General features: G+C 30.1%; 11 protein-coding genes and 2 non-coding genes across 18 annotated transcripts in view; 8 read left to right on the top strand and 5 right to left on the bottom strand.

Moving 5' to 3' along the window:
• LOC108480311 (probable sulfate transporter 4.2) overlaps positions 1-315 on the top strand; it is a 7,565-nt gene extending 7,250 nt beyond the window's left edge. The window contains exon 17 of the mRNA XM_017783260.2: positions 1-315. This exon is cut by the window's left edge and continues 240 nt beyond it. Within this exon, the coding sequence (XP_017638749.1) occupies positions 1-72 (72 nt within the window). The 3' untranslated portion in view covers positions 73-315.
• A 505-nt stretch (positions 316-820) lies between these two features.
• Positions 821-979, top strand: LOC128283052 (U12 minor spliceosomal RNA). The gene has a single exon (XR_008273393.1). It is a non-coding gene; the product is annotated as a U12 minor spliceosomal RNA (small nuclear RNA).
• A 1,034-nt stretch (positions 980-2,013) lies between these two features.
• LOC108482765 (ubiquitin domain-containing protein 7SL RNA1-like) lies at positions 2,014-2,915 on the top strand. 2 transcript variants are annotated; one of them, XM_017785877.2, is made up of 2 exons: positions 2,014-2,386; positions 2,561-2,915. In XM_017785877.2, exons 1-2 carry the CDS (start codon positions 2,014-2,016, stop codon positions 2,821-2,823), a joined length of 636 nt encoding a protein of 211 aa, XP_017641366.1. In that variant the 3' UTR covers positions 2,824-2,915. The 2 variants fall into 2 exon arrangements, with proteins under 2 accessions (XP_017641366.1, XP_017641365.1); XM_017785876.2 differs by having other exon boundaries at positions 2,014-2,915.
• A 2,196-nt stretch (positions 2,916-5,111) lies between these two features.
• On the bottom strand, positions 5,112-7,785 carry LOC108480636 (glutathione S-transferase DHAR2-like). Its single transcript, XM_017783687.2, has 6 exons — positions 7,433-7,785; positions 7,178-7,268; positions 6,850-6,993; positions 6,493-6,610; positions 6,249-6,389; positions 5,112-5,490 (listed from the first exon to the last, which is right to left on the bottom strand). The coding sequence occupies exons 1-6, from the start codon at positions 7,488-7,490 to the stop codon at positions 5,404-5,406; spliced, it is 639 nt and encodes a 212-aa protein (XP_017639176.1). The 5' UTR covers positions 7,491-7,785; the 3' UTR covers positions 5,112-5,403.
• A 9,251-nt stretch (positions 7,786-17,036) lies between these two features.
• Positions 17,037-21,372, top strand: LOC108480858 (uncharacterized). 4 transcript variants are annotated; one of them, XM_017783981.2, is made up of 4 exons: positions 17,037-17,590; positions 18,173-19,837; positions 20,098-20,266; positions 20,359-21,372. In XM_017783981.2, the coding sequence occupies exons 2-4, from the start codon at positions 18,242-18,244 to the stop codon at positions 20,997-20,999; spliced, it is 2,406 nt and encodes an 801-aa protein (XP_017639470.1). In that variant the 5' UTR covers positions 17,037-17,590; positions 18,173-18,241; the 3' UTR covers positions 21,000-21,372. The 4 variants fall into 4 exon arrangements, with proteins under 4 accessions (XP_017639470.1, XP_052876693.1, XP_017639471.1 ...); XM_053020733.1 differs by having other exon boundaries at positions 18,170-19,837; XM_017783982.2 differs by lacking the exon at positions 17,037-17,590 and adding an exon at positions 17,616-18,064.
• Positions 21,373-22,166: 794 nt separating this feature from the next.
• Positions 22,167-23,408, top strand: LOC108482569 (dirigent protein 25-like). Its single transcript, XM_017785700.2, has one exon. It carries the CDS (start codon positions 22,244-22,246, stop codon positions 23,225-23,227), a length of 984 nt encoding a protein of 327 aa, XP_017641189.1. The 5' UTR covers positions 22,167-22,243; the 3' UTR covers positions 23,228-23,408.
• A 1,221-nt stretch (positions 23,409-24,629) lies between these two features.
• TRNAP-AGG (transfer RNA proline (anticodon AGG)) lies at positions 24,630-24,701 on the top strand. Its single transcript has one exon. It is a non-coding gene; the product is annotated as a tRNA-Pro (tRNA).
• An 831-nt stretch (positions 24,702-25,532) lies between these two features.
• LOC108482518 (dirigent protein 9-like) lies at positions 25,533-26,940 on the bottom strand. The gene has a single exon (XM_017785651.2). The coding sequence runs from the start codon at positions 26,902-26,904 to the stop codon at positions 25,753-25,755; it is 1,152 nt and encodes a 383-aa protein (XP_017641140.1). The 5' UTR covers positions 26,905-26,940; the 3' UTR covers positions 25,533-25,752.
• Positions 26,941-28,607: 1,667 nt separating this feature from the next.
• Positions 28,608-29,321, bottom strand: LOC108481726 (dirigent protein 25-like). The gene has a single exon (XM_017784816.1). It carries the CDS (start codon positions 29,319-29,321, stop codon positions 28,608-28,610), a length of 714 nt encoding a protein of 237 aa, XP_017640305.1.
• A 5,457-nt stretch (positions 29,322-34,778) lies between these two features.
• On the top strand, positions 34,779-39,485 carry LOC108483144 (spliceosome-associated protein 130 A). 2 transcript variants are annotated; one of them, XM_017786373.2, is made up of 4 exons: positions 34,779-38,046; positions 38,340-38,831; positions 38,927-39,084; positions 39,214-39,485. In XM_017786373.2, the coding sequence occupies exons 1-3, from the start codon at positions 35,032-35,034 to the stop codon at positions 39,062-39,064; spliced, it is 3,645 nt and encodes a 1,214-aa protein (XP_017641862.1). In that variant the 5' UTR covers positions 34,779-35,031; the 3' UTR covers positions 39,065-39,084; positions 39,214-39,485. The 2 variants fall into 2 exon arrangements, with proteins under 2 accessions (XP_017641862.1, XP_017641861.1); XM_017786372.2 differs by having other exon boundaries at positions 38,927-39,090.
• A 1,211-nt stretch (positions 39,486-40,696) lies between these two features.
• LOC108480484 (prefoldin subunit 2) lies at positions 40,697-42,052 on the top strand. The gene is made up of 2 exons (XM_017783502.2): positions 40,697-40,848; positions 41,485-42,052. Exon 2 carries the CDS (start codon positions 41,492-41,494, stop codon positions 41,930-41,932), a length of 441 nt encoding a protein of 146 aa, XP_017638991.1. The 5' UTR covers positions 40,697-40,848; positions 41,485-41,491; the 3' UTR covers positions 41,933-42,052.
• Positions 41,986-45,893, bottom strand: LOC108481727 (caffeoylshikimate esterase-like). Its single transcript, XM_017784817.2, has 8 exons — positions 45,843-45,893; positions 45,700-45,732; positions 45,495-45,621; positions 45,258-45,404; positions 44,585-44,715; positions 43,772-43,912; positions 42,837-42,935; positions 41,986-42,594 (listed from the first exon to the last, which is right to left on the bottom strand). The coding sequence occupies exons 1-8, from the start codon at positions 45,849-45,851 to the stop codon at positions 42,307-42,309; spliced, it is 975 nt and encodes a 324-aa protein (XP_017640306.1). The 5' UTR covers positions 45,852-45,893; the 3' UTR covers positions 41,986-42,306.
• Positions 45,894-49,343: 3,450 nt separating this feature from the next.
• Positions 49,344-53,081, bottom strand: LOC108480861 (caffeoylshikimate esterase-like). Its single transcript, XM_017783986.2, has 8 exons — positions 52,965-53,081; positions 52,844-52,876; positions 52,621-52,747; positions 52,385-52,531; positions 52,165-52,295; positions 50,355-50,492; positions 50,010-50,108; positions 49,344-49,772 (listed from the first exon to the last, which is right to left on the bottom strand). Exons 1-8 carry the CDS (start codon positions 52,965-52,967, stop codon positions 49,491-49,493), a joined length of 960 nt encoding a protein of 319 aa, XP_017639475.1. The 5' UTR covers positions 52,968-53,081; the 3' UTR covers positions 49,344-49,490.
• Positions 53,082-70,390: the final 17,309 nt, after the last annotated feature.

Raw genomic sequence — 70,390 nt, 5'->3', positions numbered from 1 at the left:
AATAGTCAAATGCGTTCAGATTCAACACAGGATGACCCTCAATTGGAGCCATTGTTGTCTCGAAGGTCTTGAAACTTGCTTGCATCTGAAGCAAACGTTTTGGATAATGCCATTTTTTTAACAAGGTGTTTCCGATATCCAATATGTTGTTCGATTGTTTACAATTTAGTTAAAAGATTAGGACCGAGAACTCCGATTCTTGTATGTATTGTTTGGAACATTATTGTACTACTACTAGTAGTCTAACTTATTTAGTAGCTGTATAAAGCTGCTTCTTGTACAAATTTTGATTCAATCTACTCATTTCATTTCTTATCTTTGTCCAGTATTCAAGTAAAATGCTTTTTAACTTGCCAAAAATCAATAACCGGGTAACTTACGAGACTTGTTCTGCTCGGTAAGAACGGGAAAATCGTTAATCTATGGCTAAAGCTTAAATCTAGTTTCGTAAAACTCTTATCAGTCTGTTTAATTATCATGAAGCTAAAGCTTAGCCTAGTCGGATTATCATCACTTTTATGAGGTTGTATACAGTAAGTTGGGAGTTTGAATTCCAGCATTCGTAACTCTTCACATATTCGTGAAAACCTCTTTTCTAATAAAAGAAAAAGTTGGCTTGATTATTATGAATTAATTTTTTTCATATCAAAGAGCTAAATCAGTTTGTTGCACTAAAAGGGATGCCCAAAAAGAATACAGTTCACACAAGGTAGAAGAAAAGTAAATTTTTTGTTGGTACGTTTGCATCCCACATCGCTGGGGAATAGCAAGGAAGAATGTTTGGGCCCTATAAAGTAAAGCTGGCATACAACAGAAAGACTCGCCTTAAACTAATGAGTAAGGAAAACAAAGCGAGCGGTGGGAGCTGCTCGCCGCGCCCAAACCTATAAGGTGCGCAAGAATTTGTGGAGGGGTAATAGGCTGGCCGAGTGTTGACGCTGCACTTACTTTGTGCAGAACTCACTTGTGCGGGCCTCCCAAATTTTGGTCCCCAACCCCTAAGTCTTATTTGAAACTTTTATTTTATTTTATTAGGCGAAGACTTTAGGTAAAAGTAATGTGTATTTTTAAAATATATATTTAAATGAGTCTACAAAGACTAGTAAGAAAAATTATATTTTTAAAATATGTTTAAATGAAATATATGGTAGGTTTATTTATAATCTATAAAAAATTAAGTTTACTATAATTATTAGCTAAAATTAATTTTATTTTTAAAAATTGTATTTGTTTGTAAAATAAATTATTATTTAAATAAAATTTTAAGATTTTTATTGTTAAATAATTAATATCAGAGAGCTATAAATAGTATTAAGTAGTTAGATATATTCAAGTAATATCTAACAAAAATAAAATGGAGATTTTTAATATTAATAAGCAAGAATTATATAAGAAAATGAAGAATTAAGCTATGGTTTTTCAGTATTTGATAATATTTGAACAATAATGGTATCAATCAAAGTTCAAAGATTATATTAATTAATTAATTAATTAATTAATATAATTGAGGATGAGGTAATATAATATTATGATATAATTTTTAAAATTTTCTTAAGTTTATACTGTGTAAAATAAGTATTTTTAAAATTGTCTTTTATTTATTTATTTGTTGTTCATTTGGTGCATATATAAAAGTCTAAATTTACAATTATTTTTATCTTAAAGTTCGATTCTACTATTTTGATTCTACAACTATATAATATATAAGAGGAAAAAGATTTTAATAAATGTATTTATTTTATAAACATTTCCCTATTTAAAAAATAAAATAAAACTATCCCTTCAATAGTTTATAAACTATCCTTTTAATCAACCCTCAAAATCTTCAAAAAAAGAAAGAAATCCAGAGCAGAAGAAGAAAATAAAAACAAAAAATCTGCAGCAAAATCGGCCTCACAGTTGCAATATATAGGATATTAGCTGTTAACAAACACCACATTACTCGCATTACAATCAACTTTCTCTCTAAATCCACTCTCACCACCAAACCATTCTTTTCTTCAATCTTTTCAAATGGATGTCATCTTTGAAACCCAAAAAGGCAAACCATTTTCCATTGAAGTTGGTTTCTTTGATACTGTTCTTGAAATCAAAGAAAAGATTCATAAATACCATGGTATCCCTATCCCTCACCAAACTCTAATATTTAATGGCAATGTCCTTCAAGATGATCGTGACGTTGAGTACTGTGAAATCCTTCAAAATTCCCGTATCCAACTCTTGGTTTCTTCTGATTCCGATACTAGTAACAGTACTAAACAACCCCAGCCCAATGCCGCCGCCGCCGACCATCAACTTCCTTCGCCAGCCAAGAATGCACAGCTCAACAGCAATACCCCTTCGTCGAATACCGTTGTTCCTTCAGAAACGGACGTAAACGACAACCCTTTACGATTAAAAGAGAAGATGCATGGCCAAATGGACCCGGTTCCCGTTGACAGCCTATCGTCACGGGAATGTGAACTGGAGGAGAATAGTGATGTTGATGTTAATATAAAGCCATCCCCGACCGGGTCCGGTACTGGGTCGGCGGGTACAGCGGCGGGGACTCCAACGGCCGCGAAGAAACTGAAGCTGTTGGTTTTGCCAAAGTGTGGGACGAAGAAGATACCGGTGGAAGTGAATGCGACGGATAATGTGAGTGAACTGAGAAAAGAACTGCAAAAGTTGCACCAAAGACTCCAGTTTCATTTACCACAAGAAGGGTATTTCTTTATTTATAAACAAAACGTTATGGATGATGATCGGTCGTTTAGGTGGCATCAAGTTGGACAAGGTGACACCATTGAAATCTTTAATGGTAGTGTTACTGGTGGATCATGAAATATTTTTTTTCTTTTCTTTTTTCTTTTTCCAGTGTTGATTTTAAACTAGTTTAGTGATAATTAGGATGATTTTGAAAAGATGATAATACTTGGGTTTTCTTTACAAAATTTTATATTTTTGTTATCAATAGTTTTACCCTTTTATTTTGGGGTTTTTTTTTGTTTAATTTGTAAAAGGAAACCATATGATTTTTGTTATGAAGCAATCTATATATAAAATTAAAGATAGAAAAAAAACTATCCTTTTAATCTGGTTTCAAAAAAAAAACGAAAACTATCCTTTTAACCGTTTATTTTAGAGTTCAAAATTATAAAAAATAATTTTATTTGATATAAAATTAATAAATAATTATTATTTGATATAATATAACCTAAACATGATTATTAATAAAAATAAATTATGAAAAAATTAAAAGCTTGTAAATAAAAATATATATATATATATATCTTTAAATAATGTTCGGACTCAAATAAGAAAATATAGCTTTGCAATCATAGTTGTCCTATGGACACTTAGAATCTTAATGGCATGATACGTTTCAGAATTGAATTAATAGTAGAATTGATTACCTTTGACCTTTGATTTAACATATATAAAAATACGAATTTGAAAATATTTTTAATTGTTCAATATATATTAAATTAGTCTTAAATTTTATTTTTTAAATATAAGTTTTACTCATTGTAACTACACACTTGAGTTAAAGTTGAATTGAAATATATTACTAATTAGTAATAATCAAGGTATTCACAGTTCAATTAAAATCGAATAAATTTAATTCGGTTAATCAATCAGTGGTCAAATTTAATTCGGTTAGATGTCGATTTTAATTTCGGTTATCAATTAATTCGATTTGAAATAAAGTAATTAACCGAATTAATTAATTAATTGAAATATTTATTATTTTCAAGACTTATGTAGTGTTTCTAATGTCTTATTTGTTGTTTTCACCTCCATTTTAAGTTTTTGAACTATTAAATAAAAGAAAATGAACATTAACAACGTATTTTTATATGTTTTATACTTATTTTAATCAAAAGATAAAAATATATAAATTTTGGTTCGGTTAATGTATTTGAAAAAACTTTGATCCAGTTAACACTAAAGATTACATTTTGGGTAATTCAATTAATAGAAATTTGGTTCAAATATTAACCGAATTGATCGTTTGAATACCTCTAATAATAATAGATAAAATAGAATCAATGTTTCTTTTTTTGCATAATAATTTTATTTGTTTGGATTACACAACTGAATATATTAATTATTAATGATAATTAATAATATGAAATTCTAAGGGAATATTTGTTTACATTTTTATTTTCTAATTTACACCTTGACACGTCTTATGATTTAATTAAATTTATTTATTATTAGTAATTTCTATAGTCCCTCATAAAAAATTTAATAAGTTAGATTTATCTCAAAAAGATCATGATTGAAGATAACGAGGGAATGATGATTGAAACAAAAGATTAAAATAGAAATTTTAAATATATTTGAAATATTTTAATATTTATTTTAAATTAGATTTTATATTAATTTTTAGGATAAGATTCATAAAATTTAATTTGATTATATTCTAATTAATAACATTGTTATTTGATTTTTAATTAGAATAAACATTTAAAATATAAAATGTTAAAAAATAGTTTTTAATATTAAAACTAAAAAATTAAATTAAAATTTTAACATTAAAATTAAAATTAACAATTAATTCAATAATTTTAATAAATTAAAACCACAATTGTGTTTTTTTTATCTATTATTAGTGTACACATACAAATTAAATCAAACTCTAATATCAATTACTTATATTTTCTTTGAAATATTTTTTTAATATTATATATTTTAATGATTTTAGAAATGATTACTCTAAACTAATTATAACAAAAAAAATTATTAAATAATAAAATATAAACATGTATATTCATGTGCACCACACGGATTATCGAAAACTAGTATATTTAAATGAATATTAATAATGTTTCATGTTTTATATTATGTATGGTTTGAATTTTATCTCAACAAATTTTATTATAAAAATATTTAATATCTTTAAATAATTTTATAAAATTTTAAAACGTTAAATAGAAAAAAATATTTTATCCCAACAATTTTTATTATAGATATATTTTATATCTTATAATAATTTTATAAATTTTTCAAAAAATTTTACATAGTTGAAACTACATCTTAAAATTATAAAATCGGAATATTATCCATTTTCAATAGTTTAATGCTACATTAACAATTTTATCTTGGATTTTAAGATTTCATTTGGATTTAATTTTTTTAGATGAAAATTAATCTATTAGAAAAAGGAAACATATAACATGACATGACATCCTCTCTTTTTGTCATACATACCAAAGAAAATCTCCCGTTGATAGTAGTATATTTCTTACCACTTATTTATTGATTAACTAAAGGAAGGACAATGAAAGCTATAGGCTTAAACATTTATGAAATGACTCGAACACCCAGTCTTCATCTAGTTTTCATAGCCTCTACACACTTTCATAGTTTATATGCTCTGGAAAGAGTTTGAAAAACCTAAAGCTTTTGAAGTAAAATTCATGCATTCACCTTAGGTGCCCATCCCGCGATCACATGTTCCTTGGCAGCCTTAGTTTTCACGAAAGATTCCCGACCGAAAATCGACTGCAAATGCAAGAAGATACAAGAAATATGTCAGTCATGACATTCATAGATATATATCATCAGTTAAAATGCATGTTGATGCTTTGACTCTTTTTAATTACCCGTGTCCAGCACATACCCAAACATGGCTAAAATAAGACCAACCCCTAAAACGAGGGGCCTTCATTGGTTTAGTTATACCTCTAACTACAATATGCAGTACGAAGCTGAGCTGCTCATGTTTGACACCGATGTCCAACACATATATAGATACATGTACGAGAATATAATTATCCAAGGGCTCCAAATTCACAGAAGAGCTTGAAAATTCCAACATATTCATAACAAATACACTCAAATACGAGTAGACATTAAGGTTCTCCCCTTATACTCATTCATCGGGATGATCGAAAAATACAGTCAATCTGGTACAATCATGCCCCATTATAGCGCAGGCTACATTTCCCGTATTTGAGTGCCACTTTCGGATATGGCATATTTAATTTTTCTAACTTTTTTTCAAGTGTTTTAAGGGTTATATCCTCTTATATATTTCTGAGAATGTACCGGACGCGGGTATTAGGCACAAGTTCTTTAAGAAAAAATGAAGAGTCAGAGCTACATGGAGCATAGGTACTTATAATATATCATTACTACTAATTAAGCTTGTTATAATACAAAACATGCTTCAAATAACTATAATAATAAACAAGGTTCACCTGTTAAATTGCTAAATCACTATATATATATATATGTATGATAGCAGTACAGCAGCATACCTTCATGTAATTGTGGACATAAGTCAAGCTTTCAGGAACAGTCCACTTCTTAAAATGGCCAAGTGTGATCTCGAGATGGTACAGCTTTGGTCCCAAACCTAAATCAACAGCCGTAATCTTTTCCCCAGCAATGAATGGCCCCTGATTCATAGTCCCATAAATTAGGATAAACTCGCATGACAATCGATACGAAGTAAGATCACAAGCCTACAGACAGAGGCACATCAAATTTATTATCACTTACATGTCCCTTAAGATGTTCATCCAATGCTTTCAGTTCATTAACCAAAGCCTGCTCTGATCCATCGTTTGCATCCTTGCTCTTCAAAAATGTGATAAAAGTACCAAATATTTTCGATCCACTGCATCAAACAAGTGATTAAAGATTAATAATCAGTCAAGAGATTTCGAGAACAAAATGGTTTCAGAACTTTTCTGAGAAAAACAAATGAATCCTATACGAGCAAAAAGATCACAAAGAGATGTACAAGTAGAAACATGTAATAATGTTTAATATTTGTCATACAAATCAAAGCTTATAGAACTGTTAAAAGAGTACACAAAGTATGACAAATGAAATGAAAGAAAAATAGAAGCATACACATGGGCAAATTCAGGGGGTGTTTTCAAAGAAGGCTCCGGGAACTTGTCTTCAATAATCCCAACAATCACATCAGAATCAGCCACCCATTTGTCATCAAACTTCACCACTGGTACCTTTCCTTCTGGACTTATCTCCAAGAACCTATCAAATGAACAAAAAAAAAAAAAACATAAATTTCAATACCGATTTTTGCCTAAAATTCTAACCTCCCAAACTTCACAAATTTACAGCTACCCATTTGCTTAAACACAATAAACAACACATCACCACCAACAAACAAATATTAAGAGTTTACAATTTTTTTTTTAATTTTATGAAGTATTACCATTGGGGTTTGTCACTGAGATTAACAAGGTTCAACTTGTAAGGAACCTTCTTTTCCTCCAAAGTAAGAACAACCCTTTGGCAGAATGGACCTGGAAAACAATTTTACAAAAAGAAAGGGGGAAGGGGGGGGGCAAAATAACATTGAATTCAAACTCAAAAACCCAGAAACAAAATCACCCCAAAAAAAACATAACATGATTCTTTTTACAAAGATAAGGATATATATATACACAGAGAGAGAGAGAGAGCATACAGTCTCCAAGAATATCAGGGGCACCAGCAGCAGCTTTCACACAGATCTCTAAAGCCATTTTTTCCTTGAGAGAGAAATTTGAGAATCAAGAAATGATCTTTTTTGTTTTAAAGAGCAGATATGGCAATGGCAAAATAAATGGCTAATTGTCATAAATTCCAAAATTACAAGGTTTTGGGCAATATGGACATAATAAATAAAATATCAATTGTCAGCACTTGATAATCCATGTTAATTTCTTTGGATCATGACCCAGCAACGGTAGTTTCTAGAATCCTAAAGGCTTTTCCCTAAACGTGGGTTAGATGAATTTACAGAACAAAAGATTAATCATTTCACTCACTCAAATGAATATTTTGATAATCAAAAAGAGCTTTCTTGTTTTTAGTTTAAAAAGTTCTTACCTTTTCCATCACCTCAAATTTTACAGTTCTGTTAGTAAAAGGTTAAAAGTATTGGGAAATCCTAATAAGGATTACATTATATCAATATATTTATTTTAAAATTGATTAATTAGTTTTAATATTGTTAAAAAAATTAATTAAGTTCAAATTATAATATATTTAATATTGTCTATTTAAAAATATCTTGAAAATTATTCTTTTCAACTGTAATTCAATTTAAAAACAAAAATTTTATTTATAGAACAATTAAAATATTAATTCTGTTAAACAGTAATTTATATTTTTTAAACAGTAAAATATTGTTTGGAAAGCCACTTATTGCTTGTAATTACACAAGGGTAAAATATCTGTATAACCATTGTAATTGGTAGGCTCCACTGAATTGGGTGTAATTAAAGCATTCGATTATACTTTTTAATTATTAGGAAGTTGAGAATTGAATTAATTATACCCGAATCTAATATTTAAAAGCTTATTTTTATACCAATTATAAATTTTATATTAGAAGCATAAACATGTATGAATATTTAAGATGAATATGGAAAAAATTATTACATTATAAATCTTAAAAATTATATTATAAAAATAATTTGTGTATTTTAAAAGTTATAACAAAAAATATTTTTAAATCTTAAAAATAATTCTAAAGTTATGGTCACAAAATTTATTATAAAAATAATTTTCATGTTATAAAAGTGTTATAATTTATTTATTTATAAATAATTATAGATAATAAGTATAGACATAACTCATGTTATATATTATAAAAATAATATACTTATTCATAAAAAACGTTATAGTTTTTTATTTATCATAACTTATTTATAAATATTTAAAATTTATGGTAAAAATTATATTATTTATAAGAAGCGTTATGAAAGTTTTGAACAATTTATAAAAAATTTATTTTTAAAGGTTGTATATTATAAATTTTATATTATATTTTACTTAATTTACGTATTACAAAAGGGATATGATCTAGTATAAGGTTTTCTTTTTTAAATTAAAGTTTTGATAATTAAAGTTATAGAAAATTTGGATCATGTTGTGAGAAAAATATACCATTTACGATAATTGTATCAGACACAAGCATCACAGACAGCTCACAAACTCTTTAATTTAAGATCAAGATTTCGAAATGTAGTTGAGAATATATTTGTTGTTCTAAAAATATATTTCTTATATTAACATTACCTTAGTATAGCATAAAAAAAAAGTTGGATCGTACTAGCATATTACATACTTCATAACTTCAATCATAAATGGAATTGAGACGATCCACACTTCGAAAAGTAAATGAAAGAAGGAGATATTGATAATATTAATTATGCAAATTCAAATTCAAATGACGATAAACTCAGTTAAGGACCAACAAATAATTATAAGGAACATATGTTAAATATTAAAAGGAATAACCCAATAAATACGTAGTAGAAAAATAAGATAAAATTGCATATGATATTTATTTTTCTTTTTATTTTATTAGTAATTGTATTATCAATTACTTTTTAGATTAACATAATACATATAATGATTTTATTTTGATTTTATTACTTTTTAAAAATCATTTTATGATACTAATATTTTTAAAATTATAAAATATGTGTCTCAGTATAATTATAATTTGTACTACTAAACATGACATACGAAATTACGATATAATTACACTTTATCATCAAAACACGCCTAGAAAATTACTATTATTTGTAATTATAATAAAATGTAGCTACTAATATAATAATTACTCTTTCATCCAATTACTAAAATAGTAATAATAAAGAACCTTTTGATGAAATTCCTATAATATAGTGACCTTCCAAATATATTCACCATTTGTAAAACTATTTTATTGAGTTTCTTTTAATATTTTTGCTTGTAAAATTTACACTCAATGATAAATATTTCTTTCATTTTATTAAATACAATGTAAAGAAATTGGCTAAAAGTATCATTTAAAATTCTTTCCCATATAAAATATTTCTTTAATTTTTATATATATTTAATCAATTAAACAAAAATATATTAAAATTTTATAAATAATTTAAAGAAATGGTCATTAAAGTATTACCCGCATTATATTTTGGTCATTAAACTTTTATTTTATTTTTATTTTGGTCACTAAACTATACAGAATCAAATATTTTTGTCACCAAATATTAATAGTCATTTGAAATTTAGAAGTGTTGACATGAATTTTTTATTGGTTTAATAACAAATTTAACCCTCTAATGTTTACATATTCTATTAATTTGATCCTAAATATTAAAAATTTCTACAAATTTAGCCCTCATTTTTACAAAATTTATCATTTTAATTCAAATTTTTAAAAATCAATAAATTTAACTCTCGATATTTACAAAATAAAATTTTTTATTTAAAAGATTTTGGATTTCTTTTAAAACCGAATGCCCAAACCTAAATAAACTGAAAAAAAAAAAGAAGAAGAAGAATTATCAGCACCATGAGCTAATCTCTCAGCTCTGAAACGAGACTTTAACTTTGGATTAACCCCAAAACAAAACGAAGCTTAAAAGTAAGTATAGCAAATGCTATTGATTCCTCTACCCATTAGCTAAACACACAAATTTGAACAATTTTATAAACAACTAGTAGCCATATTAAAAAATCATTAATACCCTATTTTTAAGCACAAAATAGGAAACTTTTTTGGAACCATTTTTCAAGCAGAAGAAACTAAAAAAGGAACCACAAATAAACCACGTATAGAGTATAATAATAAAATTTGGTGTGAATCGAGATTAGCAAAACAAGGTTCATAGTTTCTCAAAAACACAATACCATATTTCTATAATTTCTTGTGAATATCAAACAATGAGACAAATACTAAAATTAATAGTTTTTAATGGTAAATAATAATTTAAACCCAATGCAGATAAAAGGATGGGAAAATAATATTTAGTTTACATTAAAAATTTTGAAGAGATAAACTGATAAGATTGATTATTTTGATTCTACTCAACTTTCTCGTTAATTCTTGTATTGTTGTAGCTAAGTGTGTTTTTAGATGGTTGTGATTGTGATGTAACTAGCAACTCCATGATTTTTTTAACCGGTAATAATTTCTCACCATTATTAGATTTGGCCATCTATTTAATTTACAAAATCTTTAAAAATTAAAATTTGTCATTTCAGTAAATGTTAAGAATTAAATTTATTGAATTTTTTAAGAATTTGAACTAAAATGATAAATTTTATAAACATTGAGGGCTAAATTTATTGAACAGTTTTATATTTAAGATCAAATTGATAGAATGTGTAAATATTAAAAGGCTAAATTAATAGAACGTGATGAAAATATTTGATTTCGTATAGTTTTATGGTATATATATATATATATTAAGATGAAATTTGTTGATTGATTATGAACTATTTTCTTATCGATTTACTTGGGAAAATATTTGAAATAAAATTTTAAAAATATTTCTCATAAGTCTTTCTTGGTTATTCATATGATCAAGAAAATGTAACAAGATTTATGATATTAAAACACATAAAATATTCATATCTCCTGATGTAATTGCTTATGAAATCTATAAAGGAAAATTTTCCACTACCATCACATCATAATTTAAAGTTCCTCTATTGATAATTCATGCTGACGACGTGTTTACTCTACAATCACAAGTTTCATCACCTTGCAATTGCATCCAAATGTTTTACCAAATGCATTTTTTTAAAAATCAATTATTTGCACCTTTCCATTCTTAAATCTCTTAATTCTTCTTCTACCGTTCAAAATAAATTATATATCTTTAAATTTGAGAATCCCAATTATCCATAAATATTGTCTTAACATCACCTCAAGATTTAATAATGTATGATAAATGGAGTTTTAATTGTATAGATACCAAATGGTACGTAGTTACGTACCCTTTATTAAAGTTTACAGATTAATAAGTAAATTCTAGACTAAGATTTTACTGCTACAATTTATTCTTAATGATTTTCAAATCTCATAATATTTTATCTTCTAGATTTTTAAAACAGATTCAAAATAAAACAACATTATCTTTGATCGTACTATTGTGGGGTAAAAGTTTTTTTCTAGCTTTTGATGACATTCGTCTCTTCCTCCACTTTATCTCGTTCCACCAAACCACAAACTTTTCGCAACTCAAAACAAATACTAAACAATAGGCTATGTACACTCCTAAGGCTTACATTAGCTTCTCTTGATCTTTATTTTCTTGTTTCTTGACAATGTACCCCCCCCCCCCCAAAAAAAAAAAAAGTAAACCCCAACACTTAAAACTCAACCAATTCATTAGAAGGATCATGAACTCTGTTTTTTCAAAAATAATAGAGGATCTTTTTCAACATCATTCTAAGCATTGATTATGGGTCGAGTTAGGTTAGTGAAAAAAATAGGTTAATTTCTAAGCTAGAGTCCGACTCCAAAAATAGATTTAAAATTTTGCCTAAACCTGACCTAGATAAAAAAGAATAAATCGGAACTCGACCCGATTAACTAGTATTAATTTTTTATATAAAAATAAATTTAAAATATATTAATACATCAAATAGACTAAAAATATTAAAATAAATATTTCCCAACAAATTAAAAATGCATATAAAAAATATTTATACTTGAATAAAAGTAACATGTTGCAACTTAACAAACAAATACCTCTAGAATAATAGCAAAATTAACAATAAAACAAGAGTAATACAATACGTAAATAATAATAACAAGATAGTAGCAATATAATAGTAAAATAGTAGCAAAAACAACAACATAACAATTAAAAAACAACAGTAAACAACAACAAACAATAGCAATTTTCTTTTTGTCAAATTCGGGCCAAGCCTAGGCAAAAAAGTCTTGCTCAAGGTCCGACCTATTTTTCTAAACAAATATTTTTTTGTCAGGATCTATTTTTCGAGCCTATATTTTTATCTAAACTCTCTCACTTTTTAAACTGTCATTTGAATCTAGACAGACGATTCGACTCATGATTATGTGTAGTATTGATATAGTTTATTCATTTTTCTTTTAAATTATGTTTCTTATTCCAAATTTTCTTTTGCCCGTACTTGTTTTTTGTCAAGAGCCCACATCTTATAGACAGGCAGTGTTAGCGGACCACTAAAAGTGGGCTATTAGAAAAGAAAATGGAAGTTCTTGAGTAGAATCATACATGGACTTTACCCCTATATAAAAGGAAAAGCCATTAGACATAAATGGGTTTACAAGATAAAAATACAAAATACCAAGGACCAAATCAACATTATTGACCATTTCTTATTGCTAAAAGCTACATTCATATTGAAGGTTTGGATTACAATGATTTTTTTCTTTGGTTGCTAAACTTACTGCAATTCCTACTTCTTAAATCATTAAAAAAATGTTGTTAAATGTGATATTTTTCATTGGGATGATAACAGATTTAACCCTTCAATTTGTATATTTTATCAATTTGATTATAATTCTAAAAAATTTAACAAATTTAATCCATAAACATGAGAGAGCCGAATTTGTTATTATATTAATAAAAAAGATCATGCCATCATTTTGTTAATGATTTAACGAAGGAGTAACCAAAATAGAAACAAGATAATAGTTAGGTGATTACTAATTTAGTTTACCCATTATTTTGTTCGTGGTAATTTGCATGAAGAAGTTTATATCAACCCCTATATGTCCATTTATTTCCAACTTCATAGATTAAATCAAAGTTCATGCATAGTTAACGAAAATTTCTATTGCTATTTTACATTTTAGATTTACACAATCCAAAGTAGACACTTTGTTGTTTGTCAATCGATGAGGCTTTTCTTTTGTCGTAATATTTTGTATTTAGACGCTATTGTTTCCATTAATGATGCTTTTGAATTAAGGTTTCGCTTGGTAGAGTATAAAGGAAATTGGAAGGATGAAAATTTGAATGGATAAAGAATTAGAAGGATGAAAATATAATTTTTCTTTCCATAAGTGTATTTGGTAGAAGAGATGGAAAAATAAAAAGAAAATTACTTATCTTTTCCATTCATTGCTTGGTGGAGGTGAAAAATAGAATGAAATAAAATAAAATATTTGAAAAATGTATAATTTTAAACTAATATGCATATCTCTCTCAGTTTCTCTCTTCCCTTCATTCCAATTTGGAATGATTGATTTTCATATATTAGGATGAAAAATCGATTAAACCGGTTGAATAAAAAATCAATTAGGGTATCAGTCTAAATAATGAATTCGAATTAGTTAGATTAGGAATTGGTACAAACCGATTAAAAAATAAATTGAACCATTTTCTTTAAACTTTTAATGATTTTTTAATCGAATTGGTCGAATCAATAAACTGATGATTCGACCGATATGACCAATCATATTCTTAAAAAGATTGATTCTAATACAATGTTTATTTGAAGGAAGGGAAATTTACCTTCTATTAATTATTTATTCTTCTATTAAAATTTTAATTGATATTTTATTCATGTCTTTTAATAAAATAATTAATTTTAGAAATATTTTAATTATCATCAAATTAAAGTATAATTATATTATTTTTTAACATAACTATATACTGATATAAGTGCGTTGAAGCGCAATATCCTCTTATTTATAGGTTGGAGAGAGGTTATGAATAGTTCTAGACATTATATCAAAAAGTACATAATAACAATATTGAATTCATGATAATTTTGAATTAAAGACTCTTTAAGCCATTAATTTTTTTAAAAATGTCATTAAATTTTTCACGGGGAGGACTCACTTACACTGTGTAAAAACTAAAATAGTTTTACATAGTTTCGTAACTATTTATAAGATTAATATTTTAACGATCAAATTGTTATATTTTACTGTCTATACATGTAGATCATACATGTTAAATTCAATGTAAATTTAAAACTTCAAACTATTTATTTTATGTAAAAAAAAAAGTCAACCATTGAATGTATATATTAATATATAGAATATTTTATATCAATATAATAGAGATATCGGATCGGTTCAAAATTTACATGCTTAATAAGTACAATTATATTAATAAATTCAACAATTAAATTATTAAAATACTAATAATATAAATAATTACGAAAATATGTAAAATTACTTTAATTTCTAACATTTTACATTCCCTAATTAATTAATTAATTAATTGATTTGCAAAATCAAGAACGTGGGGAGCTAGGGAAATGAGCTCAAAATTCAGTATTCATGTGATTAAATTTAATAGGTTTTTAATTTCCAATTACTTCTCTCGTATTTAGAGAAGTTCAGCTTAGACTAAGATTACGATCCAATCATATCTTTAGGGTAAACTATTAAAATAGTCATTTTTATTTACCTTAAGTTACATTTTAGTCACTTATGTTATCGCGTTATAATATTTTAGTCATTGATCCATTAATTACCATTAACGGTATAACGATAAGCTAACGTGACACGTTTAAATCATCATTTTGAAAAAGAAATTTAGGTTAATTTATACAATCGATCTCCATATTTTTTTCATTTTGAGCAATTTAATTTTTTTTCTTTTATATTCTTTGAACTTTCTTTTTCATTCTCTTACGCTTTTTTCTCTATTTTTCCTTCTTCCCCATTTCTTTTAATGTAGTTTTTTTTTTATTTTTATGTTTGTCATTTGTTAAAACTAGTCCCTATACTTTTATTTTTTTGAACAATTTAATTTTTTTGACTAGGGCAAGCTTGTGGACTAGTTTTAGCAAATGAAAAACATAGAAAAACTACGTTAAAATAGATGAAGAAGGGAGGAAAACAGAGAGAGAAGTAGAAGAGAATGTAAAAAAAAAAAACTTAAAAGAACATAAAAGAAAAGAAATTGCTCAAAACGAAAGTATATAGGGATCAATTGTAGAATTTAACCTAAAATTTTCATTTGAAATGATGATTTAACGTGCCATATCAGCTTTACCGTTACACCATTAACGACAATTAATGGCTCAGTGACTAAAATGTTACAACGTAATAACTTAAATGACTAAAACATAATATTTCAAACATAAGTGACTATTAATTTTATTTTACTTTATCCAAAAAGATATTTGAAAATAAGATATGATATGATATTTTATTCAACTAGTTTTCTTTTTCACCTGGTGAATACACATATTTATTTTTATAAATTAAAAATATAAAACATATTTAATGTAAATAATATTTAAAATAAATATATTTTATGAAGGAAAAGAAGTTAATATCATAATTTAAGTTAATAATAAAATATCAAGTAAAAATTTAAAAAATTATATTATACAAAGTAAATAGATTAATTTATATAATTTAAAAATAACAATATGTTATAATTAATAATAAAATTTATACGTAAATAATGTTGTTTCTTTTTATGATTTGAAAGAGCATGTGAATAATAAAATAAAATTATAATTAATAATTTTAAATTAAATTATAAATATTTTTAAATGTTAATTCAGTAATACGATTAGAAAATAAAAAATATTTTCGTCAAATTCAAATGTTTTTGCTTAACTTATACTTATATAAAATTTATATTGATGTTATATAAAAATACAAAAACACTTTTATAAAAAAAAGTAAATTATATTATTAGTGGTTAGATTATGGGTAAATTTTTTTTAATTATTAAACTAAAAAAGTTACAATTTAGTCATTAAACTATTTAAAAGTTTCATTTATGTCGTTGGGATATTAAAATCAATACTATATGATTTTCTTTATTTGTACTGTTGCACCAATCAAAAGCTCTCGTTCCCTTTCTCTTCTATAGTTTAACTTTTTTTTCATGAAATAATTTTGGACATCATGAGTTTATGAATCAAAATTCAAACAACTTTTTTCTTTGATCTTTGACATTGATCGTTAAATCGGCTTAGATCTAATATATGTTATTCTACTCATTGATGAGTATTGATCCACCGTACCTATCGTCGCCCTGACAGTTTAATGGCTTAAATAAAAACTTTTGAATAGTTTAGTGACTTAAATTAAAACTTTAGAATAATTCAATGATCAAATTGTAACTTTTTTTAATTGACCAAAACAAAATTTACCCTTATTTTAATGATTAATGGTGTAATTTGTCCTAAAATATAACTTAATTTGGGTATAAGAAAATATTTATAGATAAATTAAAAGCTAATGACGTATCTAAAAACTTATCCAGTTACAAACCTAAAATTAAGAACTTACTTGAATATAATAAAAATATTAGGGTCTTTTTATTATTAAAAAAAAGACCGTTTCTTTTGGTGGCGGGAAACACGCAAGAAACGACAGTTCACGTTCGCGCGTAGCATCGAAACGACAGAAACAACGCGAAAAACATGTCCCTACAAAATTCCCACCTTTTTTTTTTCCCTTCTTTTTCTTCCTCAAATCATCAAAATTATTATCTTCATTGTTTTTTTTATTCCAAATCTAAAGTTTCAATTTTTTCCCCAATCTTCGATTCAATCCAAAAACCCATTTCCCAGATTTTTGTTTTGTGTTTTTTTTAAAATAAACCGCCCATTTGATTTTTTAAAAGAATTTGCATGCACAATTTGATTTTTTTAATATATAAATAAGGTGTTTGACCTACCTACTTGTTCTACATGTCGGCTTGTCTTTTTGTTTCGTGAATTATAAGCAAGACAAAATTATTTGATCCCTTATGTTATCTTATTCTTTTAATCATACCCAATAATCAATCCTTTGGAAAAACACACACTATGAAATGAAGTGATTTTGATGGTATTTTTGTTCAGCATCTAAAACCCTAATCTCTATTCCAACATTCCAAATAAGGTCAGATCTTTCTTCCAATTTTCTTTCCCCTTTTTTTTTTCTGGGTTTTCTTTTCTCTTCCTTGGGTTCTTCTTTTTACTATTTTGTTAAATCTTTTTATGTTTGCTTTTGTTAAAGTTTGATTCTTTTGTTAAAGAAAAAAAAAGGGTTTTCTTTTATTTGTTTCAATGTATTTTTAAAAAATGATTTTGTATTTTTTTTTTTTTTGATGATGGGGTTGAACTTTAGACTTTGTTTTCATGCTAGGGTTCTAATTATTACTTTTGACAAGAAAGTGAATTTTAATGATTTTGTTTCTTACATATTTATTACTCTTAGCTTTACTTTTTTTTGTTTGCATTTATGAGTCTTCTATGAACCTTTTTTTTTACCTCCCTATATTCTTGGCTTTATCATATATGCTCATATGACTGCTTTAATCTTCTTGTTTTTAAAGTTTAATTTTTTTAATTGACAAAAAAAATGATGTTTATGGTAAGTAAATCATATGTTCTTCTTTGTGGAGATATGAAATTTGTTAATTGTTGCTTTAATTTAGTTGGTTTTTAGTTCTAAATTTGTTAATTGTTCCATTTGTAGCAGATTGTATCTGCATTTTGCCAATTTGAGGATGCGATTGAATTAAGGGAGTGATTGTTTCTAGTAGACAAAATGTCGAAAAACACGGCTACACCAAGTGTGATTGCAAGATTAATGGGTCTTGATGAACTGCAATCTCAGCAAGCTGTCAATAAGCAGAGGAAGCAACAAAGAGTGCTCTCAGAGAATTATCTGCGTAAAGTTGCTTCGATAGGTGCTTGGGAGAAACGGTTGTTCAATGAACGGCGTTCGTTTCGGTTTAGCATTGAAGAGCAAAAGGAGTTCAAGGTTGCATTTGAAGTAATAGAGTCATTAGACTTAAGATCGTCTCGGGAACGAATGCATATCAAAGGACCAAATCGTTTCGAGAAACCGGATTATATGATTACCGATCAAGAAGGTGTCCCTTCTCAAGAAAATCCTAAGCTGTTTCAAGAACTCGAGAATGGCTTCGTGAATGATTCCCGAAGGGAATATGGACATGATGGTACTTCTATGGTTCCTAGATTTCATCTGGAATCGAGCAACGAAAGATGGCCTTCCTCTAGAAAAATTGTCATTTTGAAACCAAAGTCCGGAGAGGCTGAGACTGATAAGAACAACAAAGGGTTCCTTGGTTGCGGAAAAGGAAATTTGCGTACTCAAGTTAAGGAGAGGAAGAACTTTCCCGGTGATGTGAAATCCACAGGGTGTAGGTCTATCCATTCCTCTGAAACCGAAGTTTCTTTCGAGCCACCAAGGTTAGGATTCAGTGATGCTCAAGGTCTTACAAACGAGCCAGAGTTCATGATGGTTTCTTCCCGAAGTAACTCTGATGTGAACAACTGGTACAAGCCCTTATTTCACGACTTAGATGGATCATATGTGGCTCAGGAAGCAAAGAAGCAAATCTCGGAAAGATGGAGGATGAATAAAGAGTTTCGGGAAAATGGACCCTCTTTTGGGGGTAGAGGCAGAAGCAGAAGTCTCGGTGAAATGCTCGCATTGTCTGACCATGCTAAATGTGCAACCTTTCGTGGTCCTTTAGGTATTAGCAGTAGAGATGGCTGGAAAAACGGGGGCAATGGAGACTTAATAAAGTCGAGATCTCAAGTGTATTCTACATCTGTTAGAAGTCCTATAATCAGGACTACTCCAAAAGCTTTCCATGTTGATTCGTATATGACAATGAGGCTGGTGTTTCCTTGGTCAAGAAGAAAGTGGGTTAAGCAAGGTTCCAACGGGAAAGATTGTCCGAAACAAAGAAACTCAGGATCCAAATGCAAGCAGTATCCATCTAGTCCAGACCGAGAATCACAAAAGAATCACTTGCCCGAAGACAAACCTGTTATCAATAATACATACGAGGAGAATGACCTCGAGAAGCAGGATCCCGAGTCATTAAAGCGTGGTATCGTTCACTCTAGTTCTGAAAATGAAATCATCCCAATCGATCAATGGAACAACATCAAAGGTAGGAAAATGTCTACTGAGGATTATCCCGAGTCATCATCGTACTTGCCTGCATCTCAAACCATTGTCCCTGATGTGGTGGTTGTAGAAGAAACTACAGATGCAGGCAAGTCTACCCAAAATCATAATGAGCACCGGTTTGAACCAATGGACTGTACTATCTCCGATAGGGATAACGATTCTTCTTTTGGAATCCCCGACACTTGGAATCAACAGGTTCGATGTTCCTTTCCTTTTTAAGCATCCAATTATTATGGTCGGATTAATAAATACTAGTACTATGCTTTGCACAAAAGGTGGATTTACAATACAGTCAGTGCACGATACATGCGTACTATATTTTGTGCTCGATACATTGAGCTTTTAATAACTATCTTTGGATGTTTTCGTTATTCTAATTTTCCGGCTTTAATTTCGAACTACTCATTGTCTTTGAAACATGGATATCCTTGAACTTTTGCACTATAATCTTGCAGGAAGATATATCGATGAAGATATCCGAACAGTATGGCACCGACCCTGACTTTCTCGTGAACTTGGAAGCAGCTAATCAGCCCAGTCCAGTTTCGGTTTTGGAAGCACCATTCATGGAAGGGAATTTATTGAGCTCTAAATGCTTTCTGAGTGTCACTGCTAGCTTAAATGGTTAGTAAAACTGAAGATTCCTTGACCACTTGATTCTTTGCGTCATTTGTATAAATCCAATTAAATTTTTTCATGTTCTTGTTTTGTAACAGATGTCAAGCGGCAACTCGAATTTCTAAGATCGGAGTCAATTGAAGACTACTCAGAAGGACCGGGAATGGTTGTTTCAAGTGACGACGAACCTGATCCAACAGAAGACTCTTTAAAGGAATGTGATGTAAATGAATACTCGACAAAGTCATTCAGAATAGCAGAGAGCAGGGATTTCTCCTATTTAGTCGATGTCTTGACTGAGGCAGGTTTTCATACTAGAAACCCAGATATACTCAACGGATGGCACTCTGCCGAAACCCCAATAAGCCTCTCGGTTTTCGAGACATTAGAGAAGAAGTATGGTGAACAAATATCTTGGAAAAGGTCAGCAAGGAGGCTACTGTTCGACTGCATAAATTTGGGTTTAATCGAAATCCTCCAGCCATGCTTAGGAGACCCTATGTGGACAAAACCTGTTTCAAGAAGACTTACTAGCTACGCACAGAACTTGAAAGAAATTGAGGAAGAGCTGTACATGTTATTGGTTAGCCAAGAAAATGAAGCGAAAACGAACTCATCTGAGAAAGTATTCGGAAAAGACGATGGATGGTTATCTTTAGGATATTATATTGCAGCAATTGGTAGAGAAATAGAGAATTCATTGATTGATGAGCTAGCAGCAGAGATTGTTAGCCTATAGAGTTCTTTTTTTTTTTTTTTTTTCTCATGGTTTTGGCAGATATATTTACATGCATCATCAAAACCAAAAGTGAATCCTTTTTTTTTTCTTTCATTTTTTTTCGGATTTTTTTGCATTCTAATGTTGCATTAGCATGAGAAAGTGAGTGAGTGAGAGATATATGTAGGGAAAATTTTTGATCAATGTCAGCCATGTTAATGTATTGAAAAAGATACATACATGCATAACATGGTTCATTCTTTGCATTGGTGTGAAAACTCTTAAATATGTATGGATGCATTTGTTGGGATGATGGCATATACCATGATGCCTTATTATTGTAGGTTTTGTTTCAAAAAGAAATGAAATGAAAAAAGAAAGCCGATTCTATGTATTTTGTTTTCCTTTCTTTTTCCTTGTGGTGATTAGTTTATGAAGTTAAACAATTTGCTGTAAATTTTTGGGATTGCCATTGATGAACTCTGCAAGAACTATCTTTCTGTCATTTGATCCAATATTATATATTCTTTGAAGAACTTGGTGGTTTAGTTTGATTCTTATTTGGTTGCAGTTGAAAACCTTTCTGGTGAGCAAAACCATATATAAGCCACTCTTCCAAATAGGGTTAATGTCACAGTTGGCCCCCGATATGGTACTTGTATAAATTAAATGACAACAATTATATTGTTTTTTTTTGTTTAAATTTTATTTATTGCTAAAAATAAAAATAAAAAGAGAATATCAATTAATTAATTAACCTGTAAAATCATATTCAAAATCCAAAACTAATCATAATTAAAAGGGCACGTGTCATTCATTTATTCGTTGTTGCTAAGTCCACGTGTAAGATATTGAAGCTTTGGGGTAAATTGATACATGACAGAATAGTACAAGCACCGAATTAGATATTTTCTTTGTATAGGTACACATTGCACATTAGATGAAAGTTTAGGGACCAATTGTGACATTAACCCTTCCAAATATTCTTTCTAATCCACTTTCTCTATTCAAAGGTGGGGTTACACGTTCAAGTGGAATTGCTATGAACTGATAATATAAAAATATTTTATTACATACTACTCCACTTTCTAATGTTTTTGTTGAGATCATATAATATAAACATTAGACCATAGAAAAGACTTTAACAACTCCATTTTTTGTGCTCCCTATGAAACTCAGCCTATATATGTACATACATACATACACTCACATCATCCAATTCAGTAAGAAAAATAGTAAAGCAAATCTTCTTCAACATTTTAGCTATGGAAACCTACAAACTCATTTCTATCCTTCTTTCCTTCGCAATTATTGCATTCTCCACTTCTGCAAGAATGCTTGATGAGCAACCCTCGAATCCGGTCGTGCCACCTGTCGCTACGGCCACCCCAATAGTCCCACAGCCTAATCCTACTGGAGCCACTGTTGGCAACCCTGGTGTGGCTGCAGGTGCAGCCACTGGTCCCGTTCCCACAGGAACTACTGTTGGGAACCCTGGTGTAGGTGCTGCAGCCACTGGTCCCATTCCCACAGGACCCAATGTTGCCAACCCTGGTGCTGGTGCAGCCACTGCTGACCACCCATTGATCTTCTTTATGCATGATATCCTAGGTGGGTCAAACCCCACTGCTATTGCAGTCACTGGTGTGGTCAACAACCCTGCAGTCAATGGTCAACTTGCATTCCCCAAACCAAATGGTGCTAACCTCCCTGTCAACAATGGGGTAGACGAAAATAGTGGCAACAATGGTTTCTTAAACAACAACAACATCCCATTGCTGTCCGGTCTCGGTGGCAACACACAAGCAATGTTGCAAAACGGTAACAACAACGGCGGTGGATTCCCAGCCTTAGTCGGTGGCCAAGTTCCGGCAGGCTCCACTCTCCAAAAGCTCATGTTCGGAACCATGACCGTCATCGATGACGAGTTGACAATAGGACATGAGCTAACTTCTGGATTCATTGGTAAGGCACAAGGATTCTACGTGGCTAGTTCAATCGATGGAACTAGCCATACAATGGCGTTTACAGCAATGTTCGAGAGTGGACACTATGCTGACACGCTTAGCTTCTTCGGGGTTCATCGAACCGGGGCATCGGAGTCACATTTGGCCATCATGGGGGGGACAGGAAAATATGTGAATGCAAAAGGGTTTGCAATTGTGAGGATTGTACCAGCGAGTAATCAAACAAGGGAGACTGATGGGTTTCAGACGGTGCTAGAGTTCAATGTTTATTTAACCTATTAGATGAAGGGTGCATACATAGTTTGGTGTGTGATTTTTAAGTGAAGGTGACTTTAATTTGGTGTGATTTACATATATGTTGTACTCCTATATATGAATATTATCTAAAGCTGTAATCTTATGAACATGAAAAACAATGAAATTTATAATCCAAAAATGAAGTTATTTATGCTCAATGTATATGCCAAATAAAAAAATGGGAGTTATAATTTTAAAATATTATCCTAGTTTTATTATTTTTAATAATCTTATTATAGGTAAAATATTTATAAATAATAAAAAGATTAAAATTGTTAAATTTCATTGATAATCATCATAACATTTTTAAAAATAAAAATAAAAAATAAAAAATAGTAAATCAAAAGAATAAAACTTTCTCAAAATTTTAATCAATAGTTTTCAACAAACGTAGAATGTTAGCAATCATCTAAAGAAATTATGTTGTAGCTAATGAGGTCTTGGTTCAATTGGTAAGGTGGAAGTCTTGGGTCTAGAGTATTCAGATTCGGGATTTACTATGTGTAGGTTTTCAAGTCCCCTCATGTGCGGTTGTCATGAGTAAGTTTTAGTCCAGTTAGTTCCAGTCAGTTTGTTGGTTTTAGTCTAGATTGTATTAGTTTGTAGTTTGTTTGTGATGTAATGGTTTAATTTTGCTCTGTGGTTTAATCAATTTGTTGACTTTAGTTTGGATTATATCAGTTCTTAACTTGTTTTTGATGTAATGATTTGATTCTGCATTGTAATTACTTAAGCTATTTGTTTGTAACAATTTAATACTTATAGTTACTCGGACTTGTTTTTGTACTTGTCACACTTCAAAGCAAAAAAGAAAGCATAATGACTTATTTAACCCTCCAACTTCATAAAAAAGTTATTTCAGTCCTCCATTTATTTTTCGTCTCTTTTAGCCCTTAAACTTGTATTTTTTTGTCAAATCACTTTAAAATAGATGGAAAAATTAACTTTTTTAACTTTACTGATGTGGCATACACACGAATTGCCATATGGATGACACATCAATATTTAGTTAATTTTAAAAATTAAAAAATATAAAAGTAATTTTAAAAATTAAAAGTCATTAAAATAATTTAAAAGTATAAATAGAAGCAAAAAGTCATTAAATAATTAAAATTATAAATAATTAAAATTAAAAGTCATTAAAATAATTAATTATTTTTTTATCCATTTTAGAGTAAATTGATAAATATACAAATTTAAGAACTAAAAGAGACATGAAAAATAAATAAAAGACTAAAATAGTTATATTTTTGGGTAAAGTTAGATCGAGGGTACAAAAAAGTTATGCAAAAAAAAAGGAAAAAAATCGTTTTAAAGACACCCCGTTGTTTTGTTAAAAAAAAGAATACAAGATATATAAGTTTTACAGAATTTCTTTCTCAAAATTGGGCATTTGGTCTAGTGGTATGATTCTCGCTTAGGGTGCGAGAGGTCCCGAGTTCAATTCTCGGAATGCCCCATGTTTAATTTTCGCTGTTTTTGATCCTTTTAAGATTAGGGTAAAAGTGCCTAAAAGGTACCTGTATGATAGGGACTGTATCATATTAGTCCCTATATTATTAAATGGTTTAATTTAGTCCTTAATAATAAAAAGAATTAAGGTCAAATTAGAATAAATTTAACATTTATTATTTTAAAAAAATCATTTAACAGAGTTATTATTTTAAACTTTTTTTATGGTTCTGTAGATGAAATTTTTGTTTGGAATTGAATTGAAATTGAGAAAAACATTTTCAAAACATTTTATATAGTAAATGTTAATTCAGTTACAATTTGGCTTTATTTAATTATTTTTAATAGTGAAGGGTCTAAATTAATTCATTTAATAATAGAGTGACTAATTTAATCCAATCCTTCTCCAAGTATTTTAACATCACTTTTGAAGGCTTTCTAATTTTTTTTTATCAATAGAATGATTTTATATGATATTTTAATATTTTGATTGGATCGTGAATTTTTAAAAATAGGGCGAAGCCAGAAATTTTTGTTAGGGGTCAAAATTAAATTGTATATGTTTAAGATAGTAAAATGTAATTTCACCATTTTAATATCTATATCATTATAATTTTTAAAGGATTAAATCAAATTTTATCATTTTAGAGGAGGCAAAGTACAATTTTATATTTACTAATTTAAATTTTTATAATTTTTAAATTTTTATAATTTTTAAAGGAGATTAAAATGAATTTTTTTCATTTTAGGGCTTGTCTCCACCCCGCTACTCCCTTATGTAAAAGTATACCTCAATTAGTGTAGATGAAAACAAAATGCTGAAGTTCTAAAATTTATTTTTTAAAATGTAAATTTATAAATTTATAATTAATCACTAATTAAGAGTGACATTGGATTTGACAACATAAACCAATATACATCAACACATATTCACCACTAAAATTTCAATACCAAACACAACATGAAATCCACACTTAAATTTTAGCCATCACACAATATATAAAATAGTAGAAAATATGAACCACCATTAATGACCACCAGCCTCCAAGCTGCTAATATCACTCGGTGAGGTACACATTGAAATGCAGGATTGTATCCACACCATCAGTTATATGTTGATTCTCCTGGTTGAGAAGTGTCTCAACCGTGGCGTACCCTCTTGCGTTCTCGTACTTCCCGGTCCCACCGATCACCGCGATCTGCGATTCGGGTGACACGGTCCTATGAACTCCGAAGAAACTAATGGTGTCTTCGATTTCGTGACCATGTTCACCTCCATGTAATAAAACTGTCAACGAAATGGTTTGGCTAGAACCATCTAATGAGCTAGCCAAATAGAACCCTTGTGCTTTGCCTAGGATAGCTGAATCTAACTCGTGGGCTTCGGTTAGCTGATCGTCGATGACGGTTATGGTACCGAACATGAGACGTTGGAGAGAGCCAGGTGGGAGTTGGCCTGCAGTGACAAAAGGGTTGCTGTCGGAATTGATAACGCTGTCGCTGTTGTGGGAGTTTTGGACGACGGCACTGGTTTGTGCACCTGTTAGACCTGTTAGGAAAGGGACATTGTTGGGGTTAATAAGGTTGTTGATGTTTTTAAGGTTGTTAATGTTGTTGCCTGTTAGAAGTGGAGCAGCTCCTTCCACTGGGAAAATGTTGTTGTTGGTTTTTGAGAATGGTATGCCATTGATTTCTTGGTTGGCAATCACACCAGTCACTACCCTGACTGATGGGTGTGTTCCACCTAAGATGTCATGCATGAAAAAGGACAATGCAGGTTTGTGCGAGCCCGGGTTAGCCCCCGTGGCAGCCGCTGCTCCTGGTCCCATTGCAGCACCACCTGCAACTGGTGCTGCAGGAGTTGCTACTGGTGCCTCATCATCATCAGCAGGGGCTTCTGGTGCTGCAGGAGTGGCTACTGGTGCCTCATCATCATTAGCAGGGGCTTCTGTTGCTGCAGGGGTAGCTACTGGTGCCTCATCCTTAGTAGCTGGGGCTGTCACGGCGGGAACCGGTGGATCATCCTCTGGGCCACTTGGAGTGGCGGCAGGGACCACTTGGCCACTCGGCTTGTCGTCGACTACTTGGGGTTGCGGTTCGACCTCATCAAGGACCCTAGCTGAATTGACACAAGTGAAGGTGATAGCCACCAACAAAAGATAGACGATTGCCTTGAATGTTTTGGAAGTGAGCATGGGAGCTTTTGCCATTGTTTAAGATTGTTTTTAGCTAAGATGTATAATTTTGATGGTGAATGTAAGTGTTTCACTTGCCTATATATATAGTTTATAGGGTACATTCACATATATGTGATGAGAAAGTGGATTTGATGATATGGAGTAGTTAAAAAAAAAAACCCAATTTTTTAAAGAAGTGCTTTGGTTGGAAAAAAACCTAATTCTAATGATATGATTAAAGGAATATTGGTTACACAAACTTTATGGAATGGTTGGATTCTTTACAATATTTTATATATATTGGATTTACAAAGGGTAAGTTTAAAGAGATTAATGGTAAATAAATTTGGGGTAAATTTTATAAATCATTAAATTTTTGCTAAGTAGATCAATTTTATTGATTTCTATTTGGATTTAAATACGAATATTGTGTGTATTAAATATGAGTACGTTGAATTAATTTTTAAATAAATTGTCACTGTTATAAATTTACCTTCCAGGTTTCTTTTATATGTATCTTAATTCTTACCATGGTAGCCATTGAGTTTCCATCTATATTATTTTGGACTCTTGTTTTCTTTCTTCAAGTAAAATATTCATTCTTGGTACAATTTTTAAATATATGAAATTTTTTAAAAATATTAAATTTATATTTTAATGTTATTCAACATTTATTCCTGAATTCGAGTAACATAAATTATTCCTTAAAATTATGTTTTTATGATTTAAAATTTTTTGGGATTTTTATTTGAAGCATGTCATAGAAGAATAAATCAAAAGTCTACAATGCATTTCTTTTTCTATATAAAATCTTGGAATAAGTTAGAGAATATTTTAAGAAAGATTGTATGCACCAACTAAATTAAACTCTAAACTCGGGTTTTAAGGGCAGGTAGGGACTTTCGCTGCTATCTCTTAGTTAAATGATACAATTGCACTTTTAATCCCTCTCAATTCTTGTCGATCTCTTTGTTAAATGAAAAATATGCAATTTTAGCCCTTCTCAAAATATTAAAAATTTAATTTAAGTTATTGAATAGAATTTTTTTTTTAATTTTATCTCGGTTTCACTACAGAATTCTATACTTCCTCCTAACGAGTTTAATGAAGTTCACTCATAAATGTTTTAGTTTTTCATTTGCGAAAGTCTCGATATAAGAGAAAGAATTGCAGACTGAAGATTCAAACTCCAAGCCCTGACAAAAGTACCAACTGAGTTAAACTTCGGTTTTAGGGACTAATATACTCTTGGGCTTTGGCCCATTAGTTAAATGATAAAATTGCAACTTTAGTCCTTACCAAATCCTAATAATCCAATTTAGTTCCTTTTAACCTGTTTGTTAGATGTAAAAATTGCAATTTTAGCTTCTCTCAAAACTTTTTAAAAAATAATTTAAGCCATTTTAATATAAAAATTTTAGCTTCAAACCTCTATTTTTTAAAAATTTTATTTCAGTCCCATTACAAAATTTCTAATTTTCTCTTAAATTATTTTTTCTTTTACGAGAATCTCAAAATAAGAAAAAGGGATACAAATTTAAGATTCAAATTCCAAATTAGAAAACTTTCCATATCTTAAGAATGATTGCATTGAATACACCAACAAAATTAAATTTCGGATTTAAAAAAAAATATTAAACTGAAAACACATGATCTTGTAAACTAAAAAGTAAGTCCGATTTATTTGCAAACAAATGAACTTATAATAAACGTATAGTTTATCATCAAGCTATAAATTAACTAAGATAAACATTGAACAATAGCAACTTGTTAACCCCTTGTTTCATTGCCATTGCAGAATTAGGCCTTAATTCCACACCTTTAACTGTTGCATAACCATTAGCACCAACATACTTTCCCATGCCACCAATCACAGCAATATGAGACTCCGACACATCCCTCCGGTGCAACCCGAAAAACCTCAACCCGTCCTTAAACCCACCGTCAGCAAAAACCGTCGTCATTGCCATCATGTGACTCGTTTCGCCTTCCGAACTCGCAACATACACCCCTAGTGCTTTCCCAAGTGGTGAACCATTGGTACCAATACCACCATCAAACAGGTTCGCATCGATGGTGACCACTGCACCAAACTCCAGCTCTTGGAGAGTAGCCCTTGCTGGGAAGAACATCCCGAGGTTTGAACCACTGAGGGTTTGAACCGACGAGTCCGAGCCGGGGATTTTAGGGACGGGTTCTTGGATAGGGATGCCTTTATGAGGTGGGAAAAAGCCTATAGGCTTTGAAAATGGGATGTGAGTGTTGAGTGTTGAAGTTGTAGGGTGGGAAATGTTGAGTAAATCTGGCATGGAAAATGAAATCTTGTGGTGATGATCATGGTGATGGTGATGATTTGATGATGGGTTTTCAAGATTTCTGGCTGAGGATGTGTTTTTGACGATGAACAGAAGGGAGAAAAGTAAGGTTAAGAAGCATGAAAGGTTGGCCATTGCTTGAGATTGATAGATTAATGGGGCACTTAAGAGGAGGAGTTGGATATTTCATATTGCTTTAGTTTTTGGTTTAGTTTGGAGTAGTTGATATAATATGGGTAGGATTTGATCGTGGCCCATAGGATACATGTTTTCTCTTCAATTAAAAAAAATAAAAGGTTAAAATATGGTATAAGTACTTATACTCTTTATAAATTTAGGATTTAGTCATTGTATTTCTATTTTCAGAAATTTATTCATTTTATTTTTCAGATTTCAAAATTCAGATCTAATCACTAGTATTGTTAAATTTGTTGGTGTTTTGAAATACAAAAAAATAAAACCTCACTTTGTGGCTACATAACTATGGTAGTTGTGCAACTAAAAAAATGATGTTGTAGTTAACTCGGATTTAATGAAATAATTTTAATAATGTTAACAGATAGTATTGAATTTTGAATTTTGAAAAGTGAAGAGATTAAATTACAATAAATAAGTACAGGGTCTAAATTCTAAATCTGTAAAGAGTATATGGACTTAAGACATATTTTTTCCAAAAATAAAATTGGCATTGGTTAACATTTAGTTCCTAAATTTGACAACTTTTTCCAATTTGGTCCAAATTTTTTTTGTCCATATAAATTCTCATACTTGACAACTTTTTTAACTTTGGCTCATTCGGTGATATAACACTTTAAGATTATGATATAACTTTATTTAATTTTTTAATAAAAAATACATTTTTAAGTGATGACGTGATACAACATCAATGTCACATCATCATCATATGGGCCAAAACTAAAAAAAAAGTCAAGCCTAGAGACTAATGTGGAAAAAAAAGGTTCTAGGATTAAGTTGGAAAGGCTTACCAATATTAGGGACTAAAATGTTGCTTTGGCCTATCTCGAAATGTAATAACCCGAATTTTACCGTTACCGAAACAGTGTATTTTTAGGTCTCCGTTTCTAAAAAACGGATTCGTAAATATTTATTAAAAATATTTACGAAGTAAAATAAGTGGTTAATTAGAGTTTAATTAAGTAAATTTAGCTTAATTAAGAGTAATTAGGAAAAATGACTAAATTGAATAAAGGATGAAAGTTGAATTGTAGATTAAAAGAAAATGAAGAGGACCAAAATGGCAATTCTGCCATTTGTCCTAGTGAGGAGGCATAACCCTAAAAATCTGAGATTTTTATGTGTTAAAATATATATTAAATTATTATTATTATTTATTATAGTTTTATATTTAATTATTATTGTTATTGTTATTATTATTTAAATTGATATTATATTATAAAATGAATAAAGTAAGACAAGTGTGTGGTAAAAAAAAATTTATATGTGTACCAATGATATACATACACTTGTAATACACATATATGTTTGCTTATTATATAAGTATATTATATATTATTATTAAAAGTAAAGTAAATAAAAAGGAAATAAAGGAAAGAAACAGAGTGAAAAGAAACAGAATGTGGAAACGAAACAGAGAAGAAACAGGGGAGAAAGAAAGAAAGAAAAAGAAAAAGAAAAAGGAAAATTTGGGGTTTCAAGGTTCAAAGTTAATTTGGTAAGTCAATTTAGCCCATTTTCTTGTAAATTTTGAGTTTATGGAATCCTAGAGATGAATACTACTTGATTTAAGTGAAAACTTTGAAAGTTGTTAGATTTTTAGATATTATTCTTTTTGAATAAAAAGATGAATTAAGGGCTAAATTGATAGAAATTCAAGTTAGAAATGAAATAAGGATTAAATTGTAAAGTGATTCATAAGTTTTATGCTTTAAGGACTAAATTGAAAGAATTTCGAAATTATGGTTTTATGATGAAAAATAGATAATTATGTCTAAGTTTGGTTAAAATTGAATAGAAATGAAGTATGAATTGAGATAGAAAAGTAAGTGAATCTAGTTAAGATTAAATTGAAATTAAAGTAGAAATTGAATAAAAATTGTATTAATTAGATATAAATTAGTAGTGAATTAACGAATATGAATTGTTTTAATTCCGTAGGTAATGTTGTCTCGAAGTTTCGCTAAGTAAGGAAATAGCAAAGTTGACGAGGAAAAGCTTGGAAAAGCTCGAAAATACGGTTTGTATTTCTATAATCCGAACTCAGTCATTATTTGTTATATTTATATACATATGACAATTGTTAGTGTTAGAATTATGATGTTTTACAATTGAAATGGATTGATTTTGGTATGTGATGAATTTATCAAATTTATATTGATTGAAATCATTTTGATTGAATTTATATTGATTGAAATTATAATATATATATATATATGATCTATGTAAAAATTTGAATATTGATTGAATGTTATATTGAAAAATTATATTGATTGGAAATATGAGGAATTGATATGAATATATGAGATTTGTGATAATTGAATATTTGATATTGAAAAGTGAATTGAGTTGTATTGGATTATGAATTAATGTGAATAATTGAAATATATTTGTTGAATTGAATGAAAATGTATGAAATTGTGAAAATGTGTGAAAAATATGTGATTATTAGAATGGTATATTGATGAAAGATTTATTAAATTGAGAAAGTGAATCAAATACCCTATTAACAGTATCGGACCAGATTGGATACAAATGGCATGCCATTGGGTTTGTGATGTGATGAGGAGATTTGTAGTTCGGCCGAGAAGATATTTCTGTTATTATATACTTCGGTTTATCCGAAGAGGCATTTAATGCCTTATGGGTGTGTTTGGGAGGATATGATATACTGGTGTGTTATGGAGGATTTATAATATTCCGGGTGTGTTTGGGTTGGATATTCTGGTGTGTTTGGGTTGAATATTCTGGTGTGTTTGGGTTGAATATTCTGGTGTGTTTGGGTTGGATATTCTGGTGTGTTTGGGAGGAATCCGCGTATCTATCAGAGCCCGAGTCTTGTTAATAGGGGTAAATAAGTGAAAAGATAAGTCGAGTGAATTTGATTGATTGAGCTATTGGAATGAAATGAGAAATTGAATTGAGAATTGAAACTGAGATATGAGATTGAAAACATGAACCAAAAGGTTCATGAAATGAGTGAAGTTCAAATGGATGATGATTGATGTTAGAATGAATTAAAATGGTATATTGTTAAGAAGTAAAGTGTGAAAACAAGTGAATTGTGAATATATTGTATAGAATTTATACGGTAAGTAAATGAAAAGAATTGAACAAATATGTTATTGTGTTTGTTATATGACTTGTATAGAATTTTTATGGTAAGTAAATGAATTTTATCTATAAAACAAATAAATGAATACTTATAATTGTTATTGTGATTTTAAGTTTAATTGTTCTATTATTAAGTGTTCGGATTATGGAAATACCACTGAGTATACCATACTCAGCGTACGGTTTGTTTCCGTGTGCAGGTTTAGTAAAGATAGAACGTTGAATCAGCATCCCAGTTCGATCCCGAATTCATTAAGGTCAAGTGTGTTAATTATTGGTAATGACATATACCTAGGATGTCTTATGTGTGTGTCATTTTGAAATTGTAAATGTAAGGATGAAATGATATTGTATGGATTTAGTGAATAATAGTGGTGAATGAATAAATATGGCCTTGGCAATTTTGGGTTACTGCAGTAGTGTAACTTTTAAAATTCACTATAAATTGTGGAAATTGAATTAAGGACTGAATAAAATATGAGATTAAAGCCTGATGAGTCTAGTTTCATATAGAGGAAACGGTGCATGCAATTGGATTTTATGTTATGAGATATTTAAATTGTTGTGAGACAGAGTCTGAATGACTTCGAGATCCTCTGTTCTAATTTTAGAAAATCATTATAAATTATAAAAAAATAATTATGAGTTTTAATTTATATAGTTAAAATATTTATCGAGTCTATTTTCAAGAGGGATAGACAGGAACATCATCCGAGTCCTGAATTATGAGATAAATAATTTTTAGTGAAGAGAGGTCAGAACTGTTGGACAGCGAAACAGGGGAAACTTTTAGAAATAAACTGTACTAATTAGCTAAACCAAAAATTCTGAAAATTTTATGGTAGAAAGGTATATGAGTCTAGTTTTAAGGAAAATTAACGGAACTTAATTTGGAGTTTCATAGCTCCAGATGGAAATATTTTAGTGACTGTTGCTCAAGAAGACAGTTTTGACATGAACACAAGAAAGTAATGGAATTGTGTGTAATTATTCTGTAAACTCCGGTAATGCTCCATAACCCTCTTTCGGAATGGTTTAGGGTTAGGGGGTGTTACACGAAAAATGATTCTTTTTGTATGAGTTTTTTCTTTCTCCTTATAATGTTCTTTTAATCACTTAAATATTATACATATTTCAAAAAGAATGTGACAGAACGTATAATGTAAGCCTCTCGACTTGAGTTTAAATTGTTCATTTTCCCTTTGGTTTGGTTTGGTTTGGTTTGTTTTGTTTTGTTTCGATTTTATTTTAATGAATTATTTTTATTGGTCACGAAAAAATGGGATGTTTGGTTAATTGAAGAAGCTCGATGATTCAGAAGGTTATGGAGACAGAGAGGCAAAACATCCATCATCTCAATTAGTGTTATGGAATAGATATTTTGAGGAGTTAGAAGGTCTTATTCATTCTTTAATAGGGGAGTGATTGCCTCATAGCCAAATCATTGTTTTAATTTTTGATTTAAGATTCCGTACTAGCATAGAGAGATCCCTAGGGCAGAGAAAAAAAAAGATCTGGTTTTCTTTAATTTTTGTTTTTCTCTGATTTGCACGAAAACATGTATTGTCTTTACTTTATGACTGTCGCATTCATATATAGTATAGATCCATAAATTTTAAAATTATTGAGATTTGAAAATATGTATCGCCAAATAGTAGTTGTGCATTCTTTTATAATTTTTATTGATAAAAATTAATATCTTTAATAAATAAAGGATTGGATTGAATCAATATTAAGAATAATCATACCTAGTCAGTTAATTAAATCGAAAATTGGAGAATTAATTCAGTGATGTTTGAACCAAACTAGACTAGAAGTCAAATGGAGTATCGATCTAGAGATAGGCATCGAATTGGTTGATTTAGGAATCAGTATAAACTGATTGAGCTAGATAAAAAAACAACTAAACAAAGTTTTTTTTTTGAATTTTTAATGATTTATTTAATTGAACAAGACGAAACAAATTGATAGTCTAACCGGTTTAACCATCAATCCGATTTTACGAACTTTAATTTAATGTTTATATGATAAGATATAATCTAAACTAATTACAACTATTTTAAATCATTAAAAAGATAATTGGAAAAAATCGATTAAAAGCATAAAAGGCAAAAATTTAAATTTAGTTTTTCTAATTTTTGGAAAAAAATTGGGTTTTAATTATATTTTTATCTTTGATTTTTAAAATATGACTTATCATAATTCGTGTTTAATTTTAATTTTTATAATTATTATTAATGTATTTTTTAAAGTTTAAAGGATTTAGCTGAATTCTTCAACAAATTGAATCGAGAAAACGTAAGGCCCAAATTTAGCCCAAAAACCCTAAGATTCAAATCGAAGTTTGGGCGTCCCCTTCGATTTGACCATTTAGGGTTCCTCTCTCATTTTCTTTTTGAACTTTACCGCAAGAAAATTCCCACAGTTTCATTTCTCAATTTACTCTCACTCACTCACACAAAAGCTTCGAATGAACCTCTTTTAAAACAATAACCCTAAAACCCCATTCGAAATCTAAAACACCCTAACTACCGCCATGTATCTCTACAATTTAACTCTTCAACAAGCCACCGGCATCGTTTCCGCCATAAATGGAAACTTCTCCGGCGGTAAAGTCCAAGAAATTGTCGTCGCCCGTGGTAAGATCCTTTCCCTTCTCCGCCCCGACGATCTCGGTAAGCTCCAAACGCTTCTTTCCGTCGAAATTTTCGGTTGCATACGTTCCCTAGCTCAGTTCCGGCTAACTGGAGCTCAAAAGGACTACATTGTCGTAGGGTCCGATTCGGGTCGGATCGTTATACTTGAATACAATAAAGAGAAGAACGTCTTTGATAAAGTTCACCAAGAAACTTTTGGGAAATCTGGGTGTCGCCGGATTGTTCCGGGTCAATACTTGGCTATTGATCCAAAAGGAAGAGCTGTAATGATTGGTGCTTGTGAGAAGCAGAAATTAGTTTATGTTTTGAATAGAGATACTGCTGCTAGGTTAACCATTTCTTCACCTTTAGAAGCTCATAAATCACATACGATTGTTTACTCTATTTGTGGTGTTGATTGTGGTTTCGATAATCCTATTTTTGCTGCCATCGAGTTGGATTACTCGGAGGCTGATCAGGATTCCACGGGAGTGGCTGCTGGTGAAGCACAGAAGCATTTGACATTTTATGAACTTGATTTAGGGCTTAACCATGTTTCTCGGAAGTGGTCGGAACAGGTTGACAATGGGGCAAATATGTTGGTCACAGTGCCTGGTGGTGGTGATGGGCCAAGTGGGGTTTTGGTTTGTGCAGAAAATTTTGTTATATATAAGAATCAGGGGCATCCTGATGTTAGAGCGGTGATTCCTAGACGGGCTGACTTGCCAGAAGAACGTGGTGTTTTGATTGTTTCAGCGGCTACGCATAAGCAGAAGTCGATGTTTTTCTTTCTTTTGCAGACAGAATATGGGGATATTTTTAAGGTTACATTGGAACATGGAAATGAAGGAGTTTCGGAATTGAAGATTAAGTATTTTGATACAATTCCAGTTACGTCATCAATGTGTGTGTTGAAAACTGGTTTTCTATTTGCAGCTTCAGAGTTTGGCAATCATGCTTTGTATCAGTTTCAGGCTATTGGGGATGACCCTGATGTGGAATCATCGTCATCTACATTGATGGAAACAGAAGAAGGTTTTCAGCCAGTGTTTTTCCAGCCGAGAGGGCTTAAGAATCTAGTTAGGATTGACCAAGCTGAGAGCCTGATGCCAATAATGGACATGAAAATTGCTAATCTCTTCGAGGAAGAAACACCTCAGATATTTTCACTTTGTGGACGTGGTCCTCGTTCATCATTGAGGATACTAAGGCCTGGTTTGGCCATCAGTGAGATGGCTGTTTCACAGCTTCCTGGTGTCCCAAGTGCTGTGTGGACTGTGAAGAAAAATGTTAATGATGCCTTTGATGCATACATTGTCGTGTCATTTGCCAATGCAACTCTTGTTCTTTCCATTGGTGAAACAGTTGAAGAAGTTAGCGATAGTGGGTTTCTTGATACTACGCCCTCTCTTGCTGTTTCTTTAATTGGTGATGATTCACTTATGCAAGTTCACCCAAATGGTATTAGGCATATAAGGGAAGATGGACGTATTAATGAGTGGAGAACACCTGGGAAAAGGATGATTGTTAAAGTTGGTTCAAATGGGCTTCAAGTAGTTATTGCATTGAGTGGAGGTGAGCTTATATACTTTGAGGTGGATATGACTGGGCAACTTATGGAAGTTGAGAAGCATGAAATGTCTGGAGATGTGGCGTGTCTGGACATTGCCCCTGTTCCTGAAGGAAGACAGAGGTCCCGTTTCCTTGCAGTTGGTTCCTATGATAATACAATCCGTATATTATCTTTGGATCCTGATGATTGTATGCAGGTTCTGAGTGTTCAGAGTGTGTCCTCACCTCCTGAGTCTCTCCTTTTCCTTGAAGTTAAGGCATCGGTAGGTGGTGAGGATGGTGCTGATCACCCTGCCAATCTTTTCCTTAATGCTGGTCTGCAGAATGGAGTTCTGTTTCGGACGGTAGTGGATATGGTTACAGGGCAACTTTCTGATTCCCGTTCACGTTTCTTAGGGCTAAGAGCCCCAAAGTTGTTCTCTGTTAAAGTAAGAGGCCGACCTGCAATGCTTTGCTTGTCTAGTCGACCATGGCTTGGTTATATTCACCAAGGACATTTTCTGCTAACACCCCTTTCTTACGAGACACTTGAATTTGCTGCCTCATTTTCATCTGATCAGTGTGCCGAAGGTGTCGTTGCTGTTGCAGGGGATGCATTGAGAGTTTTCACCATTGAGCGACTTGGAGAAACCTTCAATGAGACCGCTATTCCTTTGAGGTATACTCCTAGGAGGTTTGTTTTGCAACCAAAGCGGAAATTGTTGGTAATTATTGAGAGTGACCAAGGATCATATACTGCAGAAGAGCGTGAAGCTGCAAGAAAGGAGTGCTTTGAGGCTGCAGGAATGGGAGAAAACGGTAACGGTAATATGAACCAAATGGAAAATGGTGGTGATGATGAGGACAAAGAGGATCCCCTCTCTGATGAGCAGTATGGTTATCCTAAGGCAGAGTCAAACAAGTGGGTTTCTTGCATTAGAGTTCTTGATCCGAGGACTGCTTCCACAACTTGTCTTTTGGAGCTTCAGGACAATGAAGCTGCTTTCAGTGTGTGTACTGTGAATTTCCACGATAAAGAGTATGGAACTCTGTTGGCTGTTGGCACGGCCAAGGGTCTGCAGTTTTGGCCCAAAAGAAGCTTAACTGCGGGATTCATTCATATCTATAGGTTTGTAGAAGATGGCAGATCGCTTGAACTTCTGCACAAGACACAAGTGGAAGGTGTTCCTCTTGCTTTATGCCAATTTCAGGGAAGATTACTTGCTGGGATAGGATCAGTGCTCCGATTATATGACCTGGGGAAAAGGAGACTGCTTAGGAAATGTGAGAATAAGCTTTTCCCTAACACTATTATCTCTATCCAAACTTATCGTGATAGAATATATGTTGGGGACATCCAAGAGGTATGGTTTTTTTAATTTTCCTTGATTCTGATATCTTTAACTCATTTCTTTGAGAATTATTTGTATTACTCGTATGCATGTCTTCTCTTTTGCTGCTTGACCTGTATGTGGATTTTGTGAAATTTATCAACTAATTTAATTTAGAATTTGGCTGAAAGTAAGAAACTTTTGCAATGTCTTTTTAATGCTCCCTTGGTTCTTAAATTATAGCCCACTTTGATTTTATTCATTCCTCTGTTTGCTTTCTTTGTCAATTATTCTTGAATGATAATAAAGGTGGTCCTCTATTGCAGTCATTCCATTTTTGCAAGTATAGGAGGGATGAAAATCAACTGTATATATTCGCTGATGATGTTGTTCCAAGATGGCTTACTGCATCATACCATATAGATTTTGACACCATGGCTGGTGCAGACAAGTTCGGTAATGTCTATTTTGTGCGGCTACCACAAGATGTCTCAGATGAAATAGAGGAAGACCCAACTGGTGGAAAGATAAAATGGGAACAAGGGAGGCTCAATGGAGCTCCTAACAAGGTAGAGGAGATAGTTCAGTTCCATGTCGGGGATGTGGTAACTAGTTTGCAGAAGGCATCTCTTATACCGGGTGGTGGAGAATGTGTTCTTTATGGAACTGTGATGGGGAGCTTGGGGGCGTTGCTTCCGTTCACTTCCCGTGATGATGTTGACTTCTTTTCGCACCTAGAGATGCATATGAGGCAGGAACACCCTCCCTTGTGCGGACGAGATCATATGGCTTACAGATCTGCTTATTTCCCTGTCAAGGTGAGTAAATAATTACCATCAAACTGTGGTTAGCCATATATTAAATTGCTTGAACTTATTGCTTCGGGTTTTGAAAGCTTGAATATAATTTGCAGGATGTGATTGATGGGGATTTGTGTGAGCAGTTTCCGACCCTACCTCTGGATCTGCAGAGAAAAATTGCAGACGAGTTGGACCGTACTCCTGGGGAGATACTGAAGAAACTCGAAGAAGTCCGAAACAAGATCATTTGAGATAGCAGATAGCATCAAAGGTCAAGGTAGCTCCCATTACCTCTCCTGTTTCTGATAATTGTCACTTGAACCGGATTAGTTAAGAATAGTCTGATTAGGTTCTGCCTTCTGGGATCACCACTCAATAATAGTTTGTCGTTTTTTTACAGTTCTCTTTTACCCGGATTGCGGGATACCAATTGCGGTTAAGAAGGCTTTAGCACGTCAGAATCCAAGGCAGATGAGGGAGAAATTGGACGATGGAAGTCGAGAACACGAGACCAAGAATGGGAGTATTGTATAAGTAGTTATGAGACAAACTAGTTGTGTTAGAGGCAAAAAATCAGTATTAGTTGCTGCAGATTCGAGTATTTGCTGCTGTTATTGCAGTTTTAAGATTGTTGTATGTTCGTTAATTTGATAGATAGAGATTGATCTCTAATGCGCTCTTCTAACTTGGACTTAGCATTGTGATTTTAAAATTAAATAAAAAGGAAAAAACTAATGAAAAATATTAAAAGGAAAAAGAAAAATGTATAATTAAAAGAATAATATTTTTAAGTTATCTTTGTTAATTGTTACTTTAAGGATAAATTTTTGTTTTTAGGGTAAATTACATCTAAAGTTGTTAAATTATTAGTAACTTTAAAAGTTACAAAATTTTAAAAATAGAAATTAAATTGTTCGAAAGTTTTATTTAAATCATTGGGTATTTTAAAATTGTTGTTGTATGGTTAATTATAAAGCTCTTTTCTCTCTCTTCGATAGTTCACTAATCGTCAAATTATTACTTGGAGTTTACTTATCGTACTTAAAAAAACTTGAAAGCCTATTGACTTAAATGAAACTTTCAAATAGTTTGATGATTATTTTATAACTTTTTGAAGTTAAGTGATCAAAATATAAATTTACTAATAATTTAGTGACATTGGATTCAGTTTATCCTTATTTTTACATCCTAAAAATTAAAATAAATTATAAATTAAATGAAAAATACAACTGGATTCAAGTAATTGTGGTATTTTGATTTATTAATCAAATGGGTCAATATGACATACAATACTTGAGTTTGATATTGTATTTGGTAAAAGTTTGATATTGTATTTGGTAAAAGTTATACATTCCAATACTCAAAAGTAACCGTATTAATTTTTAGTATTTAATTCGGGTTTTAAAATTGATTTGATAAAAGATAGTTGCAAAATTGTTAGATTTATATTTTTTATGGTGAATTTGATAAAAGTTAATTGCTTATATTATTAATTAACTATGGCTTTTCATCAAATTAACTCTAAAATCTGAATTAAATATCAAAAATTAACATTAATAGTTTAAGACATCAAAATGTATAACTTTTACTAAATATAAATACCACACTAAAAATATATATCAAACTCGAATATCAAATGAAGTATTAAACCTAACCATGAAAAATCATCCAAACATCTCGGTTGGAATCCGTTTACATATTCTCATTTTTTTTTCTCTCACCCGTAATTTAAAACTACCGTTTGATTAAATTAATACTTTGAGGATTCAATTAGAATATTTTAAAATTTATTTTAAATTTATTCAAATATTATCGGCGCTATCCGATCCACTTGTAAAATACCATGGGCCTCAAAAAGGTCAAATTTAACCCGGCCCAATTTATTTTCTCTCCTCCAAGAACCGAACTTTTTCTCGGCAGCCGACTTTCACTTAACACAAATCGTATCTCAATCTCAGTCGAATCGGGAAAACCAACCATTTACACACCTTTTTGCTGTCCATTTCTCTTCCACCAAACCAATAACCAGACCCAGGTTTGCTTTCTTCTAATTTCCCTTTCGTTTTTTTTTTCCAATTTCTTCAATGGGTCTTTATTGAATCTCTAGTTCTAGAAATTGATCGTTAACTTTGATGTTTAGTAACTAGTAGAACTTTTCAGTGGTAATGATTTGCAAGTGTTTAGTTTATTTTTGCATTTTCTATATCTGTTTGATCATGTTCTTCCTTTTTTTTTAATTGATATTTTTGGCAGATATATTTTAGGGTTTTGTTTTGTTTTGTTTTGTTTGCTTGTTAATGTTAATTGATCTTATTTATTCTATAAGAATTATTGTGTACAAGTTCTTGAATTGCATTGCACCTTTTTTTCCCTGAGTAAGGTCGCTCAGAAAATTAGCTTTCATTTGAATTTCATCTTGAAATAGATGTTCTATTGTTTTAGCTCATCTGGATGAAGTTTTTAAGGGTCTATGTTTTTGAAGATTGCTATGAGTTTGATTATGGTGGTTGTTCGAGTAATCCTACTCTGGGTTTTGATGTTGCCATGTGAGGGCTTTGCTTACCTGCAATGTTTAATAGATTTAATTTGCTTTCTCGAATCCGTGATTTTGTGTCTCTCTTAAGATATTGCCTATTGCTCTATTTTCTGTCATTATTCCCTTTGTTTGCAGAGAAAAGATGGCCAGCAAATCCGAGGGTAAGGAACCTGTGAACGAACAAGTGGTTGCGAATATGTACGGAGCTATGAGATCCGAACTAAATCAAATTTATTCTAAGATCACTGAGTTGGAGATGGAAGTGAGCGAGCATTCGCTAGTTATAAATGCCATTCAGCCACTTGACCAGTCGAGGCGGTGCTACCGGATGATTGGAGGTGTCCTGGTTGAGAGAACCATCAAAGAGGTTCTCCCTGCCGTGCAACGAAACAAAGAAGGGCTTGAGGAAGTAATTGCTCGTCTTAACGAGACCCTGGAGAAGAAAAAGAAGGAAATTGCTGATTTCGAGACAAAATACAAAATTAGGATCAAAAAGTCCGATAATGACTCGAAAGATGAAAGCAACAAGAAGGAAGGCTCCGCTCAAGGAGTCCTTGTCGGCCCTGCAAGTTCGAGTCAGTAATAGGTATATTCCTTCCTATTTCCTTCCTTATATGCTCGAACTTGCTTTTTATAAACCCTAAATCATACCATTGTAGAACTTTGTTCAGTTATTGCTAAGATTTTATCAGGTTTTAGAGAATCGTATGTTTTGTTCGATTGGGGTTTATATTTTCTAACAAATTCTATCGAAATGTGTGACTGTGTTTCGATTTTTTGCCTTGTGGATTGGATTTCTTTGCAAATAGGTAAACACAAGAACTAAGACCATGAAATTATATGTTTAAGAAAAAAATGATGAATGATTTGAACATTGCACTTTCGAGTAAACAATTGTGTACTAACTACTAAGTCAGATTTTCGGTTTTTGGAGTTTCGAGTTTTCAATAGTTTCTACTAGAGTTTGTTGTTCCTGTTCAATGGCAAATTATCAGCTTGAACCTTGTTTAACGTCTCTGCCCTCGGATTTCCGAGTTTAGTTCGTTCTTCTAACCATCTGATAATGTCGGCAAACACGATTTCGGTGTTTTCCAAGGGCTCGCCGCAGAGCAAAGCATGCCACATTCCGGGGTAGAGCTTGATGGTCTTGTCTGTGCTTGAAGCTACCTTGAATAGTTCTATGCTAACTTGTTGGTCTGTCACTTTATCATCTTCTCCATGGAGAACTATAAATGGAAGTGTAACCTAATCATATTACAATAAACAAAGAATTAGTCAAAGACCACCCTTATAGTTTATATCTTTTGACAATTTACTTATGGTTAAATTATGCCGTTAGTCCCTATACTTGAATGAATGTTAAATTTAATTTATCATCAATACACTCATGCAATCATATTAATGATTGAATTGGGTCTTTTATTTAAAAAATTAATATTTATTTAAATTGAATTTATAAAATAAATATAATTACTAGTAGTACAAACCTCATTTAACCTTTGCTCAATATCATAGCTAACCCTCAAAAGCTCACAGGCTGTTCTCATTCGTGGTGGTCCTTTGTAGCAGTATTCGTTCTTCCTAATCTGTTTACAAAATCAATATGTATTTATCTTAAATTATATTAATTAAAAATAATTAAAATGGTGACAACTTAGTTTAATATTAATAAAAATAAAAATTAATTTAATGTTTTAAAAATCTTAGTATAATAAAATATGTACCAGTTTTCTTGATGAAATGTAAATTCTAAATCTTACATCTGAAATCTTAATTACTTAACTAAACATTAAACACTTAATTTTTTAAAATTTTTTAAGATTTAATATTTTAAGGTTGAGATTCATCTCGTAAAAAATTATAATTATTTCGCTGATAGATTATAATGATATTTAAGAATTAGAAAGTCTAATAAAAGTGTTCAAATTACGTTTAATTAGTAGGATCAATTAATTAAAATGGTTATATAGTGTAAATGAGAATGATCAAATTACACTCAATTTAGTACAATTCATTAACTACAATAGATATACCCAAATTTAGAAATTACACTAAATTATAATTATCCTCATATTTATGGGTTGAGAAGGGACTATGAGTAGTTCTAGGTAGTGGCATATCTAGGGGGCTGGTAGGGGTCTCGGCCCCCTTAAAATGAAAAATTGTCCATTTAGGCTTTTAAGAAATTTTAAAATTTTAAATTAGTAAAAATAAAATAGCACTTTGGCCCTCTTAAAAATGATAAAAAGAATTGATTTAATCCTTTTAAAAATTATAAAAATATAGACTATTAAAAATTAAAATTTAATTTCGACCCCTTAAAAGATTTTCTGATTTTACCTCTAATTTTAGACATTATATTATTAAGAACAGATATAATCAAAACCTTACCTTTAATGAGATTATTCAAATATATAATTACCTCTTCTCTAACACGAGGTTCTTTGAAGCCAATTTCAATAATGTCTTTGGTTATATTGAATGATTTCCAAGTTGGGATTACCCAGCTCAACCCTTGAAGTAGCGTTGTAACTGCTGCTGGTGGCTTCATATCATCTGCAATCTGATTAAATTATTATTAATTAATTTAATTAAATTAAACACTAAACAAAAATGGGATATAAATTAATATGTATCACTTCACAAAAACTAATTTTATTAAATATATAAATTTCAGCAACACTAACAAGATATTCCAATATTTCATGAACATTTTCTTTTCTAATTTATATGTCATCAAATTACGAGAAAAAGATTATATAAAACAGTTACATGTATATTTTTCATCAAATATACATATTTAGTATTAAACAAAAGTTTAGAAATTAAAACTGATTCAAATCATGGTGTTCGAATGGTTTTAATTCACAAGTTAAAAAATGTGCTTACATGAACCGAATCTATATTTTTTAATTTATAATTAATTTTATTTTATGTTATAAAAATAAATAATTCAAATTTAGAACAGTGAAATTAACTTAAAATTCTATATATAAAACCATTTTTAAATAAGAGTTATTGATAATTTTTTTCCTTACTTGAATATTTAATTTTTTTAAAGAAATATTTATTAAATTTTTTGAAACTTTACCTTATAATGTCTCAAGCCATAAAATAAAAATTTATTTTTATTATAAAAATTTAAAAATCTAAAATTAATATGAAAAATTGAGAATCAATGCAAATCTGTTTGAAAAATCTGATCGACCCGAACTGAACACAGCGTTACACATACCTTACACATTGGGGCTACCAAAACAGCACCGTCCCAATACTCGGGCTTCTTTCTATGTAGAAGAAGAATGACGGCTCCTCCCATGGACTCTCCTAGCAAATACCTCTTCTTCCTTTTATTCTCTTCCTTCTCTGATTAAATCACATTTATAAATATTAATAATTATTTATTATTTATAAATAATAAAATAATAAATAATAATTTTAAAATTTCATTTTACTCCCTGATTTAAAAATTTTGAAATAATAAATTATTATTATGATAAAATTAATTTTTATGGTATCAAAAATTAAATTTAAACTTTAATCTAATTAAAATAATTTTCTGATTTCGTCCCTAAGCATACATTGGACGTAGAAAAAAGGAAAATTCCAAGTTGATCATTGAGTAAAAGTATCATGGAGATTCTTATATTATGAGTTAAATTGCATTTTACCCCCTCTACTCATAAATGGGTAAATTAATTTCTGTATGTTAAATTAAAAAGTAAATTGGTCCTTTTAAAAGTTTTACCCATTTTTACTGTTAAAAATTGGTTTATGTACATCAGTGTGAGGTACATGTGATTATTTCATTAGCTACACTTATTTTTAACAAAAAAAAAATCAACTTACTATTTTATTTAACATACAAAAACTAATTTACCTATATTTCGTAATTTAGGCAAACTCACCACAAATTTTGGAAAAATGGTCATTGCAATCATTGACAATATCATCAAAGTTCTCAACATAGCCATCCAATCCAGATGATTTTCCATGGCCTTGATAATCCATGCCATATACTGCATATCCTTCTTTAACAAGCCTAATTGCAGTACCTAATTAATTTCATCCCCAATAATTTAATAAATATCTCATTTTAGACTTTAATTTTGCATATTTTTATATTAAAAAATTGAAACACTTACTGCTCATGGTGATGCTACATTCCATGGCATAACCATGGAAAATGAAGATCAAAGCTTTGGGTTCATCTTTTATTGGGATCCATTTACATGTGAAAAGCTTTGATCCTTGAGAATTTGTAATAAATTCCTGTAAAAAAAATTATATGAAAATTTAGCCATAAAATCCCAATTTAAAAGAAAAAAATGGTTTATTTGCAAAATTCACCTCATCATATTTAACATTTTCTGGTGGATGCTCCTGTCAAAAAAATTGATGGAAAATATCATTTTATTTAAAAAAAAGGGACAAAATCTGTATGAAAAATTAAGAAATTAAGAACAAAAAAGAAAAGAAAAAATCAAACATACCAATGCCATGAAGACAATGAAAAAGTTTATATTTTGAGAGGGTAAAATATTTTTTTCAAAATATATGAAAAATAAGATAATATAACAAGGAAAAACCCCAAAATTCAGGCTAAAAATTGTTAAAATTACAAAAAATTGGATAAAATATGTGGTGATAAAAAATTCTAATTCAATTAAAGTTCAATCATAAAACGATATTTTCGATTTAAAGTCGAATTGAATCTTAATGTTAAAATCTGAACATTAAATTTACATAATTTTGACAAAATAAAGTGTAAAAAATTTAAGGGTTCAATTTTGTAAACTTAACTCTGCCTATATATATGTGATCTAAATTAATTAACCATTATATCATGAAAGAAGGTGAAAAAGATTGTTAATCTTTATAAAAGTAATATTTAAGTTTAGGTGATCAACTACATAATTTTACATAATTTTATAGTATTTAAAAGAAAGTGTTAAAAGAAGATGATGAAAATTGCGTATTGTTACTTATTAGGTGACTTGTTTTTATTGTTATTTTATATTATGGTGTTTTACGATCATGTTTGGGGTTTATGATTATCTTTTTTAATAATGTTGTTTTCAAGATTCGAACCTATATCCTCCTCTTAGGAAGAGTGTAATATGCATTATCATTGTACCCAACCACTTACTAATAGGTCACTTGTATTTCTATATACCATCAAGATTACATATTTGTTTTGTCTATCAAAAATTGAGTTTTTTTTTTAAAAAATCGACTGGAATTTATTAACTAAGGGTGAGTTTGGATGGGCGGTACGTTTAACTGCGGTTAGTGTAAAAACAGCGTTGGCGGTTAGATTAGATACTGTAGCGATACTGTAGCGTGAGATAAAAAGTAAGCTAAACGCACTGCACCACATTGCACCCAATCGCCTATCTAAAATAAGGGTGAGTTTGGGGCGGCGGTGCGGTGCGTTTAGCTTACTTTTTATCTCACGCTATAATATCGCTATAATATCTAATCTCACTGCCACCGCTATTTTTACACTAACCGCAGGTAAACGCACCGCGTACCTAAACTCACCCTAAGCCTAAGAAATAAATAAACTCAGTTTCTTTGAAACCGTTTAAAAAATATGGCCCACACATGAAGAAAAATGAAAAGGCCCGAAATCAAAAAACAAAAGACAAAATTTAAAAAAAAGGAAACTAAAACCTAATCCAGTCATAATCAAACAGCTGGTCTCCACTAAATTGTCGCCCTGTCATCTCCCTGTACCAGCAGTTTCATTCGATAGCCAGTTACAAAAAAATCTTTCAGATCTTGCTATCATTTTCTTTGCAGATCTTGCATCTTGAAAACTCATCAGTCTGATGCTTCAGCTATTTTCCTCTTGATTGCATCGATAGCCTTTATCACCATCCTCTATCAATCTCAGCTTCTAAAACTCCTGGTCCAGCTGTTCTATGATTGAGGTAACTTAGCATCTTCTCCCATTTTTAGCCCATTTGATGCCAAGCTGTGTGCCTCTTCATTTGCTGATCTTTTTACATGTTGGAAGTTGCTCTTAATGAGAACCTTACTTAGTTCTTGAATGTCTCGAATGTAAGAGCCTATTATTGATTTGTCCCTGTTTATGTTCTTCACTTTCTTAATCACTGTCAGGGAATCTCCTTCAATATCTCTACAAAATGTAGTCCCAGATCCCTACCCATCATAAAGAAGTTACAAGTCGTTAATTAATACAATCATTATAATGCTTTATCGGATTAATAATTAAAAATAATTTTAAAAAAAAATTACACATCCCAAGATACAACTTGAGTGTCTTGTCTGAACTTGATGCAACATGGTACAGTTGTTGGCTACCTGCTTTGTATGTCAATGTATCATCCCCTCCATATAACACTAGAAATGGTAATGAAACTTGTTCAAAGTAGACGGAAAAAAGACCCATTAGATTTCGATAAAAAATTAATTGCATTAGATGTCCTCCATCTATAGCGCAGATTCTTAATTAGCCCCAAACTTCAAATCTTTTTAATCATATCTTTAAAAATATTAATATCATTTCAATCAAATCTATCATTTTAGTTGTCGGGTTGTACATTAAATGAAATACGAAAATATTTACTATATAATTTTTTTAGGACTTTATTCTTTTTTCAACATGTTAAAACCCAAATTGTTAATGTGATAAATATACATATTTTTAAAAAAAGTAAATTCATTAATTCATTCAATGAATGGAATAATATATTTCAGAGAGAAGCAAATAGCAAATACTCGTTGTAAATGGTAAAGGACAAGCTTCATTAACACAACAAAGGCTTTAGCCTTAGCATCAATAGAACATTATGACATGTTGACAATTGACTTTGTTACAACTCAAGCACGACATATCTGGAGTGATTGCAAGCACTTAATACTATAATGAAATCAGCTTTGGATGGTCCAAAGCAACAAGCAAAAATCGACAAAAGAATCGAGCATTCACCAAACTAGAGAGGACGACAACAAAATCATCCCTAAAATCACTTGTAAAGCTAAAATTACATGTATAATCAAGACTAAAAAACGTGCTATAAGAGCAAACAAAAACTTCTAAAACTGAAGACTTATTAAACAATGGAAAAACAAACAAAAAAACATATAAAACTTAAGATAACACGGGTCTAAATCGACACGAAAATTATTTATTATTCTGAAATACTCTCAAACCAGAAACAAATTAAAAAGTTGACGAAGAGCCACCCACTTTCCAAGAAAAACTACTGGTGACTGGTGGAATTTTAGCGAACAACAAGTACCGTCATTTGTTCATCACAACTTATGCAGACAACAAAGATACCCACAAAATAGATCTGCAAACTGAAAAGAGAGAAGACGTGTGTAGTGAATGAGAAGAAGAAAGAAAGAAAGGGTTGATAGAAGAGAAAAAAAGTGGGCGATAGCCAGCCCGGAGGTTGACACTGCCGCTAAGCAAGACAAAAGAAATAACATTTAACTCCTAAATTGATATAATGATAAAACTGCATTTTGTCCCTTTTAAATGATAAAATTTAGTTTAATATCTTTAAAATATTTAAAATAATAAATTAACTAATTTTTATACATGTGTGATGCACAATTTTATTATATGTATTTATAAAAATAAATTTTAATATAAAATAATATAAAATATTTTATTGAAATATCAGGAAAAAAATAACGTGCATGTAACTTGCACACAATAAATACTTCATCGTCTAAGGGATATGGATTTGATGATGACACTTTGGATTAATTAGATTTTGGTGACTTAATGGAGTCAAATGTTGTGGTTCTTGAGTGCTCATCGGAGCTTATACGGTGATTGTTCTATGTGTTCTAGGGTGACACAGTAAAAAAATAACCCTGCTAAAAGTTTAATATGGAGTTGTTTTAAGTTAGGAAATTCCCGTTTCGTCGTGACATCCCAAGTTTCTCATCACGATATCATCTCTGTTTTGTCTTTATTTCGAATATTATTTTGTTGTCATGATGTCAAATGATTCTTCATCGTAATATTGTCTCTACTTTAATTTGATTTGACCAAAAAATACGAGACACACTTCATAATATATTATATAATACTTTAATATTACACAATTTTCTTTTTCAGGTACAAATTTTCACTATAACATTTAATTATAATAAGTTCACTTGTGTTTCAAGATCAAAATCTCATCATCTTGAAGTTTCAATTCTCTCTCCAACCTCGAGTTCCCGAACTCACTCCTCTGGTTCAGCCAACTAATAATATCTGCAAACACAATCTCGATGTTTTCCGGTAATTCACCATACAACAGGCCATGCCACATCCCAGGATACAACTTGAAACTCTTGTCCGAACTTGCTGCATCATTGTACAATTGCTGGCTCACTGCTTTGTCTGTTACTTTATCTTCCCCTCCATGTAGAACTAGAAATGGTAATGAAACCTGTTCGAAGTTAATGAGACAAGACACGTTCAAACTTATATCCAAATTGTCATTGATAAGTACAAACATTGTAAATATACTCAACCTCTAAATTGATGATTAAGTTAACAGAATGACTTAATTGATACAATATTGATATTTTAAGGAACCAATTTAAAATCTGAGAGATAGTTTGGGGACATTTAGTGAAATTAACCCAAAAAGAATTGGGGTAAAATAAGGAAAAAATTAACAAACCTCATGGAGTCTTTGTTCAATTTCCAGGCTGGTGTTTAGAAGTTCATTGGCTGTGTTCAAACGAAGCCGTCCTTTGTAGCAATACGGATTTGCTCTAACCTGTAATTCCATTTTAATTCAGGGTTTTGTCTTTCCAGTTCACATGGATTCACAGAATGACTTTACTATAAGCTCGAGTAGATAAACAAGCTATGGTTTCATAAAGTGAGTATTTCGTAAAATGCTTAAGAAGGTGAACCATAATAACCCAAATGGTAGCATTCCAAGTTATTAATGCACTCGAGCTTTCAGTAAACAGTGATGGACCCGCCACTATAGGAGAAGATAAAAAAGAAAGACAGGTACCTGAGCTCTTATTTCAGGCTGTCTAAAAGCAGCATCAATGACATCTTGACCTGGAACTATTCTCCACGTTGGAATAAACTTGTTGACCTTTTGCAATACACTTATCACCAATGGATGTGGCTTCATTTCATCTGCAATCTATACATATTAATTAATTAATATAAAATAATTATTTTTAATATTCCTTGATCTGATCTAAATTATAAAAAGAAACTTACAACTTGATCAAAGTAAAAAAGGGATAATTTATTCAACCATAACAGCTGTTCAAAGCAGTTTATTCAAAGGTGGGACTAAGATCAGATCAAATTTGGGTACGATAATTTTTTAGTTTAAGAATAAATTTTAATTAAAAATATTACTTGTTTTGTAGTTCTTATTAAAAAACTAAAATTTTTAAAAAAGAGAGAGAAAATTAAAAAAATTCATTTGTATTGAAATATATTTGGATCTAAATAAAATTTTGAAAGAATTTACACATGATTTACATGGGACTCAAATGTAAACTTTTAAAATTTAAAACTACTATTAAATTAATATACTTTTTTTGCTATATTTGTCCTTTTATATGAGGTAAGCTGTGACATTTTTTGAATGGACTTATTCTAAAAGTCAAACGCACACTCTAGTATATGACAAAATAAAAGCCCTTTCACGTTGATTAAAGGACATTAATAATTTTTTATTACAAATTACACATGTTCAAATTCAATTTAGTCCCTATATTTAATTTAATATTTTTAGTTATCGTATTTTATAAATGTCAAAAGAAAACTCTAATATATTTGTTTATCACAAAATAAAAACCAATACAGGAATAAAAATATCAAATTAAAATATAAAAATTAAATCTATAATTTTCATAAAGTATAGAGATTAATAGTAGATTTGACCAAAAATTGTAATCTTTCAAATTAAGACAACTTAAGAATGGAAAATTGACATTTTCAAAGTTAAAAAACTCTTTTTTTCGGTTTAAATTGACTTTCAGACAAATTTAATATCATAAACAACCAAAGAGCAATAATGTTCTTATAACTAATTTCCGTCTTTTACTGCCAAATTATGGGTCAACGTTCTTTTTTACTTTTTCTTTAAAAAAAGTATTTTTATAAAAATATCCTAATTAAATTATTTAACTTTTATTTAACAAAATTACAAACCAAAAGTTCACATCATTAAGGTATATTATTATTATAGCTATCAAATGTGGTTCCCACGTTGATAGGGTAATTATCAATACCGACCCATAATCTGAATGGATTTAAGACAGATTGTAATAAGCTTGCAAGATTAACTTGTAAGTCGGGCTTGCTCATATATGATGTTACACGTGCATAAAATTTTATAAACATGTGTTAAGTCTGAGTAAAATACGTGTTTATATGCATGAAATCTATTTAACTAACATATCATGTTAACAAACAATACTTATATTATATAAATACTCAGATACTACTATTCCAAAAAAGAGGAAAACACTCAACACACGTTATTCCTTTTTATTTTGGAAAACTTATTTTTTTTTTGTTCATCGTGGTTCCCACAATAAAGGAAGTTAAATAATAATAATAAAACTGAAGAAAAGGTCTTTTCTTTTTTGGAAAAAGAAAAGCAAGGACAGAAAATAACCATTTTTTATTTAAAGATGTTACCCACTCTAGCTTTAAATATAATAAGATTTGTGTTTAAATTTTAATTAAAATAATTTCATAATTTTATCTCTTTATAAAAATATAAAATATAAATATAAATCGACATATTATATTCATATTTTTAAAAAATTAAAAATAAAGAAAATAAAATTTACCTTGCACATAGGGGCAACCAAGACAGCCCCATCCCAATATTCAGGCTTCTTCCTATGAACAAGCAACAACACTGCTCCTCCCATTGATTCCCCCAACAAAAACCTCATCTTCTTTTTATTCTCCTTTTTCTCTGCAATTTTTTCATTAAAAAAAACAAAGTAAATAACTTTAATATATATAATGTATTTATATAAAGAGAAATTGAAATTTCATAATTACCACAAATATCAGTGAAATAATCGGAACAATCATCAACAACATGACTGAAACTTGAGATATAGCCCTGCAACCCTGAAGACTTGCCATGGCCTTCATAATCTATGCCATAAACTGCATACCCTGCTTTCACCAATCGGATTGCAGTACCTGGATTTTATACCATATATCATCATGTTTCCTTATTTATATATAATCTATATGCATGTATGCATGTATGTATGTATGTATGTACTTACTGTTCATGGTGATACTGCATTCCATGGCATAACCATGGCAGAGAAAGATTAAAGCTTTGGGTTCTTCGTTTACTGGTAACCATCTGCATGTAAATAGCTTTAATCCTCGAGAATTCGTTATATATTCCTGGAAAAAAAAAAAGGGAAAACAGAACACAGTTCAGTTTAACAGATTACAGAAACTGGTGTTTATATTATGTGAAGAACTCCATTAACGACTAACATCTTCGTATCGAACAGTTCCGTTTTCAAGATCCTGTAAAAAAACCAGACATACATAATATAATCAGAAAAAAAAACATGTAATAAAAGAAGAGATTAAGAAGAAGAAGATTAGAACAAACCATGGATTTTGTTTACTGTGCGCAGGAGAAGAGGGTTTTGGAAAATAATTTGACCAAAAGTTCAAGTTTAATGGGTTTGAGATTGCCACGATTTTGTGATAAAAGTTCTAAATATATATACACATCAGGTCCGCGCAAGGGGAGGGTGAGGCAGGGCCCCCAGAAAAGATAAAATTTCTCTTTAGTCCTTTTAAGATGATTTACTTTCATCCCATTAAAATTAATTGTCCCTTTTAATATGTGGATAATGTTTTTTTATATATAGTTTGACTACAAATTACAATGCAAGTCGATTAAATTTTAACTTGATTTGTATAAGTATTGTTGTCAATGTAAGAAGACATAGGTCCAAGTGCACTAAAATACGTTATCTTTCTATTTATAAGTTCGGGATGAGACTATAAATAGTTCTAAGCATTGTGTCAAAAAGAAAAAATAACCAATACCTATAAATCGTATGATTTTAAAAATTATTACTGTTACGAAGAAAAATCAAAGATAATCATCCAAAGTCTAAGCATATCTTCTTTGAAAAGAATTGGTTTCTTTAAATATTATTTTATTACTTAAATTTAAATAAAGGAATGATGTATCTGAATTAAATAGTAGAAGACGAATCGGTAAGCATAATGTAAAATAGAAAATTAAGCAACAAAATTCTATACATATGATGTCTTTATTTTATTTTATTATTAGTAAAAGTTTTCTTTTGTATCTCTCAATTTTGGTGTTTGAGTAAATTGGTCCTTCTTAAATATATCGGAGTAATTCAATCCATGTTAATTTGAAAGTTAGCATCTATGGAAAATTAATTAAATATTAATTTTTGTCAATTTTACATGATTTTGATTGGTATAATAATAAATTTAACTTTTAAATTTTACACATTCTACCTATTTATAAATATTTTGAAATATCGATCAAAATTATGTACAATTGACAAAAAAGAAGAAGCTAAGTTTCATGATGAATAGTCTTTAGCTGCTTACTTTCGAAATTGACAAGAATTTAAATTGCTCTGGTTTTTTCTGAAAGGGACTAATTTTCTTAATATCAAAATTGAGTGGAACTAGAGTGATGTTTTTACCTTTATTATTTCATTTCATTTGCCAATTGATTCCATAAGTGGGAAAATTCCCAAACCCAACCCCCCAAGTTCTTTTGGTACAAAGTTTAGGGCATTACGTACCCAATCCCCCAAAATGGTATCGTTTTTGCTTGTAAAAGGATACTGAAAAGGATTTCCACCCGTTTTGCTTGTAAACTTCCCTTTCATTAATAAAAAGTTTCCATTTGATTAAACAAAATTGCAAATATTAATATTTGAATATTTGAGTAGTTAGATGCTAAAATTAATTGTATTGAACTAATTCAATTAAACATCATAACTCAAACCCACTGAATATCCATCCGAATTGACACTTTGTCCCAGCTCCTGTTATGTATTACAATCAAACCATTTAGAATACCGAAAGCTCAGCATTGAATACAGAACAAAGACTCAACCTCCTGTTAAATCCAACAATCCATTCGCCATGATGGTCTCTCAATATTCCCCCCGCCGTGGCCTCTCCTGAATCTACCTTAACTGCTCCATCAGAGTAATTTTTGAGTCGGCATTTATGGGTTAGGCTTGGTTAGATCAGATTTGCTTTGGTTTTAGGTCATTAATTGCAAATTTGTTGTCCAAGTTCAGTTCAAGTCGAAATACAGACTTAAAATTTTGGCTAAGGTCATCTATTTTGTGTAAATAGTTAATTAACCTATTTAAGCTTTACCCATGTTGATTTTCTTTGAAGTATATCAAAATTATCAATTTCGTCTCATTTTACTAAAATCATGCATGCTGTTCAATAAGAATGTGCCACATGTCATGTTTTTTTATTAGCCAATTTTATGCTTTTAGGCTTTTAGGTAAAATGGGACGAAATTGATAATTTATATACTACTTTTTGACTCGCTCAAAAAAAAAAGTTTTAAGTACCTAAATGAAAAAAAATGAAAGTTTAAGGTCTAATTTTACATTTAAGTCTTTTAAAATTATTTATTATATTATTAATATTTAGTAATCACATATATATTTCTTTTATTAGAATTTTAAATAGAAACAATTTATTAACTAAACATGTTTTTTATATATATAAATAAACCTTGGCACGAGTTTTGATTTTTATGATATCAAGTATATAAAAACATATCATAAAATCGAAAAAAAATGTCTAAATTGAAACCATATTTTAAATAAGTCTATTTTTATTAATTTATCTTTCAGGCTTAATATTTTTTTTCAAATTCTTTCAAACATGAGTATACCTTTGAATTTGTATGGATAATTTAAAACTATTCCCCACTCACTTATTATGTCTCCGGAAAGGGGAAGCAGCAGGGTTTTCATTAGATTCACACTAAAAGATGTGGAATAACAGTCAAAAGAATGCCAATTTGCATTGGGTTGCCATAAAGACCAAAAGAAATCATCAATAGAAAGTTGAAACCGATCCATTTGTTTACTGTTTTTTGCAATTTGATTGCAAATAGTGTGGCCATTTGCGGGGGGAGAAACAGTGTTCAAATGAGAATGGCAGTCGACGGCAGCTTTGACCACACTCACTTAAATCACTTTCACTCTTAACAGAAGTCTTCAATGGGCGGCTAACTATTTCCTCACAATTTGCTCATTTCATTTATGGGGTTCTTTTTGCCTAGCTCTTTCATACTCGGTTTTAACACTTAATTGGTAAAAGTATAGTATTAATAGTTAAATTGTAATTTATTCTTTTTATTCAAAAAATAAATAAATTAATCTATGTACGTCAGATTAAAAAGTAAATTAATTTTCTGTTAAAAATTCTTTTCTATTTTACTGTTAAAAATTGATTTCTATACATCAACATTAGACTTGATTATGGGTTGGGCCACTTGCCTGAGCTCGAAGGCCTATTTAAAAAGTGAGAGGATTTGGACAAAAATATAGGTTCAGAAAATGGGTTTGGAAAAAAATAAGGCTCATTTTTTAAACGGGTCAGGCATCGGGTAAGTTTCTGTGGTCCTGACCCATCCCGAATTTGAAAAAAAAAGTTATTTTTCCACTATTTTGTCACTGTTTTGTTGTCATTTCGCTATTATATTGCTATTATTTTGTTGTTATTATTTGGATATTGTATAACTCTAGTTTTATTGTTAATTTTCCTACTATTTTAGAGGCATTTGCTTGTTAAGTTATACCCATCTTAGTGTTATTTAAGTATAATTTTTAAAATTTATTTTTAATTTATTGGGAAATATTTATTTTAATGTTTTTAGTGTATTTGATGTATTATATTTTTAAATCTTATTTTTATATAAAAAATTTAACACGGGTGGGTCGGGTTTGGGTTTTAGTATTTCTTTTATCTTGGCCAGGCTTGGGCAAAATTTTAGACCCACTTTTCAGGTCAAGTCAGACCTAGGAAACGGACCTAAATTTTTACCTTAGCCCGGTCCAATCATGGCTCGGCCCGACCCATGATCAGCTCTAATAAGCATGAGGTACACGTGGCATCCCATATGTCATTGCCTGATTATTCTGTCAGTCACGCTAGATTTTAACAGTACAAATTGATGAAATTTTAAATACAAAAGATCAATTTGTTATTTTATCTTACATACCGAGACTAATTTACCTATTTCTTGAGTAGAGGGATAATATGCAATCTTACTCTTAGTATATGGGCCTTCATGGTACTTTTACCTACCTTAATTATAACTAAATTTACAATACACACCATCTAGGTGAAAAAGAATTATGAAATAAGTATATAAAAATTGATATAAAAATCAAAAATGACTTTTGTTGAATTGATAAAGTTGAGGTAAAGTAAATTTTGAGGTATTGGGTTCAAATTTTATCATATACGTTTATTTTTCTAAATTGTATGTAATCACGTGAATGTATCCTTGCAATTTTTCATATAAAAGGACAAAAATATCCTTAAATTTATATTTGTTGCTTTATAAAAATAAACGATGTTTCATAAATTCACAACTAAACTAAGACTCTCTTGACACGAGCTCAATAAAAATACTAGATAACGGTATTGATATAATAATGGCTATAATAGTAGAAAAATTAGAGGGATCAAATAATAAAAATTCATGGTCGGTGCATTTTTAAAGGCTAAAAGAATATTAGTAGGACCGTTGTTGTTTATACTAAAAGTAAAATAATTAGGACAGTCATTATAATACGAAGATGGCTAATAGAAAAATTATTCCATCAACGATGGTGTCACCTTTTGACTTAGTGGATTAGTGCTCAAGAAAAAACAAAACCTTTTTTTTTTTCTTAAAAATTTTGCTATTAGGCCCTGTTTTTTTGTGTAAGTTTTAGATTTAGCATCTATACTTTAATTTAATAACTTTTAGTCCTTGTACTTTTTGAATTTCGAAATTTTAGTTCTGACTAAATGGTAACAGTTAACCATGCTTGGTTAAATTATGTCAATCATGTATTATGCGTAAATGATTTAGTCCACATTCATCAATTGGATCATTTTTAATGGCTATATTTTTTAAAATTTAAAATTTTAGCCATAATGTAAACGACAATCGTTAATTTGTAAGTAATATGTGAAAATAACAAACTGGTATATTATTACACGTGCGATAATATATTTGATAATCAAGTTTTAAAAATAATAAAATTTAATGAATTTAATAATAATTACCATTTGATTAAAACTAAAATTTTTAAATTTTAAAAATACAAAAACTGAAAATGGCTAAATTAAAATACAGATACTAAATTTATAACTTAAGAAAAGTATAGAGTATGATAGCAAATTTTGACTTTTTTTTTCAAGTAGTTCCTTTTCTGATATAAAAATTTAATGTAATATGATAGGTGAAGTACCTAAATATCTGCAATGTATAGTACTTTATACCAAAATATCTTCAACTCTTATTTCCGAATAATTTTTTCCCACCTTAAATATATATTTTTTAAAAAACCACTTTTTAGTAGCATAACAAGTTGTATGAAATAAATATTTTTTTATTTTTTTGTCTAAAATTCAATTGTTTGATCTCGAAATTTGATTTATTATATTTTCCAGTTGTAACGAATAGTGATTAATTTTTTTATCGTTGAGTGTTCTTTAAAAAGGTAAATGACTGATCACAAAATGTGTTTCATTTCAAGGGCGAATTTAAGGGGTAGCCCAAAAGAATGAAAATAATGTAATTTAGTCCCTTCATAAGTAATAAGAATTTAAGTTAATATGTGTGGTAAAATTACACTTTGACCCTTTAAAATAAAAAAAAATCTATTTAGACCATTAAAAATGATGAAATCATAATTTAATAAATGATAAAATTATATTTTCACCACTCAAAATTATAATTTAGTATTGTCCTCACTTAAAAATATTTTGGATTTGCCTCTGCGTCATTCCCATGAATAGGGATCAAATTCCCGACCATAGGATTAAGGAATGAGGTAAGCAGTCAACATATAACATGGTTGAAATTTGATTTATTATTTAAAATAATAAAATATAAAAATATTTATGATATATTTATTATTAAATTTAATTAAAATTATTATACCTATATGCAAAAATATATATCTCCTAAATGAAACCTACAACATTAGAAATACTCGAATAACATTGTCACAACACCCTCAAATACAACCATCACATCAGATTTAATCTTATTTAATGATTTCAACTTCTTAGTTTTATTAACTCTCAATAAAGATGCACCTTGAACTAGCCTAAAATTGGACTCTATAAAGTGATCATCATGAGATATAAGTTCACTCCAAGTCCTTCAAGAAGAAGATAAGCTAAGACTAAAGTACCGAAACTTTGCTTTAGCATCTCTCGAACAACTAAACTAAACATCTCTATGCAACATTCATAATATAAACCGCCTTTAGTTTAATGACTCTTCACACCCCATACAGTGTAAACTGCTATTCAAAATCTCGTGTAATGTAAATGTTATAACAAAAATAATATGTTTTCATTATTAATTAGTAATTCAAATCCAACTAGTTTAAATGAGAAAATACATTTTTTTTTTCAAAACTCGATATGAACAGATAATTTGATCCTTTAAACCCACCCAACCTAGCAGGAAAAAGAAGAAGTCAAATTTGGAAATAAAGTTTTTTTTTCCCAATAAATATGGAAATCAAGTTGATGCACTTGCTATACAAGTGATTGGGTCGTATAACATTAATTAATTGCGTTCATAAAATACATGTGATATTTTTAATTTTTTTTTAAAAAAAAAATGTGAGAATTATTTTTATTGCATATTTTTATCAAAAAATTTTATAGCGATTTTTGATGAATTTTAAGAGATAAGTAAAATCTTAATAGTAACACAATTAGCGCGATTCAAATCTAAATCATACTTGAAGTTGTAAACACTTTGGCCGGAATTCCTTAGATTTAATATTTATTAAGATAATGTTTTATATTGATTATGATAATTTCTTTCACAATATCACCACCTATGACTCACGATAATTAAATAGCAAAAGCAAGGGAAAACTTGGTCAAATAAGAGTGTGAGCCAAAATAATTAATGACTCAACTAATTATTGAAAGAAAAATGTCACTTCAAACAGTTTCTTTTCTCATCTTGCTATATATACATATAATTAGTCAATGGAGTATTAAGATCTTAATAATTATCAAATATTAGCCGATAAAGTTTTGTATCGAGCTAGGTTGAAGTTTTGAAAATGTTGAAATCTCATGTTTAAATCTCGTAATGTGTAAATGTATAGATTCTTTCTTAGATTTATTCTCGTTAGTTAGTTTGAATTAAGTTAGTTATTGACTTAATTATTTAATTTAGTTCTTATAATGATTTATTCTAATTTAGACCTAATCATGGTTCGGTTGGATCAATGAAAAATTTTAAGGCCATTTTCTAAGCCCGGGCTCGACCTGATTTTAAAATGGACTTAAAATTCTGTCTAAGCTCGACCTAGATTAAAATTGCTAAACTCGAACTCGACCCAATCTGCCTGTATTAAATTTTTTATAAAAAAATAAATTTCAAAAATATGATACATCAAATATACTAAAAATATTAAAATAAATGTTTCCCAACAAATTGAAAATACATTAAAAAAGTCTTTATACTTAAATAACACTAAGATAGTTGCAACTGAGCAAGCAAATGTCCCTAAAATAGTAGCAAATTTAACAATAAAACAAAAGTTATACAATATTCAAACAATAACAACAAACTAATAGCAATATAATAGCGAAATGATAGCAAAACAATAGTAGAAAAGAAAGTGTAGGTTGATTTGGGCCAAGCCAAGCTTAGGCCAAAAAATCCTACCTGAGACTCGGACCGTTTAGAAAATGAACATTATTTTTTGTCCAAGTTTATTTTTAGGACATATATTTTTCCCCCTAAGCTCTCCTACTTTTCGGGTGAACCTTCAAGCCCAGTGGGTGGCTTGACCCATAATTAGGTCTATTCTAATTTGAACAGTTAGTTAAAAAGTTACTAAATATTAAGTTTAAATATACTCAAAGTCCTTATACTCTCCACACATTTGAAATTTAGTCCTCTAATTTTTGGATTTAAAAATATAAGTTCAATTGTTCATATCATTGAATTTTTTGATTAAATTCAAGTTAAATATGATATACATTTTTTTATTATATGACTACTAAACGAATATTTTTTATTTTAAAATATTAAACCAATGAATTTAACATAAAAACTATAATAGTGTTAATAATTAAATATTAATTTTGAAATTAATTAAATTTTAAAATTAAAAATAAATTTTAAATATATAAAAATACAAATAATTGAAATATAATTTATCCTAAATCTATTATCAAGTAGATGCATATTGACTTTATATGATAAACCCACTTTTCTTAAGTTTATCCTTTTGCATTATTTTAATTAAGACATTATTTTGATGGCTACTTTAGACGTCCCAAATAATTTGTCTTTTGTCCCTTTCTATCATAATGGTAGTTAGCTAGGGGTGTGGTTTTTCAATCTCAGTATCTTTTTTCAATAAAAAATTGTGATTTTCATGGAAAATATAAGTCATTAAAGTAGGGACTAATTTTTTAAATAACTAGGAACAATTTTAGATTTTATTTGATTTTATTTTTTATATATTTAAATTTTTAGTTTTGAAGTGCACCTCTTAAATCTTAAAAGCATGCTTAAGTTACATCAAATCAATTGTTTAAAAACGCCACACGTTTTGTCTTGTTGAAAAACCTTTAACACATTATTAGGAGGCACAACAAAAATTTGTACACTTGACTATCATGCTAAACTGAGCTTCGCCAGTCGATCCGCAATTAAGTTGCATTCCCTGCGTATATATCTAATCTCCCACTGTCCTTCATAATTCATAATCCGTTGAATCCTTCTAATCAAGGTAATACCTGAATCTTCTGACCCCTTAACAGTCAAGGAATTAACCACCTCTAAGTTATCTATTTGAATTGTGGCCCGTTTGTATCCCTTATTTAACAAAATAAAAAGCCTGTCCAAAATACCCCAAAGTTCCACCTCAAAAGGTGTAAATCTGCCTAGATAACGATTAAATCTCAATATTCAATTACCAACCGGATCACATACCACACTGCCAGCAGAAGCACTCCCGACGTTTCTGGCCACTGCTCTATCAGAGAATAAATAGTGTGATTGGACAATCGAAGTAAGTGAGTTGATCTTGTACCCATTATGATTAAGTTGAAATTGTTGTGCCCAACTGAGAGAAGCTTTGACACTTTCATAAGTTGACCAAGTAACGTTTTGGAAGATGAATAAATTCCTATTCTTCCAAATTTGCCAAGCGATTAGCCCGAATAGACACAACTAAGTAACTCCCTGATCATGCAATCTCATATGACAACAAAGATTAGAAGAAAACCAAACCTGAAAAGAACTAAAAAAGAACCTATGTTGCTGTTAAATTAGAACCACATGCATCCACACTTCCTTTGTTGGCGGACAGTTCTGAAGCACAATGGGAGTATATTTTATGTCATGTCCACATATATGACAGGAACTGATGTGGCCAATTCCTCTCCGAGTACGTTCCGAATTAGTTAGAATTCTCTATTAGAAGCTAGCTAAAGGAAAAATCAGACTCTTTGGGGTCCTTGATATTTCCAAATGTTATTCTAATAAACATCTTTGGGGTTCTAAGAATCCCTTTTTAGAGTCCATAATGCACTACGTACAGAAAAGGATCCTGAACCCGAACGAGCCCAAATCACCCTATTCGGTCCCGAGGCAGGATGTGGAGAGGGATACTTACTATTTGTTTAATCACCTCTTCGGGTAGCCAATTACGAAACAGATCCAAATTCTAGGATCCATGAAACATGACCAAATCTTTTAAGATGCAATCCAAGTCTAAATTTGCATAAGTGGGAACATGCGAGAGTAAAGGGCAGACTCCCGGGATCCAAGAATCCTTCCAACAATGAATACTAGTGCCATTACCAATTGACCAAGCTAAATTTTCATGTAAAAGAGACCATAACTTAGAGAGTGAACGTCACAAGTGCGAACACTGACTCTTGGCAATGGACTTCAGGAGTTGATACTTCCAGCTTTATTTTCTCAAAAGACTCGCACCCATAAAGCATATTTTTTGGTGAATAAATTAAACCAACCTTATTTAAAAATGGATTTTTTGGTCATGTTGATGTCAAAACCCAAGACCGCTACAAGACATTAGCTGATAGATGGAGTCCCACATGACCAAAACAAGTTTTGCATGGCCACCAAAACAATCCCATATAAATTGCCTTACTATTCGTTTGATCTCAACGTAGACACCTTTTCGGATCAACATGGACTACATGAAGTAATTCGAATGATGTTCCCGTTTGTTTCTCTTGAAAATAGACTCATTCAGAATTCTAAACATATAAATTAAGCCCCTAATTATTTTTATCCAATTTTTGATGATTTTACAAAATCAGAACAGGGGAACCTGAAATCATTCTGACCTTGTCTCACAAAATTTATCATATCTCATGATTTACAATTCCATTGCTTACATTATTTCTTCTATAATAAACTAGACTCAATAATATTTAATTTGATATTTTATTCATTCTCTAATTCCATTTTTACAATTTTTGGTGATTTTTCAAAGTTAGACTACTGCTGCCGTCCAAAACAGTTTTAGTGCAAAATGTTGATTTCCATTTTGCCCCAAATTTCACAATTCATACAATTCAATTCTTGCTCAATTAACCCCTCAATTAAGATAATTTTCTCAATTAATACTTTTCCTAAACATTACAAGTTATTTCATAACTATTGAATTTCAGAATTTCCATATAAAACTCTAACTTCAAACTTTTTACAATTAGGTCTCAAACATTCACTTTCTATTCAATTCTTATAATAAAATCAACATATAAACAATTTAAATCTCTAATTCCATGTAAAATCATCATAAAATTCCAGCACATATGTATAGAAACTTTCAATTTCTTTCATAGAATCAAAAACTAATGAATTCAACAATAGGACCTAGTTGTAAAAATCACAAAAACACAAAAATTTCAAGAAATAATCAAGAATTGAACTTACTTGAAGTAAAAATATGAAAAACCAGCTTAATAGAACTCTTCCATGGCGTTTTTCTGATGAGAATGCAGAAAAATAAAGAGAAATCTAGATAATTCCACTTTAGTCCTAGCTTTATTAAGTAAATTTTGCAATTTTCCAATTTTGCCCTTAATTCTCCTTATTTTCTTGCTGATTTCATGCCCTTGCCGTCCAGCCTAAATAGACTTTGGGTCTATTTTCCTTTCAAACCCTCTTTCTTTTATCAATTAAGCTATTTAATCATTTCCTACAATTTTGCATTTGATACAATTTAGTCCTTTTTGTTCAATTAACTATCAGAACTTTAAAATTTCTTGACGAAACTTTAATACTAACATATTAACACTCCATAAATATTTATAAAAATATTTATGGCTCGATTTAAAATTATCGAGGTCTCGATACCTCGTTTTTGATTCTAATTATTTTAATATTTGTTTTTAGTACACTATTCACTATTTCAAAATTTTTCCTAACTTCACATTTAATTTATACTCACTAAATTAATAATATTTCCTACTCATTTGTCGGATTTAGTGATCTCGAATCACTGTTCTGACATCACTGAAAATTAGGCTGTTACATCTTTAATTGGCTTAAACTTCTGAGTGAGAACTTTATTCCAAAGGATCTACATAAAAGAAGAAATGGATTCCATGATCATAAATTTAAGAAATTTGAGGATGCCAACAACCTGCAAATACGCACCAATAAAATCCTAACTCACTCTGTCATAGGCCTTCTGCAAATCTAACTTGATCGCCTTCCAATTTTTTCCAATTTGCTTACTACGCATAGAATGAATAACTTTCTATGTTATAATAGCATTATCAGAGATATTGCGACTATTAATGAAACCAGCTTGTTCTTGCGAGATGAAATTAGGAAACACCAATTTAAATTTACTTGCAATCATTTTCATCACCAATTTGTACAGAATCGAACAAAGACTAATGGGTCAAAATTGAGTAAAATTTTTTAGATTATTTTTCTTCAGAATAAGCACGAGCAGAGTGTTAATAAGATCCGAGTCAATATTGTTACCAGCGAAAACTCCTTGAACTCATTCATAGACAACACTACCAACAATATCCCACTGACTCGGGTGCATGAAAACTATCACTTCTTAGAGCTTCTAGTGGATCCATGTTGAATGAGGCCCTCTTAATCTCTTCATTCGAAATCGACTTCTCCAAAAAAGAAATGTCCTGAGACTTGAGACATGAAAAGATATTGGAAGGGAGGCCTCTCATAGGATCAGGGATTTTACCATATAGTCTTTAAAAAGAAACCAACTACCTCATATTTAAAGATATTCTGGTTAGAACACCATTCACCATTATAAATGTATAAAGCCATTATACAATTAAATTTCCTTCTTTGGATCGTACGACAATGAAAAAATTGTGTTACGATATCGAAGCTGGAGCCAATCGCATCTAGTTTTTTGCCTCTAAAGTAACTCCTCATGAATAGAGGTCGAATGATCTAATGCCTTTTGAATATTCAAAAGCAATCTCATAATATGCCTTTTGCGAGTACCTATAAATTCGTAAACTGACATGTTCCATTCTTTAACATGCGAGGTAAATTTAGTAAAAGAGTTAGCCATATTACTTAAATAGTTCCACTTGTCATTGACCAAAGTGGGAAAATTAGCGTGTTTCGTCCACCCTACAAGAAACCTAAAGGGTCTTCCTTTAGCCAAACTAATTTTCGGTTTGGTTTTCAAGAAGATGAGACTGTGTTTAGATTTAATTCGTGGAAGGTGATAAACAATGTAATGGGGAAAAGATGAAGCCCAAGTGTTATTAACTAGTGCCCAATCTAGGCTCTTAGACATGCTACATCTTTGCCAAGTAAAGGATGGCCTAATGAACCCTAGATCCTCCAAATTACAAGAATCAACAAAATTGCAAAAAAAAAATTACATCTCATTCCTATGACACTATTACTTTTTTATCATTAGGTAAGAAAATAGCATTAAAATAGCCCATTATCAACCATGGAAAGGGATCTTGAGGTAATGCAACTTTCAAATCGTCCCAAAGTGACTTTCTTTTCCTCCCATCCGAGCTATCATAAATAAAAAAGATGAAAATAGAATTAGAGAGAGCATTGTCAAAAACATAAAGGAGAATGAACTGAGGATGATTTTAAATAATTCTAATTTGAACAGATTCCTTCCAACCTATCCAAATTCCTTTTGAAAAATCAATAGCTTCAACATGGTGAGAATAATTAAACCCCAGTTTATCAATTATTAAATTTGCTTTTTTTACCGCTTACTTTCGGTTTCAGTAGGTACACAATATTTGGACCATGCTGCACATTATACTCATAGAAAGCACGAAAATATTTATTGCTAACACAACCTTGACAGCTCCACAAAAATATCATCAGATTTAAATCCATAAAAAAATAATAATATAAATCGAGGCCTTATTGTCTTGGATATTCACTATAAGCCTGAATTCCTTCAACTTTATATGGGCACTTGAGCCGAACTCCACAATATGTTGTGTCAAAATAACCTCAACCAAATGGGCCATTGATTCACGCAACAAAACCTTTGAATTATTGTTTGCCTTGAATCGACTTTCTCTACAATGAATAATTTTATTGAGCTTTTTTAATAACTGCACTCCTATAACTTTCTCCCTCAAATCTCTTCATGATGACTTTGATTTTCCTTTCTTTGAAGTTGAAATGGTACCCCATTCATCGAAACACCGGGATTTAGGTCTTTGGTTTCCCTGAAAATGACAATCGTATGTCTGCTAGGATCGAGGCTGTTGTTCATTTCAGCTACTATAACATCTACAGAACCTTCCGACGTTAACCTCGGATAGGAGAAAGATTCTAAGATACCACCACTACCGCCGTTGAAAGTGGCTGAACTCGATTTTGTAGAGCCGCCATCATCTGCCGGTACATTATTTCATTTTCAGTAGTTGCTTCAATCAAGCGTTCTCTACCAAGTTCCATTACAACCCGATCTTACAAAGAAGGATCCTCACTTATCGCTAACCCATTAGATGACTCGTTCCCCTAACTTAGTTTATTACCCAACAACAAGCTACTCTTCCTTAGGCCCTCAAAAGCCCCATTATTTAATGACCTTGGACTATCTACTTGCTTTTTGGACCAAACAAGCCCAACACCTGACCGATTAGCATTTTATTTTAATCTTGAAGAACCTACCAAGTTTTTAAAGTCTAATTCATTAAATGGGCCTTTATTTTGAGCCCTATTTTCTAGACGGCCTACAATAAAGTGGGGAACCTCAATCCTTTAATTGCCTCCGAATAGAACTTTTTTCCCCTTATTACTGCGATTAGCCAAACTATCATCTTAACCAGATTTAATTCCAGCGATAATTTTCATTTTTGTTAGAGCCCTAAAATGAGATCCCTCATTTTTCTTTGTCATGATTCCAGTGTCAATCTGTGGTCAATCCCTCGATTTTCGACGTGATTTCTTATCCACCAGTATTCATGGCCCGTATGTTCCGCCACTCTCACCCGTTCCATCATTGACCATACTTACAACTTCTAGCAGAGTTTTAGATCGTGGTAGATTCTTTTAGGAGCTGGGTTCAGTGACCCTAAAAGGGTAGACATCCTTCATGTAGCCATAGCTTCCACAGTGAAAACAAACTGTTGGTAAAAATTCATACTTGACTCTCTGTATTTTACTATTGATTAAAATTTAAAACACCAAAGGTCTATCCAGATTAATATACACAACCATGCGTGCAAATCTACCTTTTGCTTTGTTATCGGTATTCATACCCAATTTGGCAACCTTGCCCATCAGACCCCCGATTTCCATTAATACCTTATGCTTATACATGTAGCCCGACAAACTCGAAAATCTGATCCACGATATCACCACGCTCGAGAATGTTTATGCTAGGTCAAAAGATACTGTCCATGGTTCTACTGTCAGATATTGACCAAAAATAATCCAATGACCTTCCGAAAAGACATTTTCACAGTCAAGTTTATTCTCAAATTTGGCCAAGAAGTATCCATTCTCGATATCCATCAAATGGAATGGCAACGAGGGATTCCATAAGCTGTAAATTTTATTTTGTAAAATCGAGAAACCAATATTGCATCCCAAGAGCTTCAAGATCACAGTGTTTTCCATACTCTGAGTAAGAATTTGTTAAATCCTATCTGAGAATTTGATTGAAGGAATACCGTTGATAATGGACTTCCAACAAGTCAAAATCCTCCTTTACCTCTAAATCTTTCCCAGCAATGTTAGAAGAAAAACCAACTAATTTGTCTTTCCAAGATGTTATTGGTTGCTTAACCTGATCTACCAATAATTCTATATTCACGCCCTTATTTTTATCCCTAAAATGGATCTTCTTAGGAATTAAACCTTCCGCAAAGTAATCTCCAAACACAGCATTTTCAAAAAAAGAATCCATTTTTTCCTTAAAAGCATGTTTTTATTTATCAATTTTGTGTGTTTGGAAAGCAATTATTATAGTTACACATATTTATGAAATTATTATAATTAATGATAGTAATTAGAATACTTCAATTATTTTTATTTTATTTTATATTCTTTTAATATAAAGAATTAAAATGTAAATACATATTGAGACTTAAATATGTTTAAGGAATTAATAGATTTTATTAAACTCAAGATGTCGATGAAAGAAAATATTTTATATTAAAAAATTTTCTTTAAAAAATTTAGCAGTGAATATAGGTGGAGTGGTAATGAAATTATATTTTATTGTTTTTGAAAACATATTCAATCATTAATTTTATAATTTATAATCTTTTTATTTAACGATAGTATAAAAGAATGAAAAGATAAAAGTACCGTTATAATAATATTAATTATAATTTAAAAGAAAGGGTATTTTTGTAATTTCATAATTGAATTGATGGATCCAGTTAAGAGTGACATCAATATAGATAATTTATTGTAATTATACTTTATTACAATTACTCTATGGTGTCCAAACATATTTTTTATATTTAAGATTGAATACATTTTCACATATTAAGTGATTATTGTATATTAAAATTATATACTACTAGAAATCATATCACATGCATATGCATGTGTAAATCTCTATTTAAAATATAGATGTGTGTTTAAAAATAATATACAATAATAATGAAATTTATGGTTTGAAGTTAATTGATAATAACACATGAAATATTTACGATTTTAAAAGAAAAAATAGATTAAACTATAAGTAAAATGAAATTTGAACACAAGAACACATCAAGTTAAGAATACTAAATAAATACAATTGTTTATCGTTGTTTTGTCATCAACCTTGAGTTGGTGTCGAGTTAATTTGTGACAATAACTTAGTCAACGACATCATTAATTAAAAAAATCTTATCTAGGGGTGAGCGTTCGATTAAATTGAGTCGAATGGAATCAAGTAAAAAAAAGTGAGTTAACGAGTTTTATTTTATCATCCTAACTCAATTTGAAAATTTTCTTAATCGAGTCGAATGAAATGAAATTTAAGTCGAGTTGAATCGAGTGAAATTGTTTGAGTTAAATAAAAAAATTAAATATTTCAAATTAAAATCTTGTACTATATAACTAATTCAATGTTAGAACACATAAATTTGAAACCATATATATTTAAAAACTTTTTCAAAGTAAAATAAGAAAAAATAAGATACTTTAATATGATAAATTTGAATCATTAATTAACTTATTTATGTCCCAAAATTATTATTTTAGAAAATTTTTAAAATTTTAACTTTCTTTATATGTTCTTTAGAATTTTTTAAATTTATATATTTTTAAAAATATAAGTTTTGGATTTTTATAAATATTTTGAATTTTTGAAAATCATTTTGATTTTTTCTTGTAATTTTGTTTAGAGAGATCAATTTGCTCAATTTCAAATTTGATAAGAATCAAATGAGTATTTATACCAATCAGTTATTCGAATTGTAAAATTCAACTCGACTCAAACTCAAAACTCGTATTACTTATTCAAGTTGACTTGAAAAAAATAAATAACTAGAATAATTTGATTCGATTAACTCGAAATTTTAAAAAAATCGATCGTTTTGAATTTATTCAAGTTTTGCTCACCCCGAATCCGATCACTCGTATATGCATGTGAAAATCACAATTTAGAGCACAAACGTGTGTATAAAATTTATTAATATACACAAATATATAAAAAAATTATAAGGTAAATTATCTAGTTAGTCACCTAACTTTTTGAGCACTTTCATTTTACTCATCCAAATAAAAAAATTTACAATTTAGTCCCTCGATGATTAAATCTTTAATGCCAGCTAACTGTGTATGCCATGTGGATTGTTAAATTTGACTTCTTCCTCAACCCATTTTTTTCCCTCCAAGCTACCCGCTTAATTCCACCATTTTTTTTCTTCTACCTATGCTCTCGGAAAGAGAGAATCTCTCTAGTTTTTAATTTTTATTTTTTGTAATTCATAGCTTTGGTTTATGTTATGACAGTATCAACCTCTCCCTTAAATTTTTAAGAAATATGTTTAAATATTTACTTAACTTTCAAAAGATTAAAATTATTAAAGATAAGTAGCAAATATTAAATTGATACTGAGTGAAACAAGGTGGGAATGGATGTTTTCAAGATCTATGAAGGTGGTTGTGGTTTTGAAAATTATACATAAGATGGACGATGGAGCAAAACATGCTAATTATAAAACAGTTAACAACATCCTCTCTTGCCTCTATCCCGTTCCATTGTAATTTCTAATTGTACCCAACACTTATTGATATTGATTATAATTATGGATATAATTAATGTATTA

This window comes from Gossypium arboreum, chromosome 10 (genome assembly GCF_025698485.1).
Source record: "Gossypium arboreum isolate Shixiya-1 chromosome 10, ASM2569848v2, whole genome shotgun sequence".
Taxonomy (NCBI): domain Eukaryota; kingdom Viridiplantae; phylum Streptophyta; class Magnoliopsida; order Malvales; family Malvaceae; genus Gossypium; species Gossypium arboreum.
This window is presented reverse-complemented; position numbering and strand designations above follow the sequence as displayed.

Excerpts from the sequence above, each read along its gene's own strand:
- LOC108482765 (XM_017785876.2), top strand. The coding sequence starts at position 2,014 with ATGGATGTCATCTTTGAAACCCAAAAAGGCAAACCATTTTCCATTGAA.
- LOC108480636 (XM_017783687.2), bottom strand. The coding sequence starts at position 7,490 with ATGGCTTTAGAGATCTGTGTGAAAGCTGCTGCTGGTGCCCCTGATATT. Across the intron at positions 7,269-7,432 it reads CCCTGATATTCTTGGAGACT|GTCCATTCTGCCAAAGGGTT; the intron begins GTATGCTCTCTC and ends ATTGTTTTCCAG. Across the intron at positions 5,491-6,248 it reads ATGTCCACAATTACATGAAG|TCGATTTTCGGTCGGGAATC; the intron begins GTATGCTGCTGT and ends TTGCATTTGCAG.
- LOC108480858 (XM_017783981.2), top strand. The coding sequence starts at position 18,242 with ATGTCGAAAAACACGGCTACACCAAGTGTGATTGCAAGATTAATGGGT. Across the intron at positions 19,838-20,097 it reads CCGACACTTGGAATCAACAG|GAAGATATATCGATGAAGAT; the intron begins GTTCGATGTTCC and ends ATAATCTTGCAG. Across the intron at positions 20,267-20,358 it reads TGTCACTGCTAGCTTAAATG|ATGTCAAGCGGCAACTCGAA; the intron begins GTTAGTAAAACT and ends GTTTTGTAACAG.
- LOC108482569 (XM_017785700.2), top strand. The coding sequence starts at position 22,244 with ATGGAAACCTACAAACTCATTTCTATCCTTCTTTCCTTCGCAATTATT.
- LOC108482518 (XM_017785651.2), bottom strand. The coding sequence starts at position 26,904 with ATGGCAAAAGCTCCCATGCTCACTTCCAAAACATTCAAGGCAATCGTC.
- LOC108481726 (XM_017784816.1), bottom strand. The coding sequence starts at position 29,321 with ATGGCCAACCTTTCATGCTTCTTAACCTTACTTTTCTCCCTTCTGTTC.
- LOC108483144 (XM_017786373.2), top strand. The coding sequence starts at position 35,032 with ATGTATCTCTACAATTTAACTCTTCAACAAGCCACCGGCATCGTTTCC. Across the intron at positions 38,047-38,339 it reads ATGTTGGGGACATCCAAGAG|TCATTCCATTTTTGCAAGTA; the intron begins GTATGGTTTTTT and ends CCTCTATTGCAG. Across the intron at positions 38,832-38,926 it reads CTGCTTATTTCCCTGTCAAG|GATGTGATTGATGGGGATTT; the intron begins GTGAGTAAATAA and ends TATAATTTGCAG.
- LOC108480484 (XM_017783502.2), top strand. The coding sequence starts at position 41,492 with ATGGCCAGCAAATCCGAGGGTAAGGAACCTGTGAACGAACAAGTGGTT.
- LOC108481727 (XM_017784817.2), bottom strand. Across the intron at positions 44,716-45,257 it reads CCATTTTTCCAAAATTTGTG|AGAAGGAAGAGAATAAAAGG; the intron begins GTGAGTTTGCCT and ends TGATTTAATCAG. Across the intron at positions 42,936-43,771 it reads AACCTCGTGTTAGAGAAGAG|ATTAGGAAGAACGAATACTG; the intron begins GTAATTATATAT and ends TTTTGTAAACAG.
- LOC108480861 (XM_017783986.2), bottom strand. Across the intron at positions 52,296-52,384 it reads TTATTTCACTGATATTTGTG|AGAAAAAGGAGAATAAAAAG; the intron begins GTAATTATGAAA and ends AAAAAATTGCAG. Across the intron at positions 49,773-50,009 it reads TTGAACAAAGACTCCATGAG|GTTTCATTACCATTTCTAGT; the intron begins GTTTGTTAATTT and ends AACTTCGAACAG.